The following is a 60,948-nucleotide window of genomic DNA, read 5'->3' as shown; positions in this document are numbered from 1 at the left end:
GTTCCAGCCATTGTTTTTTCTGAATTCACGTATATTTTGACTTTAGTAAAATTATTCACTCCTTTTAATATCGGTTGTGAATGAAATGAAAGAAATAGAACTTTTAACGTTACGAAATTGATGGAAGTTTTATTAACAAAACCAATATACTTAAATTCTTGAATAATTATCCACTAAATGCTTGTAAATAAAAAATTGGAATTATATTTCTTTTATAGATCAATAATGGTAGAAGGACTTTAATTCGAAAGAAAGAAACCAACAAACTAGTCCTCTTAAAATCCGCCGAAAAGTGATGAAAGCAATCGTGACTGAAGAAAAAGAAACGTGGTAAAATGAGTCAGCCGGTAAAATGAGTCATAGCCATACAACGTAGCAAATTCTTGTTCATTGCGAGATTGCTATATTCTTTATGAAGTCATCCAAATTTCAATATGCTCTCAACCAATAATGCAGTGAATAGCATTGAAGTTATAGGATTGAACGCGCAAATTTTGCACAACTATCCACTTGTTTTAAGTTAAATACTTCAAAAATAAATTTTAAAAAAATGGCTCTACAACTTCAAAATATCAGTAAATCCTCTCAACTCCGGCGGCTCCTTATATCGGGGTAAGGATGAACTTCCAATGTGCTACTCTGCTCACTGAATTTCCAATCGTCGTCAATTTGGAGTTAGTCCTAACCAGCACTTGACCTTTGAAACAACTGACTGGATCAAGTGGTATCCGTTAATTAATTACAATGCATGCAACAAGCGTCTATAACAGAACTATTAATAATTGAACCAAGCAAGCAACTATACTGGAACTAAGGTAAATGAATAATTAAAAACTTATAAAGATGAGCGCGGTATCCATCAAGGAAGATTAGCTTCTCACTAAAAACAACCAAAAAAGGTATTGCTTTGAACAAAGGAGTCGAGTCATCTCTAAAGCATGTGCAATTATGATAAAAACGTTCCTAATGCAATGAGAAATGTTGAAAATCGCTTGTCGATTAGAAATATGACTAAATTTAATATAAAAGTGGGTAAATCTAATTTTATAAGTAGGTTTTATAAAAATGAATTAGGGTTAAAGTTCATTGTGTAAGAGGAAAAATAATAGTGAAAGAAGTATAATTTCCATGAATGAGAAAAATAAGTATTTAAATCATACTCGATAAACTCTATTGAATGGAATGCTATATGTGTAGAAACAGGGAGTTGAGGCCAAAAAGGAAAAGAAAAACGAACATATGACAATTCCCAATATAGGAAAGAGAAAAATACAATAAAAAATAAGGTCAAAATACAGATTCATGTCTCCAAATTGGAAACGGACTGTCATGCTTTCTCCTCAAATATTCCCAAGTTGAACTCCATATATTTCTTTCACTTCGTTTCCTAATAATAGTTGTCTTTTTTGCGTAATTTTTTTTCTATTTACTTTGTTAACTAAAATTACCAGTTATGATCTACTATATAACACTCAACTAAGCTGCTGACCTCAACTAAAAGAAAACCCACAACAAAATGAGAATGCATACTCACATTGTCAAAATGATGGCGAGAGATCAGTACGTATGAAGACAATAACTTTTTAGCAGATGTACTGAACCTTTATTTTGTCCCAACAGAAGAAAGTTTTTCCTGGTTAGATGGCCGAACTGAATTTCCTGCTGCAGTCGAAGATGCTAATGGGTTTTGGAGAGTTGTAGCAACAGTGGCTGCAGGTCTAGAAAGAAGTGGCCTTTGTGGACTCATCATCATTTGTGGTCTTTGGAGTGAGTTCGCAATATTTGTAGGAAATCTATTAGTTGATACAGTTGGTGCTATACCTCTAGAGGACGAAGCTGGTATACCAAGCCGCGATGCAATAATCAACGCACGCTCGTGATAAAGCTTATGCCTTGATCGCTCCACATGCTCCCTTGCCCTCATCACCACATTCTCCACATCATTGAAAAAAGCCACCTTAGTTTCCAACTTGAGCAACTGTAAGTAGACAGAATTTACAAAGAAAGTCAGACACAAAACATTAATACAAGGCAACGATATCTTTATCAAGCCATGAGATTACCTGTTTTTCTATTAACAAGGAAGTAAGCTGTCGGATTTGGTCTTCTTCCTGATTTGCTAGAACTTTTGCTTTTACTGCTGCTGCAGCAAGTGTAGAAACTGCAGCTCGTTTCATTTTCTCAAAATTGCTGTCCTGTTTAATCCTTGTATCTTTATCTTCCACTTTTGCTCCATTATCTGTCTGATCTTTACCTGTCCCTGTATGTCGATTTTATTCATTTTTAGCGGATTAAAATCAAAATCTGCTAAATTATAGAGATAGACCTAAAATTACATTTTCTGAATAAATATGGCACTTATTTTTTCCCTGCATGCGTGGATGAGAGGAAGGAAAAGAAAGAGACCTGTATTTGCACCATTTTCAGTAGCAGAATTTGATCTAACTGGATTTGATGGTGACATCATATCTACATCCTTTTCTATCCCATTACATTGGGATGACTTTGTTGTAAATAGTGCCTGAGAGTCGACCTTTTCTGACGGCAAGGAATTAGAAACTCCTTCAACATCCATGGCTGAGTCTGTTGTTTCTACAGATTCACATACTGGATTTGTAGATTGTGGATTTTGAGACTTGTTCTTAGTTGGGGGAATAGAATCAGAGACTATCTCACATTTTGATGTCTCTACTAGCTTTGGACACTCTCCTGGTAAATTGGATTTTAGTGGCTGATGTTCTTTCTTCTCCAATGGAAGAGAATCAGACACACATATGCCCTTTGCAGGACAAGGTTCTTCAATTAAGGATCCCTCCTGAACCTGGTCAGAATTAGATTTAGTTTCAACCTTGGATGTTGAACCACCTGAATCATGCAGAGTGTCTGGTGCTTGATCATTGGATAGCTTTGCACTGATAGGAACATTACAGTTGTCAAGCCCACTTTCATGATTAACCATTGGTTGCTCCTTTGGAGAAATTGGCTTTTCTGAGGCTGCACCATCTGTGGAAGCCGGCTGTCCCTTGTCTTCTAAAGTGTCACTTCCAACTTTCATATTACTGTGATCATTTGGTAAATCTTTATCATCCAACATTGGTTTGTCCTTCTTTACATTTACTTCGTCCTGATCTCCCTCACTTTTAGAATCCCTGTGATCAAAATACAGTAATAACATTGTAAATTTCAATCAACAAGAAGTGGAATTCATATCAAACTACCAAAATGAAAACTACCACATACTTCTCAGAACTAGTTGGTTCATTCTTATTATCTGGCGGATCTTCTAGAAGAAAGCAGCACCTTGCAGCAAGGTCAGTGCCAGGAGAATTTCTTGACATGGATTTTATGGAGCTATGAGCTGAAGCAACAGCCACATCAGTACCCACCAAGTGTGCAAGGAACGTTGCCTGTAGAAGAAGGCCACATAATAATACTTAGCAAGAGAAGACTACTTGGGAAATAACATGAAATGACACAAGGAACGAGAAAGGTTCTATGTGATATAATAGTAAGTATTATTTAATGGTGTCACAAACGCTAGCAGTTTGGCAAGGCTTTTGTGGTCTGCAAGCAACAAGACATGGCACAGTGCACAACCAGCACTTACAAACTCACAGCAAAATAAGTGATTCAAAATTATTGTCCCAAAGAAAGGAGATTTGAATTAAATAATTCAAACCAGATACTTATAGCCATACCCCAAAAATACACAGAATTAATGTTACTGTTCATGCATCGATGCATTCAACTTACCAGTGCCATGACAGGATTACCCACTTCAGCAAATGAAGAAGGTCCATCAGGTCCAGGAGAATAACCAACAGCAGCAAATGCTTCCTTGAGAGCATTTATAGCACATTCATTGCCTGCTTCCTGATCAGACTTCCCCTTAACAGCATCTTCAGATTTAGAAGTTCCCTCACTGGCTTTCTCATCACTACCTTCTTGTAACTTTAGATTCTCCTCTTGATTCACCTTTACTTCAACATCCTCAGCCTTGGAATTTTTATCCTGGTCTTTGATGCCATCCCTAGTATCATTCTCAATACATTCTGAAGCATCCTTGTCCACAGATGAGTCATTGTTTGGTGCAACTGGATCTGTTGGTTCTTTGCAACCAGCATCAATATTATCATCAAATTCAGCAAAGGTATCCTCAATTGGCATTTGAACAAAGTACGATATGCACTGAGCTTTTGTTTTTGTTCCAACATGTTCAGCAATTTCATTCCAATTTTCTTTATAAAGTTCTAAGGCTTCAAGTAGCAGAAGGGTCTCTTGATCAGTCCACTTTCCACCATTAACCCCTGCAACTTCAGCTGGTTCCATGAGAATAAAATCCAATGAAGACATGCCAGAGCCAAATCTTCTATTACTAAAGCAGTCGGAACACAGATCAAAATCTGCCTGTCAGCACATCACAGAATAGATAAAAGATGAAATGGAGGAACAAATTAAAAAACTCATGAATAACCATATTCCAACAATGTATCAGTGATAATTCAACAAAGAGTGAAATAGACAACCAGCCCGCTAATAACTGAATTACAGAAACCACTACACCCACAAAATATCAATATAAACAATGACCCTTTGAGTCAGTAAACACTTCGCCTCTCTTGATGATTGATTCTTTTCTAAGTTCAATGGCAATTGAAAAGGTTTCAAAACTCACTGTAGCTGTTACACTACTCCAGAAATGTTCCTTTTATGGTGGCATTTAACAAAAGTAAAAAAATCTATAACCCAACTCGGATAACAATGTTAATTGATTCCACACCATCAAGCTACAAAGGTAACAACAGAAAACATTTATGGTAGATATCATAAAAATGTGATAACATATTAATTCATTAAAAGTGTGAGATATAGTACAAATATACCAACCAATGGAACTTAAGCTACAACTTTTATAAGAACACCAAGTTTAGGACAAGATTGCATTTGAGTGGTATAAAAGGAATGATAAATAATATATTTAAAGTTAAACCATATCTTCAGCATATCACTATAAGGTGCATTTCAATTTCAGTCATGGATACCAACCTGCTTCTGGCAATGGTAACGTTTGCGAGAACAATCAGCAGAACATGAATTGCAATGGTACTCAAGCATCTCAACAGCTGGCCCCTCTTGTTTAGCCAACTCTTCAGCAATGGTAGACTCTGGAAACAAGCCAGAGGCTGTAGCTGGAGTCATTTGGCTAGACCTTTGAACATGTCGACATAATTGCAGAGTTTCAAAGTGATACAATTTTTCAACCAAAGAACTTTTTTCTGCTTCTCCGTCATCACTGGCAGTGGCCACGGCAGAATCCATTGAAGGGAATGGGTGGAAGTTAATTAAACCCCAGTACTCTAGAAACTCCATTACCTCTTGCCTAGCAGCCATATCTCCAACATTAAGCTGTGACATATCTTTCAATTCAATTTGCACATTCGGATTTGAATGAAACTTCTTCATTATCCAATTTCGTATCTCCATGTATACACCAGGCGTCCGATTTTCAGTTTTGCCATTAAAGAAAGAAGGTAACATTTGCTTCTCAATTTCATGAATATACAACCATGAAAACCAACCTGAAATTAAATTTCAAAGTAAATGACTAATTTAAGAATAACCTCTTTTAGCTTTGGGTCAAAACCTAAAAACGCTCATTGCAATTACATATTGAAATAGTAAATCAACGATTTGAACACTTGGGTCACCAAACATTTGCATAAAAGTATCTCCAGCCTCTTGTTGGACAACTACATGATAGGAATTAATGCTCATACTGCACCGTTCTTTAAATTATGCAACACACTTTTGGACCCAGCAGCAAGGATGATGTGTCTTGAAGTGCAGTTTTCTTCTTGTTTAGGGTTAAGAAAATTCCAACAAAGAAAACAGAAACACTCAATCAGCTTCCACACAGTTATTCCTGACCTTTCCTTGCTACTTACTACAAAAGTCCACAGTCATCTGCCATTTTGTTAAAAGTCACACTGTCATGTCATCATCAGCAGTGGCGGACCTTGAACATTTGAGGATGGACACCCCCTTAATTTTGTAAAATTACAATTAAATACATGAAAAATTAATTTTTTGCTCCCAACAAATTTATATAGTGATTCCATTATCAAGTAACAGAATCATGTTAAAATAAGAGTATACAGTTATACTGTTTGCCCCCACTAGTCAGAGCCTCGGGCGCGCCTCTGGTCATCACTTATTTTGCTAGGTCATAAGGTCAGCTTGGTCCGGTAAAATTTCAGAATATAGAACTATTACATACAATTTCCCACATCAAATCTGCTCTGGGGTAATTTAGAAAAGGAGTTCAGTTCTCAAACAATTACACCTACTTAGGGTAACGTAATTTAAATTGCGAATTAGGAAGAAAAGCAAACCGCAAATGGTAAAAACATAACTTAAGAGAATCTATCATGCACCAGTTTGGCGAAATCACTCGTTCGTCGCGAACATCAGGTGAACAACAATGACATAAAATCGAACACATGGAGTGTTTGATACTATTTGCTACAATTGAAGCCCAAAAGATAAACATAACCAAATTAGGGTTCGAGAAAGTGCCCAAAGTCTCACCGCAATGAGTGGGAACCACGTGCGCATTGGCACCGCGAGATCTGATGGCTTCGAATTCCGCTTCAATCGCAGCCTCCAGAGTCTCCCACTCGCTCTCCTTCCTCAGCTGCTCGGCGAGCGCGGCGGAGTCTGCAGCAGAGGGATGGGTGCGTTCGGAGTGTTTGACGGCGGCGGGAGCGGAAGCAGCGGCGTTCGAGGAAGCGGCGGCGGCGAGGGAGTTGGGGGTCTGGCGGGCCCGGGTGAGGGGGCCATTGTGGAGGGGAGGAGGGTGGAGCGGCGAGGCCTTGTCGCGAGCGGCGCGTTTGGAGGGGGCGGAGGAGGAACCAGAGGCGTTGAGAGCGGCTGACTTGCGCTTGTTGGCCCCGGCGCGGCGGCGAGACGATGCGGGCTCCGATGCCGGGGAATCTGCGGCGGAGGGAGCAGCTTCGCGGCGTTTCTCCTCCATGGAGAAGAGAAGGGGAAGGGAAAGGGGTTAGGGGAGAAATAAAATTGGGTGAGTGAATGTGAAACTGTGGTGGTGCTGCCCTTCCTTTGCCTTCCAACCAATATAATACGTCGTCGTTATCTAATTTCCCTCTTTTCTTATTTCCACCTACGCCTTTTACTGCTTCCGCCACACACACTCCACCCCATGCGTACGTGCGTCTATGTAATATCACTCCCTAATTAATCTTCTAAAAATGTAATTAATTTATATTAGTAAACTCCTTTCAAAATTCTTTTTGCCTTCATAAAAAGTTAACTTTATTACATTACCTTCATAAAAAATAATTTATTGTTTGAAAAAGAAAATCATGCCCAAAGAGATCTGACACGGTTAGATTTCAAGACAAAGTCGGAGATGAAATTAAGTTTTTCATATAAAAAATATCCACTTTTCTCTTTCGTTTAAATGATAAATAAAAAAAACCAAACATCTTTTATCTTACTTCCATATTATTTAACTTTTTTTATTTAATGATTTTCATTTAATATCTTTCGAACTTTTGACATTTCAACTTTTAACTTTGATTGTTTATATTTTGACATTTGTTATCTTTCAAACAGTATCTATAAACTATGATTTTGATATACATAAATCTTAAATAGAGAATATAAATAAAGTATGCCTGAACGTAACACCCAGTCAGTATTTCTTTTTTACTTAAATAAAACGAATGTTTATAAGTCCTAATAAAAAATATTTCAATATTTAATTTGACTTTCCTGTGTTGCATTAATTATATTTGGATTCTGTTTATATGAGTGTAACATGCACTTCAATCATAAAAAGAGGTCAAAAACGGTACTTCTCTTCTCCTTTTTATCTTTATATTGCTCTTTAACCAGATAAGTTATGTTTGAGATTAAAGTCACATCTCTACTTGTACTCCAAATTTAAATGGAAGAACGAGCTTCTAATCTTAATTACGGAAGCTAGAAGTCTAGTCACTTTGTCATAATTTGGTTATTAGTTTTGTGCTTTCATATATTATTTTATATATTAAATATGGAGATAATTCGTCCTGTATCTTCACTTCATTTTTCATGAAAAAATTTAACAGTTATATCAAAATTAATGGTTGTTATAGTAATTGATTCAGATAATAATTATGTTTTGTTATCTTAAAATATCAACACAGGTTAGAAAAAGTGTATTGAAATGAATAAATAAAATATAAATATATCTCGTATGAGTTGAAAGTTATATACTATAGTCAAAATATAAAAATTGAGTATCATATATAATAAAAAACAAAGATTAAATCAAAAAACTTTAAGAACATTAAAGGAAATCAACCTTCTTTTATTAAATTAGGTTCAATTCATTACGTTGAACTAAAAATAAATAAATCAAATTAGGTTCAGCTCTTCATAGATTAATAGGTTGATGAGTCGATTTACTTAAAAATGCTATTTATCTGGTTTATTTTATATACTTCTTACAAATAGAATCATAATAAATTAACTTTGATTACTTTTTTATAATAATATAGCTAAAGTGTTTATTTTATTTGATAAATATTATTATAAATATAGCAATTGAAAATTAAAATGTTAACTAACATAATTTGTTAAACAAATAAATTAAACATTTACATTTAAATATAAATGATAGTTGTTATTGAGTTCCAAGTATATCCCACTTTTAATTAGACTCAAATTTGTTTAATCCACATGTTAAGTGAGTTAAGTTTATTTTTATCTCCATTTAAAAAATTAAATTTCTTTTAGCATAACTGAACTTAAACTCGTAATGAGTATACCTTAAAGATTATTTTGATCTTTATAGCATGTTAAATGAGTCAAATTTAATTGTATCTCAATTCAAAAAACTAAATTTTTTTAACCTAAACCAACTTAAACTCATGATGAATATACCTCGTATCATTTTGACCTCTAGAATGTTGGAGAATTTGATAAGAACACGGATTGAATGGACTTCACGAGGTGTGAATTATCACTACCCTTAAGGATTTATCGACATTTTATGTATAAATTTCCCATGATACAACAAAAACTTCCTGAAAATTCTGAGGATATCACAATTATCAAGAAAAACTCTCTTAAAATAGTATATATAAAGCTATGATACAAAAGAATAAGAAAAGAGATAACAAAGAGAAGTGCAAGGGAGAGCTTGAAGAAAATGTGTTTTATGCCCTTATAGGAAGAACAACACCCCTATTTATATAGGTTCCATTGTAGTTCTTGTTTTTTGCTACAGTATTATCGATTGACAATCACAGTGTATTGATACAAAAGAGATTGATTTCATTCCTAGTGAAATGCTAGGTAAGAAGTTCGTCAACCACTCCACTTCACTACTAGCCATTTTTAGATTAATAAACTTAAATTCCATTATTGATATTGCAATAATAATTTTCCCGACTGATCTTCACACCACCACAACTGTGAATCACAAGTGGATTTTGTCTCATCTGAATAAAAAATCTAGTTAACATCACTATACTATTATAGTGCAATAGAAAATTCACTATATTCAATGGCGTAATCCATCAAATCTCTTAAAGTATTGGAAGTACATCTCAATATTTCGAATTAGGATATTAAGTGTATATTTTCAATGTTACTATTGCCTAAGCAATATCATGTCTAAAAAAGGTTTATAAAAGGCAATAAGTTCCAAATTATATGAACATACTGAGGTTGAGAAATAGATTAATATGTAATTTTTATTAATTGAGAATTAGTATTATAAGGGATATTCACTATTAATTCTTAAGAAAGTTTCTCATGTATTGATTTAAACAATAATATATTATTTCCCTTCCTGATGATTTTAACTTCTAAACTCACATTGACTTCATCTAGAAACAACTTATATTTCAAAATAAGATTCTTAAAATCTTAGTTTTAGAGACTATCTCATTGCATATATCAATCATTAAAATATCATCCATATATATAAATATATAATGACATTTTCTATTTTCAAATTTAGAATATTATCAATATCATTAGGTAAAAAACCAAATTTTTTCTCTAAGTAATTGAGTAACTTTACCTACACCCCAGCGTCTTAAATATTTAAGATTGAAAAATGAGAAAATACAAGATTGTGCTCCTCTCATTTTTAGGTAGAGTATACGAACAACTACTCAAGTACATGATAACGGTCCACTACATCATTCACCATGTTAATTCCATCTTTCAAAATCAACTATTTGTCTACTCTTACTCTATCTCTTCTTGCACATAAAAGGCAATTTATCCAAAACACAAAAAAGGTTGTTTTTTTTTTCAAAACATAAACCCAAATTATGCATAATTAATCTTTTTTCATAAAAAGGTGCTGAAAATAAATCGGAGACTGTAGAGAGTATAACCCCCCTCCCGTGATAAAGATATTGTGAATATCTTTCTCTAATCGACATTGTCGAGCTCCCTTGTCGAGCTCCTCCTTTGTTGTGGTGGCGAGCTCCCTTGCCAAGCTCTTCATCTACTGTGTAAGCTTGTCGAGTTTCGCCTTGACGACCCGAGGTTGTCAAACTTCACCTCAATTGCCCAAACTTGTTAAGTTCCTCCATATTTGTTTGAGCTCCTCGACTACTTGAGATTCCAAATTAAGGTTGTTGTCACCGTTAGACCCTTGCCTGAGTGGATGCCCTCTAAAAGGAGACACCGCGCTTGTGCCAATCGTCGGTTTGAGTCCTCACCAACAAAGGATGCCACACACAACCTCCAAAATCGCCCCTAGAACCCTCTACTATAGTCATCACACACACAGACACACGTTCTTCTAGTAACTATGTCAATACTATGGGAACCAAAATCGTTGTCACAACAACTATTGCCACTACTAGAAATCTCACAAGTGGTCCTCCAAATGCTTTTGAGAATGATAAATCCTTAAGATTGTAGGTGTCTAACACCCAATTTCGTCCGGTAGGTAAATAAATAAAAATAGAGAATAAGAGAATAATAATTAATGGTGGGTAAAAAAAAGAAAAAAGAAAAAAATAAAATAAATTTCCTTATTGCATGACACATCACTAGAAAATATTTTTGAAATATTAGTTTGATATGGTAATAATTTGAATCAATATTATGCCAATAATTAAAGCAGTAATTAAAAAAGTATATTAATATAATTTGTTGCGTCAGTTGCTTTTAAAGAGGAAAATATGATTTTAAAAAATGGACAAATTTTCTGAAAATAATTATAATAAATGTCTTGAATATTATTTGATTTCTTTTTCTTAGAACCAAGACATTTTGTTTTTCTATTTTGTTCATTGTCCATTAATTTACAATTAAGGCAAAATTACCATAATATTACAATGTGTGTATATAAATACACACTCTGTCATAGAAAAAGGGGACGAAAAGAAAGATAGAGAGAAATACTCTGAAATAATAACAGAGATAGAAAGAGAGAAAGAGAGTATAGAAAAAAATACGTTCTCACACACATAAGGGTTCTGTCAAAGACAACCCACCAAGGAAGCACTAAGGAAATATTAAAAGCTAAAAATGTATGTTACCTCTACACCCTTATTTTTCTCTTTTCATTGGAAAGTTTTTTCTAAAAGGTATTATTTTTTTACTACACACAAATAATGTTTTTTTTTAAATCATAATTTTTTTTAATATAAGTATGTGTGTGTCTATGACTTGGTTTCTTTCCTTTTTCCCACCATTCTTGAAATAAAAAAATACAAAATATTTAAAACCAAAAATGGCAATTTTGTTAAACTAAAAAACCTTTTATTACCATAAATACGTGATCCCTGACTTTCCATTATAAATGGATATACGTAGGAGCAAGGTCAATCTTTGTCGGGTTCATAAAACAAAAAAAATATTTTTGTTTCTTAATAATTTCTTTATTTTTTTTTGGGAAAATTAAGTATTTTGAAAAAACCACGTCAACTTTATACATTTAATTAAAGGTACGACCTTGGGGCAGGCACAGTAGGGTGCTAATATCTTCCTTACGCGTAACCGATTCCCGAACATAAAATATAATTTTCATAGACCATGTCTTATTTTATGGTTTTCCATAGTTTTCCCATAATAAATTATGGTGGCGACTCCAAAAATATTTTCTTAAACCCGTTTGCTTTCGGTTCGCCGTCCCGTTGCGATCCCGGTCGCGACAGTAAGAGAATTTGATAAGAACACAAATTAATGAATTTATCCACAATGTATACGCAAGTCTCTCAAGATACGATAAGAACTTCCCAAAAATTTAGAGGATACTAGAACTCGCAAGAAGAACTCTTTTAAAAGAGTAAATATAAACCCAAAATACATGTTAGAAGTGGACTTTAAGCTTAACTCAACCCCACAAAACCGGCTTGTAGGGTGAGGTTTGCACCTCACTTATATATTATAATTTGGCCTTATCTCTAGTCGATGTGGGACTTCCAACACACCCCTGGGTTTTAAGCCTAACTCAACCCCACAAAACCGGCTTGTAAGGTGAGGTTTGCACCTCACTTATATATTATAAATTGGCCTTATCTCTAGTCGATGTGGGACTTCTAACACACCCGCTTCACGTCGAGGTATAGACATCTCGTGCGTGATAATAGAAATTGGGTGGTCCGATAACAGGTGGAATAGAAGAATAGAATGCCCATATATCATTAAGAAAATACCTAAAATCTTAAAATAATAAATTTATGATTATTTATTTTATATGATATATAATTTTGTCAATTTTATATCATGTCGAATTTGGACTAATATTTAGATTTTTTTCATCAACCTTCTTTTAAAGGTGAACATCTTATATAATTTATTTTCAAGTGTATGGTGACCTACCTTTATTATGTTGTTGTATTATGTTGTTTTAGTTATAATGTTTTGTATATTTTATTTTGTTTCAAATGCAAATGTTATATATATATATATAGTTAATTAATTAGTCTGTTAGTTTTTTATTAAAAATCACTAACTTCTGCAATAAAAAAAATATTACCAATATGTTTTTATGCATTATCTCCAGAGAAATAAAATTGTCTCACTTGCCATTTTGGTACAGATATTCACACCTTAAAAAATGAAACAGTACTAAATAAAATAGTCCATCAAACTAGTTTATCAAAATAATGATAAGTCTAGTTTGAAATTTAAGTATGAGTCCAAGTCACACGTTGGATAAAAATGAGAAAGTAAAACATTATATAAAAGTGAAAGACTTATTAACTCATTACCTTAAGGTTTTGAGTAGAGGGTGGTGTCAGTCTCTTATATAGTTGGACTCATATCTCACTCATTTGGTATTGTGTCTCTCTGATAGACCTCGTCCTTGATAGACTCAATAGTGTAGTTTAGATATTTCAATTTGAAAACTTATGATAAAAAAGTATTATTTTTTAGTTTTCATTACAAGATATATTTTTATAGGAAATTATTGGTATTTTTACAAAGTATTTTATAATTTCTCTCCAACTGTGTATTTGTTTTTCTTTATTTACTTCTTTTAAATATTATGAATATTATATTTTTATATCAACGAACAGTGAAATTTTCAAAATAATCAGTAAGAAAATTAATTCGATAAATTGATAATATTTACAAAAATCAATTAAATTAATTTACTTATAATTATATGTGATTATATTATAAGTACCTTGTATTAAAGACCAAAGGGAGTATTGATTTATTCCTTAGAGATCAAATTTAACAAACACCAATAAATCATACGAAAAATAGTTTTAAATTTTACTAATCTCTTTAAAATGCCCTTCTGGCAAATAAAAAAATACAGAGTAGTAATCAAAAGTGAAATATAATTAAAAGTTATAACATGTTATAAAACTATCGTCCAATGAAGTGAAAGCATTTCAAATAATTTTACATTTAAAAAATGCAATATCTTTAAACTACTCATGACTATTTTTTTTTGTAACATAAAAAACAAAACAATGGATTTACAATTTAAGAAGCTTATTTCATTGTTGAAGAAAAAGCTTATTTGGTATATAATTAATCTATACCACACCAAATATAAAGAGACAGTGAAATCGGAGAGATATATGAAAAGGGAGAATGCATATGCATGGTGGTGATTGGATGGGAAAAGAGAAGGCAAAAGAGGATAATGAGATGACATAATCAACAAAAGCATTGAAATGAAATAATGGATAAATCATGTGTTGTGTGGCAAAATACTGTTGACAAATATTACAAATTCATTTGCTGTGATGTATATATAATAATGATGATTATAATGATGATGATTTCACGTGTGTGATGTAGTTGAAATTAAACAGATATACTCTGAATTCAAGTTTCCCAAAAACCAGGTTGAGTCAAAGATTCTTTATTTAATATCTGTGGCAGTTGTCTGTTTTGCAACTGAAACCAAACAGTGGACTACGTGGTAGTTTGTTGTCAAATCCGAACTGTCCTTTAAAATCTATTGTTCCCACAAAGAACAATGATTATAGGTCAAATTATTACAAGTACTTCTGTTTGTTTTCAACTTGTTGCTTGGTTTTTTCCAACGTTTTTTCTTCTTCATAAAACAGTGTGACATCACAAAATTATACATGTTTGATTAAGGTTTTCGTTCTTCAACATGGTTACTACCAAGAGTGGACAACTGACCGGAAAGTGTCGAAGTGTTTGTTGCAGGTCAACTCATTTACACGGATACCGAACATATAGAAGACTAGAGGAGAAGGATTGATCGGCGAAGAAGGAGTGTTTCTGGACGGAGGTAGCAGACGTTTTCTCCGATCCCATTCAGCAGAAACAAACATCATTATATAGTTTTAGTTATTCAAATTCTAATCATGCCAATTAAGTTATCATAAACATGAGATTTTAGCTTGTTAATTATGGTGTTTATTGGATTCCAAGTATTTTAATTGTATAGTTTTAATTTCAAATATATTACAGTCAACTTTTCTTTTGATGAAACGACTGTGATACGAAACATTTCAATGTTTACGTTTTCTTAAAGTTATTGACTTGTATAGCATGAACTAACTATACGAAGGTAATTTTTTCTTTTAAAAAATAAATCAATAAGAACCGTTTTTTTTATTTATGAATATATAACTTACAATTTCGTTAAATATATAAAGAAACCATGATTATTACAATGAAATATACTTGAATGGGTGCATATAACATATTTATTGTTTCATATTGCTAAATACAACAATAAATGAATTGTCTTTTACATTTTTTAACTATTAAGTAGTTGTTCTTTAATGTTATTGGATAAAACTTTCCTTTTTTTAATACTTTAAAACATTCTTCAAAATTTGATCAATGAAATTGGTTAATCAAAATTGGATAGTTAGTATTGAAATTTGTATTTGACCATACTTAATAAATGTTTAAGTTAATTGTTTATATATATTACAATATTTTCTAGCTACAATAAAACTTTTAAGATAATATTTATATAAGGTTATCACAGTGGTAGCTCTTGTTTGTTGAGATTTAGAAACTCAAATAAAAAGTTCAATAGAAAAAATAAAATTACAGTATAATTCCTATTTAAATAGAAAAGTAATAATTAATATTAGCATTAAATATATTTGTAGTTTTTAAATTTGGTTTTCAAAATTTGAAAATAAATAATTATGTTCTTTTAACTTAACAAAGTTAATTTGTTTTATGTGTTAAATGATGTTTTAAACTGAAATTCAATTTAGAACATGTTAAACGAATGTAAGTTTGAAACGTCATGAAAGTTTAAATATTCATTTTTAAATTTCAAGAATTATCAAAAACAAGGACAAATTCAAATTTGTGTCAAAATTTAAGAATTAAAATTATATTTAATATTTGATATTATGACTCTTTTAATTTTGATTTATTGATATTGTATTGTTGTTAAATCTCTTTTTAAATATTTCAATGTAATAAAAAATTTTTATCAATTGATCAAATATTATTTAGGATACCAATACAGTCACGCAAAAGGGTAAAAGCAATGCATGTGGTCTCTACCGTGTAAAGAGCCAAACATAAATAATATGTTGCAATGTATGATAAAATTAATGTATATGAGCTTTCTTTTGTAAATTATCTTCTCTTATGTTGTGATTTTACTTGTGTTTGTCTTTTCTTTTTACAATAATTATCTTATTATTGTTAACAAAGATACGAATTAATTTTTTTTTCCTAAAGATATAAGTCAGCAGTACGAGATGTTAAAAATTGTTAAATTCTCTAAATAAATAGTTTTGTTTTAGAACCAAGTGCATTGATTTTGAAATATATAAATATTATATTCTTATAGTTAAGGAATATATTAATGTTATATTTTTATAATTTTATCTTTTAAATGATTGTACTAATATATTTTATATTGTGGATTATATATATATATATATATATATATATATATATATATATATATATATATATATATTATTGTTAAAAACTAGTTATCTGGATAAATTATAAAAATAAACTTAGATGGATTTATATTTGTGGCATAATATTAGCTTAATACATCGATGAATAAATAAAATTTAGACTTTTCTTTTATCATTCAATATTCGTTTTCTGATATTATTTGGAAAACGTTTCTTAATACTTCAGCACTCATTTTTATTTGACTTTCAATACATTTGAATGTTTTTATTATTTTCTTTTTATCTTAGTGTTGTTTGTTGGTTTTCTTTTTTTTTCTGGTTTGTTCTATATCGGGCCTTTGTAGCCCATGCTAACATTTTGGTAAACAGAACCATGTTAATGGGCTTAAGCCGTCCAGAATAAGGTTTCATTATTTGCAATAAAAATATAAAGGAGGGTGTTGCTCCCCACCACTAACCCTTGTTTCCTCCACCTCCCCAATATATTTTATTTTCAAAATTACCCTTAATATTAAAACTTTTTTATTTTTACCTTTTAGAATTTTTTAATATATTCCAAAACCCTAACTTTACCACTTAGCAGCGCTGCAACTCACCACCACATCTCGCACTGTTATCTCCTCTTTCCATTTCCATTTCAGCTTTTCTTCTTTATTCTTTTTGTTTTTTGTTCACTCTTCTCTTCCTCATTTCCTTTTCGGTTTCTTTGTTTCCATTGGTGTTGATTCCTGGTGTGGAGGACGCAGAAGAGGAGCGTGGATCTGGTTTTGTCGAGGAGCCCGTGGATCTGGTTTCGTTGCGGTTTCATCTCCATCCTAGATTCATTTTCTTTGCATTTGTAGTTTTGATTGCATGTTAGATGTTTAATTTGTATATGTATGTAAATATGTGCTGTGTTGTTTGGTTTAAAGCTGTGTGTTTGCTTTGAATCCCCAATGTTGTTGCTCGCTTGAACCACCTGAACCAGAGCCCGCGAAGGCCAAAGCGGATCTGAGATATCTGTTTGGCCTTCAACAGATATACGACATCCGTCGACATAAATGGATATCTGTTGACACCAACCTCTCGCAACATTGGATTCTTGCTCCACCATGGACCTTTGCAACCTCCCACTAAGCACACTCTCACACCACCAAATGAAACTCCACCACACTCTCGTAAAAGAATGAAAGAGAGGAAGAAGTGAACGTTAAAGAAAGAAAGAAGAACTTGTGTGCAAAGAAGAGATTTTATGATTGTCGTGCTGTATGCATTCATCCCGGGACCAGAAATAGGTCATTTTATTTGAGTGGATAGAAGTTAAAAAATATTAATCCTAAAAGTAAAATTTTGGTTTAAACCCTCTCTTGGTCCTAATTTTTGTATGAAAATCTCAGTTGGGTCATCATTTTTTCAATTGTCTCGATTCGGTCATATTTTGTGTAAAAATGAACACATTTTACCCTAACCGTTAAGTGTTCTCTGACGGCGTTAAATATAGCTGACGTGTTTATGCTGACATATATTGTTTGATTACGTAGAAATTTTATTTAAATTAAAGAATGATGATATGGCTTATCAAAATTGAAGGTGTCAAAGAAGCTTCCAAAGCCCTTCACACCCAGCACTGTCATTGACACGTTCCTCGACCTCGAAGCCAAGTCCCACGCCGTCTTCTCCTCTGACCCTAACCTTTGCAACCTCTCTCGCATCCTCTTCTCTCTCCCATCCCTAATCGATAAACTCCACAAACATAGCGGCTACTTCCCACGACCCCTCCTCCAACACTTACCAAAAATATTGTTGTTCCAGTGACCTGGTATTATATCCCAAAAAATTTTCCCTTGTTGTTGGTGGTGTTGGACCCTCTCCTTTCACCCAGGCTTTTCAGACAGCTTTGTTGGGAGAAAAATGCAGGAAAAAATGATGAATGAATAAATGAATGGAGGAAGATGATGCTCTTCTGTTTTTGATTTCTTGGTGGATCGAATTGGTTCTCCAGGATATGAAACCCAAACCAATTAGCATTAATGATAAATCCAATTCGGGAAACTTTAACGTTTATGATAAAATTGGAAATTAAAATCCCAATTATGTTTCTGGAATTTAATCCTCCAGAAAATCTCTTTTAAGAACCCTAATTAAAATCTGAAATCTAAATTGGAAAAATTCCCAATTTGAAACCCTAATGCTCCTGAACCTTAAGGAAAATTCAATTTTCTGGTTTCTTCTTCTTCCTGGTTCAGGTCGAGAAGGCACAGACAGTGGCATTTCGCACATCAGGTCTTGCCATTTTTGGTTTTCGCATTCTGTTTCTGCTCTTCTTCTCCTTCGGTGCACTACTCAACCATGACAGATTTCATTCTCTCACAAATGGCGGCATAGCGGCAGCGATCGTTCGGTGCGGCATAGTGGCAACGATCGACGATGAAGGCGCGACGAGTAGGGCTCGCTCAATGGTTTTTATCTTTTTAATTACCCAATCAATGGCATGTCTGCTAATGACTTGGGCCGGCGAAGCTCCGCCAACGAGGTCCATGGGAGAGTGAGTCCAGTGAAGTGGGTGGTGAAGGGAATCTGACCAGATTTGGATGAGCCACGTCAAAAAACTCTTAATTTTAAAAAGAAAATTCCACGTAATAAAACAATTCTACATTAGCGTGCATAGGTCAGCAACTGCTAACGCCGTCAAAGAACACTTAACGGTTAGGGTAAAATGTGTTCATTTTTACAAAAAATATGACCCAATTGAGACAGTTGAAAAAATGATGACCCAACTGAGATTTTCATACAAAAATTAGGACTAAAGAAGGGTTTAATCCTAAAATTTTACTAAATGACAAAATAGGAATGAAAAGATACTGCAGTTCGTGGTGGTGTTGGGAACAACATCTTACAAAGATTGAAAAAATTGAAAATAAAAGGCTGTTACGCAACAAAAAATAATAATAAAATATCTAAGGAAAAAGAATGAAGCATGACAAAGGGTCAATTTTCAAGACTTTTAAACCCCTGAAACCCTGTAATAAGAGGTGAATAATTGACGATAAATCAACATAATCTTTATAGGACCCTTCATTATTGTGTGGATCACTGCTCATTGTATATGAGAATGAAATAATAGAAATATATAGGTTCGTGTTAGAAATAAATAAAGAAATCCTAATTCAACCGTAACGTAATCAATTTTATATTTTAATTTATGAAATCATATTTTTCATAAATTTTTATATATTATTATATAAAAAAAAACTTATTGTAAAGTTTTTATTGATTCAAATATAATTATAAAAAAGTAATAATCTAAATTATCTATCAACCACTTTTAAGAAGTTTTTCATTTTTTACATAAAGACTTTGCTTTTCTTAGAACATTCGATTCACTTCTTATCGGTTGTGAATCAACCCAATTTCTCGTTTTAACACAATTTACTTAAACTACAACACTTTTAACACAACTTACTTAAACCATAATAATATAAAGGAGTTTTTATAAGACATTGTGTTGTAATTATTTTTATAGGTAAGTATATTTATTAATTTTTTAAAATTTAATAATTTTATTGAGTGCATATCAAATAACTATGAAGTATAATTGCTTTAATTTGTTTTTCTAGAGGTGTTTTTATTTTTAAATAAATTAAGTAGATTATTTTTTTTATAGGTTGGATTAATGTACTATTTTAAAAAAATTATTTAAAAATTAAATAAATTTATCAATTAGTGGAGTAATTGAATTTGTTGGTGACTTGGTGCGAATTAATTCCAATATGCAATAACTATAAAATCTAACATTTTTAAAGAAGTGGAGACAATTAAATAAAAATAATATTTGCATTACCTATCTAACAAAAGTATTAAAAAATAGAAACTTAAATTAAAGAATACAAAAATTTGAATGATTAATTGATCACAAAAATTAATAAAAATTCAATTAAAAGTTCAAATTTATGATAAAATTGAAACTTAATTGAAAATAATAATAAATACATAAAATAAACAAAAGTTGAACACAAAGATAAACATAATTACTTTTTCATTATACAAATTTAAAATATTTTTTTACTCTAACAAGCAACTTGGGACCATTTTTCTACAACCTTATTCTTATTTGATCTCATTTTTACTTTTATTATTCCTCTTCTAATCAAATACTATTTTTTTTTTGTTTATCTATTTCAAATTATGATAAATTAAAAATTATGAAACACAGTATCCATGGATTAAATATTTCATTATTCAACTAAGATAATATACTTACCTTTTAACACATTAATGAATCATCGATGTAAATATTTTTATACCATCAATCAAATAAAAATCATGATGAATATAATATTTTTAAAATGGCTGTTATAAATAATCTCACCTACATGTATTTCGTGATTATATAACAGTATTAATTTACATTGTAAATGTATCTAAATTAAATCTTAAAAGAAATTAATAGAATGTATATTCTTCCAAAATTTCCATGATTAAACAATCATATTTATTATGGATGTTACTATTATTTATCTATAATGTGTTTGAGTTATGTTAAAAGAATATTTCATTATTGTGTTTATAAATTTTTTCTTATGTATATTGAAATTTGTAAAATAATACTAAAATTTGTATAAGCCATTTTTAGAAAGATAGTTGAAATTATTTAGAGATGATAATATTTCACACAAGTTATTCATTTGATACAAAGATAAGAGTACGATGTTCTTGAGTGACTTCTCTTTTTCAAGAGCTAATAATCATATTTGGAAACATTTGGCCTTGGTTCAAAATCATCATACTTTGTGGTACTTGGTCTTGGTTCAAAATCATTGTACTTTGTAGTGCTTGGTCTTGGTTCAAAATCATTGTACTTTGTAGTGCTTGGTCTTGGTTCAAAATCATTATACTTTGTAGTGCTTGGTCTTGGTTCAAAATCATTGTACTTTGTAGTGCTTGGTCTTGGTTCAAAATCATTGTACTTTGTAGTGCTTGGTCTTGGTTCAAAATCATTATACTTTGTAGTGCTTGGTCTTGGTTCAAAATCATTGTATTCTGTAGTGCTTGGTCTTGGTTCAAAATCATTGTACTTTGTAGTACTTGGTCTAGGTTCAAAATCATCTTTTTCGTTAGCACTTAACTTGACTTCAAAATCATCGTATTTAGTAACACTTGGTCGAGGTTCCAAATCATTATATTTAGTAATACTTGGTCGAGGTTCAAGAGGCTCTTCACATTCATGCTTGGAATCTTTAACAGATTGCTCTTGAGTCTTGGGATGATTTTCATATTGAAATGGAAGAAGGCCTTGAAGTCCTTCTGGCATTTGCTGGTCTTTCATTATCTCTTTCCAATACTGCCCAGGATCTTTCCTTGCTTCTATGGTGCCACTTAACTTCTCCACACAAATTATCATAAGAGAAAAAAAAAGTACGTCAAATTTCTCTAAATCCTCAAGATGACGAATCACAATATAATTTCATACCAACATTAGATAATTCCATCACTGAAAATAATAGAGTTGTTTAAAACTAGGATTAATATTATTTAACACATCTACAAATAATCATGACTTCTACATTTTTCTTATACTTTCTCTTTTCTCGTTCATCAACAATAAAAACACACACCCCTTTTTTTCTCAAATGCAAATAACTTTTGAAATGCTCTTTATTTAACAACATTTTCATGAAATGCTTCAATTTTAATTAATGGTTAGCTTATAATTGCAATTTTATCTTTTATAATTCTTTCAAGGAAATATTTTAAACATAATATCAAGAGGAAATAAAATTTAATATAATTAACTGACGTCTTTAATTAGTATGAAATCAGGTTTAAGAACAAAAATAAAGCTATACTTACTTTATAAACATAGCCAAAACATTAGATAAATTGCTATTTTACGACATATATGTTAAAAATAACCTTGGACTACGTTTGAATAGTTTAACACAGTAAATAAATCATTTTGGCATGTCAATTTTTTCTCATATTAATTTTATCACGCTTGTTTTAAATCATTCACTCCAAATTATTTCAATATATATTCTATGATTTTGAATAGTTGTTTATCTATGATTCTGATCAATCTATATAATACACATTTAAAATAAAATAATTAAAAATGTTTAATCATGTATAGAAAAGACGAACTAATTATTTGTTGATTACCCACTTTGATTTAGACTCCTGAATACCATGTGGAATAGGTAATAATAAAATATTGTTAAGACAATAAAGGAAAATATAAAAGTGTGAAAGAAGGTGAACATACCAAGAAAGCAAATAGAAGAGAAAACATAGCAAGAGAAGGCCTCATTGTGATACTATAGAAAATCTCTTTATGATTTTAGGAAGATATCAACTTGCTATTTATAGCCAGCATGTGATAGATAGCATATTCTTGAGTTAATTTAATGCTGAAATGGCTAGAAAATTACTGAAAGAGCTGGCACATAATTATTTGGTCCACCCGAATGAAGATAATAATAAATAAATGCATAACTTTTCTCCAAGGATATTTGTCTCTTGAAATTTACATATCAGTGTGTTAAATTTGGGTATTGATTCTAATATTTAGCCATATTAAAAGTGTGCAAATGACATAGCAGGTAATGATTTAAAAATGATTGAAATAATTTAAGATTTAAGTATATTAAAAATGTGTCAAATGATATGTCTAACGATTTAAAAATTATGGAAATAAGATTAAAACTTTAAAAATGAATTAAAAGTTTCAAGACTAAAGATGAATCACGTAAAGAAAAAAAGAAAATTTATAAATTTTAAGATTTTATATTAAAAGTAAGATCAAAACAGTTTATACAAACAATTTATATCTTAAAAATAATAAATATCTTTATTTTTTTTTAAAATTGTTTAACCGTATCAAAATTGGATACTGTGATTTGTTTTAGTGCTTAGCTCAAACAAAAATACTTGTATTTCGTTATGAGTGAAATAATGAAGTAGAAGTATATGGAGGAAACAACTAACTTCTCCCTATGATTATTTAAACTGAAGGCTTTTAGATAACATATAACCATATATTGATTAAACAAATACAAGACACAAAGTGTCTATAAAATTTTTAATTAAATTATTTATTGGTTGACTTCTAATTTATTGTTAAAAATTTTACGTTAATTATAAATAATGTTAATTTAGAATATATAAATATAAACTTCATCTAATAAACTAAAATTTTATAAAATTGAATTAGGTTTAAATTACATATCTCAACACAATTTTCAGATTCAATTTTTAGATTTCTCCCACAATTTTTAGAAATAAAGATGAAATTTTAAAAATTTATAATACCCTGAGTTCGGGCTTTCTTTTCACAGCTAGTTAAACGAAATAAAGTGCCTCTAATTATAAACTTCTTGTTTGTACTTAACTCTAATACAGTAAATATTCACGTGAGAAAAAATTTCAAGAGATATTGTTTTTTTTTTAAAAAAAATTATATAGTTTATTTCAACATAACTGAGATTGTCAAGAGGATTACAGGTGTCAGGATTTCATAAGTAATAATAAAAGATCTTGTACAGTTCAAGATCTATGTATTGTGTTTTCTCGATTTATTGAAGAATTATTGTAGAATTCGAAATATAATAGATTGAATCATGAAGAATCTTTCTACTTATTATATTACACGTTATAGTTGTCATATACCCTTTATTGGGAATACCATTAAATTGATATTTAATTTTACACTGAAAATTATTTATTGCATTATTATCCATCAATTTAACAATTTTTTTTTTCATTTATAAATAGAAATAGTTCAATTCAAACTTTTTTTTTTATGAAACTAGTCCCGAAGACTATTTGAAAGTCTAAATCATAGAGATAAAGTCAAATTATAATATATGAGTGGATCCAAACATTATCTTAAGTTAGTTTTGTAAGGTTGAGTTAGACTAAAACTCACTTCTAACATGATATCAGAACCATGGTTGAAGCCTTTCCTAGCGAGATTTATGTGGACATTTTACTCTCACGTTCGAAATGTCTATATCTCGATGTGAAGGGATGCGTTAGAAGTCCCATTTAAGTGGATGCAAACCTTATCTTACATACCAATTTTATAGGATTGAGTTAGGATAAAGCCTATTTCTAACAAAAATAAACATTAAATAGTTTGAAAAAATCATAATTATTTATAATTAAACAATTATTGATAAAACTGTAGAAAAGTTAATTTTTCAATGTGAACAATTTAATTGAAAATATACAGGTAAAAAAATTATCAAAATGTTTCCCACCAATATTTTCTAAAAAAAAGAAATCAAGATCCCTTAGAAAACCAAAGATTTTCCTCATACTAAACATTTTATAATAAACAAATGATGAAATTACAGTGCAACAAGATAAAAGTGTTTCAATTCTATTTATTTTCTAAAACACAAGTAGCAATAATATATTTTAGAATTTGTCTCCTCCTTTTTCACCTTTTTTTGATGTAAAAAATGAGAGGAAGGGTGTCACCTTATAGACTCATGCCATGGAGTATTAGATCCACTGTTAAGCACACCATAAATGTTATTTACTAAAAAGAAAAAAACAGATATAGGCTTCACGATTCAAGATGATTTCTTAGATGATTGGGTTAAATCTTAAATATACTATATTACCTCGTAGGTTGTTTCAAAACGTTTTGTGTTCTTTAATTTTCAATTATATCTTAGGATTTTCTTTTGATACTGCTGACTGCGACAAATCCTATATTATATAACTACTTTGTAAAATCATACAAATATATTAGGTAATGTGAAGAAGATTTACATATAAAACAAACAATCGAATAAAATATATTACATTTGGGACAATGAGTAGATCAATATCTATATTTCTATGAACAATGCGACAAGAGTTGTTTGATCGTGTCGGATTAGAGAATATCTTTCTATATAAAGGAAGAAAAAAAAAGAGCATCACGACGACAATAATACAAACACATTGGACTAAGGATGGGTTCATGTGACTAAGGATGGGTTTCTTTCACTCCCAATAATTTAATATATTTTAGACAAACACCTAATAACTAAATTATTAACATCATGCTTATATCAAAATATCATAAACAAAATTATATTTCGAAGAACTTCTTTTACGAATATTTCTTAAAACTTTATAAAACTCACAAAAAATATTCAGAAAACTCATTTATCAGCCTTATTTATATAAAAAAACATCAAATACAACAAATTTTAATAATAAAAATGTTCTATTATTATAAAAAATAAAAATAAAATAGTTAAAATGTTCTATTAGATATTTAAGTTTAGTAGACTCAAATTTACGATATTTTGTAAATGATCAAATATCAATGTTACAGCTTATTAAGAATTTAAGAAAAGCTAGTACATGTCAATAAATAAATATCTGGGCTTCAGTGTAATATGAAAAATCACATTATCGTTTCCCTTTCTCTCTAACTGGAAATAAATCAATTAAGTTAAATCAAGTAGCTTCGATAATTTGTTTGGAAAAAGTTATAAGAGCATTGGTGTTCGTTTTAATAGAGTCGTTAATATATATTATTACTTTTATTAATATATATATATATATATATATATATATATATGATTATTATTGTTAATACATATAATACATTATTAATATTGTTAATATATAATCGCTAGAGTTGAACATGCTTCATATATTTATTATAAAAAAAAAATCATTGGTAACAACTGCATCTTATAAAAATTGACATATACAATTTACATATTTACAAGTCTCTCATAATTAATTAAGTTTAAGTGAATTCAATCAAATTAAAACAACTTTTTAAAATCATAATCAATAAGAAACTAATATGAAATAGTCTTAGAACAAATCAAAATATCATTAATTATTATTTTTTATTTAATATATTTTATCCAAATATATTTGAGTTGAATCTATTTATTATTTGCTAGCCAAACCCATCTACCCTTCAAATAGCGTCGAGAATTTTGCTCGAAAATAAGTTCATACCTGCCCAAATACAACATATAAATATAACATGCAGGTTATGAGTCATGGACCTAAATTCTTTCATCCGAATATTCAACTAAAAACATTACTCATAATTTATAAGCAAATTTTTAAATTAATTAATAAATAAAAAATAGTTAATTGCTCAATAATTGTACCTTCTTTTATAGGAAATGGTAGTAGGTGTGATTTCCCAATAATAGCAAAATATATCATTATTCAATAATGATATCACTTTTTGATTTAATATTGATCATTTATGTTCGTCAAGATTATCTTTACAGACGATTATTTAGATTAACTAATTTGTTTAACCAAATTTTTATGTGGTGAGACTGCTTATTTTGTTTGTATATAAACAACATTAATGTATGAATCAATCAACCTACAAAAAAAAAGTTAAGCATTTTTTCATTAGTCATCTTAATTTTAAAATAAACACTATTCTTAAATTTATATTACACTATAAGATTACAAAATTAAAATAAAAAAGTATTTGCCCAACAAGACAATAAAAATTCCCTTATACCACCGTACTAAATTATAAAAACAAATAACATTTTTCTTCACTTTATGTTTATGTAATTCTTTTAGTTTCAAGCCAATGAAAAAAGTTATACTTTATCAACTAATAAAAACAATATTTTGTGTAAGAAATAGTTATTTACAAAATTAGGACACATGTCTATAGATTCATCTTCTATCACATTCGAAGAGAGTATAACATATACATATATTAATTAAAATATTTTTATTTTTTCTCTACATGTATATTAGGTGTTAGGGTACCTTTTGGTGGCTATGAATATGTTTTTATTAATTATTATTTATTATTAATGTTATGAAAAGTATGGGAAAACGAGGTAAATGAAAACATGTATCGAGTGTAATATGATTGGTCCGTGAGCAATTCTTTACAGGATCTGTTTCAAGCCACTATAGGACGGTGGTTTTGTTATCGTAGGCAAAGTTGAAGATAGTGTTCAGTGCATGCAAGCAGAAACATGGGCGAAAAATATAAGCCGTGGATCATCTTTCTTCTTCTACTGATAATCACGGTACATTATTATGCCAATATCTTCCTTGAGATTTCGTTTCGTTCCAAGCTAACCAGTATTCTTTGTTGAACTTTTGTGCAGTGTTCTAGAGCCAGGGAATTGGTTGGAAGTGGAACAGAAAACAAAATCTTGGAAGCAATCTCTGATGAGAATCATGAAACAGTGCACACAGAACATGAACAAGCACATGTTCATTCCCACATGGATCACATGAACCCTTCTGTGATGGTGTTCCTCACCTTGGAAGATTTGAAGATTGGAAAAACAATGGCAGTTTATTTTCCCAAGAGGGACCCTGCAACCTCCCCGAAGTTATGGCCGAGAGAAGAAGCTGAGTCACTCCCTTTCTCATTGAACGAACTCCCAAACCTCCTAAAAGTGTTCTCTTTTTCTGCAAACTCTCCCCAAGCCAAAGCCATGGAAGACACCCTGAGGGAATGTGAGAGTAAAGCCATCAAAGGAGAGGTAAAGTTCTGCGCCACCTCTTTAGAATCCATGCTTGACTTTGCTCAAACCATTCTTGGCTTCACACACGAACTTCAAGTTTTCACCACCTCCCACCAAACCAAATCCAGTGTCACTTTCCAAAACTACACTTTCGAAAACATAGTAGAGATCCCAGCTTCCAAGATGGTGGCTTGCCACACCATGCCTTACCCTTATGCTGTTTTCTACTGTCACAGCCAAGAGAGTGAGAACAAGATGTATAAGGTGGCACTTGGTGGTGAAAACGGGGATAGGGTGGAAGCTATGGTTGTTTGTCACATGGATACCTCCCATTGGGGTCATGGTCATGTTTCATTTCAAGTTCTGAAGGTTGAACCAGGAACCACTTCTGTGTGCCACTTTTTCCCAGCGGATAATCTCATCTTGGTTCCCAAAGTTGAACAGCACGGTCTTTCAACCATGTGATGTGATCGTGTTGTGCTTACGTATGTTGTTTCTGATGTCTGCTTGCTACAATAAGTACTGTGTCTGGAGGTACTAGTTAATACAAAACTTGTTATGGGTATGTGTAAATTGTCTACTTCTTATGAACAAGAGGTTCAGGCTTGTACAACTACTAAACTTCTAAGGACCTATGAGTCTAATAAGTCGTGGAAAAAATATTACTACTTAATAAACTATATAATATACTGAGTTATACAGTCTTTTTCTTTTATGAAAATAAGAGAAAAGATTATAATTACTTTTATAAATTAGAATTATGTTATCGATTAATAATTCTTCTTCTTTGTCACGTGGAACTGTGACCGGATGATTGATTGGGCAATTTGAATAATACAGCTCTTGTGTGGTTAGAAAAACTTTCAGACTTTCAAATTGGATGAAAAAAAATTTTACCAAAAAATTTTTATTGTATAAATCACCCCAATTTAATTTATATAAACTTACCTTTAACAACAAAGGTAACAGTCCTTGAAGAAAAAAAAAATAAGCACAAAAAAAGTCAACAACTGATTAAAAAGAAAAAACATATATTTGAAGCAAACAACCTTTTACAATAGCACCATTTCAAAGCAAAAAGAAGAACAACAATGCAAAAATTAGACAAACCAAAGATGTCCTTAACAAAAGAAAATGAATACAATCAAATATTAGGGAAACAAACAAAACCACAGATAAAAAAACATAAAAATGAAATGAAAGAAAAAAAAAGAGAAAGCCAGATAACGAATGAACAGAGAAATATTAACCTAACAAATGTATGAAAAAAAAATGTTTTTTTAACATATGGTCGATCAATTTTAAATATACATAACCAGCGACACATAATTTATTATAAAAACTTGTTAAAAAAAATTGTTTTTAAACAGAGTGGGTTTGGAGGAAAATAAAAACAATTTATAAAAAAAGTGGGACACGTGTCAGTTTTTAAACTTACACGTAATGAATTTTTGTCTTAAATGGCTGAATTTTGTTATTCGGATTTGAGATCATTTTACATGATTTGCTAAGAAAATGACATGTGTGTTTTTATTATCTTTTCTGATTACTGTTTTAGATTTTTTATAGATATTTAATATTTTGTATATAATAATGCTAGACACAGAATAACAGTTACATGCTTTTAAAAGTTTATTATAAAAGAGTTCTTGTGGAATTTCTTATAAAAATATTAGTAAAAAAATATGTTTATAAATTTAATTTTACAGGAAAATTTGGTTGAAATTTTGTTTTTAATAATTTACTTGTGAATTTAAAACACGGAAGAAAATTACTTGTAAAATTTAAATTTGCACCTGTTAATTTTTAAATTGATTTTTTACAAGAAAAATTATTATGATTAACCAACCACATAGACTCTCCTCCTAATATTCACTTTTCAGATAAGATTAATGGTTGATCATAATAGTAACTTTCGAGCAATTTCATGCTTCTAAAGTTATGAAATAATAGAGAATCTTGATTTTATGATTTTCACATATTCTTATATATAATTATAAAATAAAAGACTTACCTCTATTTATAATTGAATGTCTTGTATTCTTTTATGTTTTTTTTTAAAATTTCTTTCAATTTATATGATGTATCCATTTGATATTTTCTCTTCAAGAATTTATTTTGTCAGTCTTATCCTGTAATAATTGTTAGATCTAAAATAGAAAGACTGACATGAATACATGCAACATCGTTGAATCTGTACTCTGCTCTAGCTGTAATGTTGTCTTTACTCTCTGGCTTTCACTTTCATCTCCTTAATGCACATCTCACTCTCTTCTTCTCACCTGCAAAAAGCTCTTCTCTTTCTAAGCAAAGTAACAGCAAAAGTAAGCAATTTTTAACGTAAAGCCTCATTGATGTTTGAAGGAATATAGAGTTCTCCTTAGAAATGAATCAAAGAAACCTAAAGACGACACATTTTAGTAAAATTCATAGAACTTTTCAAACACTTTGAAGTCATCATATTTTAGTATTTGATGAATCTATGACGATTTTGTTTTGAAATATATATAGATAAATAGATTAAGGAGGAGAGATGTGAATAAATAGATTTAAGAAGAGAGATATAGTAGTAAAGATAAAAGAAGTGATTGTTGTGTTGATGATGATTATCTTCCACTCTTTAACATTGCTTGCCCAAATGAGCATCTCATCCACACATTAAAATTGAGTAATGTGTAAGTGTAGATGGAATACTCATTTGAGCAAGAAACATTAAATAGGGTTACTTCACATATGATAGGGTGGAAGAATGGGGAAGATTGGCTTGGTATTTATCTGAATATGAGAAAGATGTATCAGCTAAAGTGGTTGAGAAGGCCTTCATATAATGGTTGAGCTTTGACAGTCAGCTAAAGATTTTGAGATATATGAATGGCAGCTGAAGACACACTTTCAAGCCAACAAACAAACCCAATGCCAGATCTTCAACCTATGCTTAAACACAACATTGTAATCACCAAAGTATTGCGAAAATCATGCTGCTTTTCACTTTGTTATTTGTACCTACTTTTTAACATGTTTTTAATTAAATTGACTTTCAGTGTTTAATTCAAATTAATTTTTAATGATTTATATTATATTTTGATATGATTTTATTATGAATTTAAATCGAGCACAAACTTAATTAGGTGTTAACATCTGCTTTCAAAAGGAAAACCCTTCTGTGCAAGCTTTTATATGCAGCATTTTGTTCTTTGTTCTTATTAAACTATGAATCATTTCCTTATAGTGTAATTAAGAAATAACATTTACAAAATTTTCTTTCGGAAACTGAGGAACATTCAGACTGAGAAGGGTTGATGTAGAGCACGTGACAACTCCCAACGATATATGATTTTTTTTTGACAAGTTTACTTTTTTTTTTTGTGTGTGCAGCGTGCCCTATCTACCACTTTCCACTCTGTCACCTTTCAATACATACATACATATACATATACATATACATATACATATATATATATATATATATATATATATATATATATATATAATTGTATTGGCATTATCAAGACATTTTTTTAATTAATAGATGGTATTAAACTCATTTTCGTATATTTTAATGTAATTTCAGATTTATTTTATTTAAATATTTCAAATTATTTTAAGATATTCTTTTTAAGTTTCACATAAACTATAATAAGTAGCGTACTAGGAGTTAATTGTAGTGTTAATGAAAAATTATGCAATATTTAGAGGACTTGTATATTTTTCTTCTATAAAAGAATATAATTATATTTTAATAGAGATATATGAATTTTGATAGAAAATTGGGTTTTTTTTTATTAAATTTATTTTGGAGTCGTAAAATGTAAAAACTCAAATTTGATTTTATGGGAGTAAACTTTAACAATTAACCAGATGACTTATCACTCAGTTTTTTATTAGTTTGATGTCAATATATGTTTTTCCAAATTAAATATCAAAATACTCTCTATTTTTTCAAGAGCTTCGACTTTTGATATTAAGTTATTTTTAATTTTTATTTTTGACTTATGTCAAGTGCTAAAATTACTTATCAGTTTAAATATAACAAATGTGCATATAACAAATATTTTATTGATGAGTTTAAAGAAAAGAAAAATGAGAACTTGAAGAAGAGAAAAAAAAGGAAAAGAAAGAACAAGGATATAAAAACTAAAAAGAAAAAGTTTTACATATGGATAATTCTTTAGTTTTAGAATTTATTGATTGTAATAAGAATTTATATATGGATAATTATTTAGTTTTAGAGAGATAATAGTGTGTGAAGGAACATGGACAACAACAGAGTGAGCTTTCTGGTTGAAGAATCCTTCCAATCAATATGGGCTATCCACAGTGAAGCCCAATGGGCTTGGATCCAAACAAAATTATCTGTTTCAACCTAGAAAAAAAGAGAGCTACTCCCTTCACCACCCCATCCCTACAACTCCCCAAAAAAATTTAATTACAAAATTACCCATTTTACTTTAAACATTTATTTATTTTTACTTTTATATGAAAACCCTAATTCCCTGCCTCTCGTTTTAACTAACAGTCGCAGTCCACCCCTAACTCTTATTTTCTCTCTTTCTATATCCGTTTTTCTCCTACCATTCTCCATATTCGTTTTTCCCCAATCATTCTCCATATCTGTTTCCACTTCATTCCTGTTTTCTTTTTCATTTTTGCTTGTGTGTTTGTGCTGCGTTGGTGGTGCGGTGGTGGTGCTTCGTTAGTGGGGTGCGTCTGCTGTGAAGATTGGCGCTTGAAATTGAATTTTTTTTAATTTTTGTTCTCCTTAATTTATTTAGGTCTATTTTGCTGGTAGAGCATTAAAATCATTCCCAGAAAATGTTGAAGAATAGGATATACATGAATCAGAAACCCAGAAGTCAAACCTCCAAGATGAAATATGAACTCCAAATTGTTGCAAGAACGAGAACGACACGTTTCCCTCATCCTTCCTTCAGAGAACAATCAACCAGACAACAATCCAATGAAGAAAACCAAACCACTCATGGGAAAACAGGAAGCCCTAAAACCTAATCGAAATCAGAGAAAGAAGAAGGTAGAAGCTTTCTCCTTATGTCGCGAATCAGAATGGAGAGAAGAAACCTTCGTCGTGGCGCCTTCATTGTTCTTCAGTCACATCTTCATCTTTACTCCCACAAGGCCACCGCAAGACCACCTTCCTTGTGCGAGATGGAGGATCAAGACGAAAGAGAAGAAGAGAACGCGAAACTGAAGAGTCCTCAGCTGGGTTTTGTTTTTGGCCGCGAAAGAGAGCCAAGGATTTCGGGGGAAAAGAAAAGATCAGTGTTCTTTGCAAAGGAAAATAGGCATTTTGGAATTAATTAGGTTTGGTTGATTTAATTGCACTGCAACCAGATTTAGGGCCACATGAAAAACAACTAAGTAATAGATATTTTAACCCTTTATCTTTCCAGAATTGTAGAAAGAATCAATGGCTACCTCGTCAGTTTGCACCCATTGTATCTAACTATTTATTAGATCATTCTTTTCCTTAAAAAAAATTAATTAGAATAGAAATAATTGCAGAATGGAGTTTAAAGAAGCAACAAGTGTTATTTTAAATTTGATGGCATGTCCGATTGTACATGTCGAGATCCGACCAAACACACTACAATAACCCTACACTACACCACCACACTTTCCGTAAACAAAAATCACAATATAGAAGAAGAAGATTGAAAGCGATTTCATTTACACGGAAGTGGTAGACTGTGCGGGTGCAAGTGAAAACCATTAATAGTTAAATGTTGGCAAAAGTTAAAATTAAAAATTAAATACTATTAAAGAACAAAAAGGGAATGGGGAGCTGCAGGGAGGAGCCGGTGGTAGTGGAGTGAGTAACTCTCAAAAAAAAACTGATTCAACCCCAAATAAACCTTAAAAAGAAAAAACAGAAACTAATTGTGTGTATTGTTGGCTTTAAGTTTCTGCAAGTACACAAACCGTACTGCCGATTCCACTGGGCCCCAAAATATAAAACAACAACACGTTTTGCTTACATTATTATACAAATTTCTTTGTTTTGTCATACCATCAACAGTTAATAGTATTTACAAATCAACATTTTCTTAGATGAGTGCAATCATATATATATATATATATATATATTCTAAACCAGCTTGAGAAGTACAAGTTGTCAAGGGAAATAAATTAAGTTTTTTGCTAAATAGTTAACTGGTTTGAGGAGAGAAAGGAACCAAGAGAGAAGATTCATTTCACAGGAAAATTAGCAGCACAGCACATATATCATCTTTCCTTCATCCACATGGAAGAATAAATTGCATCCTCTCATAAAATCTTGATCTGAAATTAATATGCTTTCTTTCCTTTGAAACTCTGAGATGGAAATATGTAAAATTGATAATATTATCAGAATCAATGATCAAAAGTATACATCTTTCTGAAGACTTAACATATTCTTTTTTTATATATAAATATGAATACTGATGAGTAATCATGACAGGCCCAAAGAAGCATCATGTCTATTGATTATAAAAGTTCTGCAGGACACAGATATATGCAGCTAAAAAAGGACAGCCATAAAGATACATGTATTAATAAAGGGTTCAAGTGTTCAACAGAAAGAGTGGTTTAGATTTAGAAACATGAATAACTCTACAAGATACTAAAGACCATGATGTTCATGGGTCATGTACTATGTAGAGATACGTGTGTCTTCCTTCTCTAACCATGAGCAAATGATTTGAGCTTTTATGCTGGTTCGTTCAGCCATGTCTTCCTGGTTCTTGAAGCTCTTCTATTTTCTTGGCCATGGCATGCTGCTTCTGCTTTCTGGACATATCATGCGTGTGATATAATATGATATTAGGTCTTATATCAAAGTCCCGGATAAAATGATCCTTCACTGCAGCTGCATCTGATTCTTGTGGATCTTGAACAAGGAGATCTTTGATCGCTTCAGGCATAGGTTGGCCATTCATCATGTTCTTCCAATAGTCTCCCATGTATTTTCTTGCATAGCTGAGGTTTACAACCTAAAACAGAAAGATCATCATTAAGCAACACATGATCATAAAAGAGGTTTCAGATAATAAGATAGCATAAACTTTCATAGAAGCTTACCAGGAGAAGAGAGAATACTACTAAAAAAGCAAAGTTAGACTTCATTTTTTTGCTAAGATACGAAGTTCTCATTAAGTTTGTGAAGGCTAGGATTTTCAGTCTCTGAGACATCCCTTTTATAGGCCAGAAGTGACCCTCAAAGAAATGTATTATGTGTGTGAAAAACTTAAAAATAGGAAGAGTAAATACAAGGCTATGCTTTCTCAAAAAGAAAAAGAAAAAAAAGAGTGGTTGAGAATCACAACCCTTACAACTTCTACATTCATCATTTAAGTGCGTGCATTTAAGTTTCAATAGTTTCTGCTCAGTTTTCCTTCTACCTTTAGTAAATTTGAGTTACACTAATTTTTTATTCTAAAGTAATGATAGTCCACTAATGCAAGTTCAGGAAACAAAAATGTATATCAGAATTCAAAATGGGACAACAGAAAGTTGTCTACTTTAGTTTGGTGTGTTTTTTGAGATGTGTGTTTAGAAGAAAATAAAAAAATGGTGAAAGATAAAGATAATTATATATTATGTTCAGATAATGGAACTAGATGTGATCATTATTAGCCAACTTTAAAGGGTCGGTGGAAGTGCTTCTCTACTCCACAGCATAAGTTTGCAGAAGTCACGGCACTTCTTCGCTATTGCTATATTATATTTCTGGTAATCATTTCAACTTCATTTAAGTAAAACATGTGAGAGATAAAGATCTTCATTGAGTTGGTTGGTAGGAAAAGTATATATCAGTACATATATATATATATATATATATATATATATATATATATATATATATATACATATATAGTTAACTTAATTACGTATAAGAAATATTTCATATCAATAACATAACTACTATTAAAATAAAAAATTTTGTAAAACAAATTCCCTTCTTTCCTTCAGCTGCACAATTGCAAAGGCTTTGTGTGAACATTACAATAAACATGCAAAATAAGCAACATCACAACCATTTGTATACAAATTCTGTATTATATGTTCAAATATTGGATTGACTTTGGAATTAGTAGTCATGACTGTGACCTGTGTATAAAGTTAGTCATTTAAAAATCCTATTTTTGACACGTTTATATAATTCAGACGCTGATATTTGATGAGTAAATTTTGCAGTAAAAAGTTGTTTTTTCATGCATCCTACTGGTATAAGGTGTTCTTGGTATTGGTCTAATCAGAAGTTTCATTCCGATAATCCAAGCTAACATAAAACTATAGAGGTAAAACTAGAACAAGTCCTTGTGCATTCGATGAACCAAGCCTCATATATCATAATTGTACATATTTTGAGGTGTAAAGGGTTACTCGTCATGCTGACATACCAAAAACTTTGAATATTGGTTTATCAGTTTTTAATTGGCAGTGTTGCCACAAATATCTTATATATATATATTCTTCTTTTCTACAACAAAAAGGTATATCTTGGAAATTTCATAACCACCATGGATGTAAAAAATGAAGAAAAACATTTAAGAAGAAGCTTGTCGTTCAAAGGTTCAAATCAGTATAATTATTATAACTTTATTTTTTCTGTATTCCAAGCAAATGTATGTTACTCTCACGAAAGATGGTCATATTCAAGGCTGTTAGAAGATTTATCAAATCATTTAAAGAAAGGAAATTTTTGTTTTATTCTAGCTTCAGTTTTAAATAACATCAGTCATCTGATACGAAAATTTCGATGGGTATTTCACACATATCAACTGTAAAGTTCGTAATGAACATGCTCTAATTATACACCCTTTCTTTTTGTTATATTTTTTTCACTTTTCGTTAATAAGAAACTTTGTAAATAAAAAGCACTTTTATACAATAGTTTTGTTAAATATATGAGAGTGTTTGAAGTAGGGTTTTCCCATTAGATTCATTGAGAAGAAGACAAAAGCCCAGATAAATGGTCGGTTGGCATTTTCTTGAAAGTCAACTTGAATGTGCATCACTTAAAAAAATGATTATGATGCCTATAAAGAAATGGAATAAAAACTTTATTTTGCTTCCCTATAGGTTGATGCGTGGCATGTAATTAAGCACTATTTTTTGTGAATATTAGCTTCTGTTTTCCTGTGTCCTGTGATGGATGCGTTGTGATCTATCTGGATGCCAAAGTCAACTTAATTTCTGCATCAGAACGCCTACTTGTCTCTGTAACATATAATTTTCCCAATGGACTTTCAATTCGTTCAAATTCTTAATTAATTAATGTGCTATTTTTATTTGTTTTTCTTTCAAAAATCTGATGCTATTTCATCACCGAAAATTAAATTGCCATTGACTATCTTGAAAGTTATTTATGGCACCAAAAGTTGCGTACGTCACTCTGATTAAACAATGTTCATTTTCAACTCATTAAAAAATATTTAAGGGGAGAGATAATTAACCTTAGAAGCAACCCATTTGGCAAGTGCTTTTCCATAATTATTGCTTAAACAGATTTAGCAATATCTATCTTCTCCCATCACAAACACACAAATATATTGGGAAATATCAGTGCCTTATTTGGGGTCAAAACCAAACCCTAGATCATGTGATTTTGATATAATAATGTTAAATTTTCAGAGCAAAGGAATACGGAGACGTATCTATATATATGGCACAGAACAAGAATGGAATGAGAGTTGGAGAAGAGAACTAGAGTCCTCATTGGCTCATATTAGTTTATGAAATCTCACTCTTAATTAATTTGGATAAAGCTACAAACTTACTAATTAAAACTTTTAGTGGAGATAACTATTTTTGTTTCTTAACCCTATATAAATTTATAAAAAAAGTCAAACATTTTATAAATTGATTTAAATTCATAAAAAAAGTTTACATAATTGATTTATTTAATTTCTTCTGTTATTTGTAAAAGTATGATAGGATTATACTTGTACGAGTTTTATTCTTAGTCTAATTGGAAATGTATTTAGTGACATAACTTTTCCTTAATTTGTATAATATATGTATTTATATATTCATCTCTTGACAAATAAAGAAGTACGAGTTTTATTATTGTAAAACAAAATTTTATTATTATAAAACTTATCATGTATCATAGTCGGGTTAAATTGAAACTAAAACAATGATATTTAACGTGACAGTAAAACATAGTATTATGATATTATATTGTCTTTGTCCAATGATATAAAGTCAATTTCACACGTGATAAATACTTATTTTTTTTAAAAATATTAAAAAAAACTAACATAATTTTTTTAACGTTGTTAATATAATACTAAACAAAAGACCTAATTGCACTAAATTATCAAAATAAAGATAAAATTAAAAAACATATAAAAAGATGCCCCTCCTAAAAAGATATGAGAATGAATGATATTATTTAATTTTTTTTATTGTAAGATTAGTGTAATAGATGTGTGAGAGAGAAAGAAAACTTGCCTACACTATCTATTTAACTTCACAAGAACTAACTAAATAAAAGAAATGTACATTATGTTACAATTTAATCCTACCTTTAATTTATGTATGTGAGATATTGAACAGAAACAAATAATTTAACAAAGGTTTGAGTGGTTCTATGGGATGGGGGTTTATAAACTCCGCAAAATAATCACTAAATATAATTTTTTTAGGATAATGATACTTTGAAAACATTTTTTATAATATTTTAATACCATTTAGATGTCATTTTGTGATCGATCCATGTTAGTGTCTATAATTATTATTATTGATTGTGAAGTAATTTTGGACCAATCACAGAATGACACATAAATGATGGTAAATATTGTCAAAAAAATGTTGTCAAAATATCATTATTTTTTTTATAGGGTAAAAAGTTTTGAGTGGTGTGTGGAATGAGCTAAGGCTAGAGGTGCACGACAGTTGCTGCAGATTCAACAGTTTTTGCCAACAATTTCAGTTTGCCACTACATGGGACGCACAAAGAGTCAAATGATCTGATCAACAAACACCATAATATATATATACATATATTAGTCAAACATTGAGGAAAATATATGAATCAAGAAAAGTGATCTATGATCTGTTGCCACTATTCCCACTATTCATTTTAATAGGTCAAAACTCAACCATAACAATGTGCCTCCTTTTTTCTTCTTCCTACCTTTCTTTTTTCATTACCCTCTTCATCTCAGAATGATAGCTAGCTATAGCTTTTCTCATCAATTTTCTCTAACGTCATTTTTCAACTCTTTTCTTTTGCCTTTTTCTGGTGGATTAGTCCATTGCACAGACCCACTGCTGCTGTATAATGATACCTACAAAGAATATTAAAAAGCATCTACATTTTCAATTTACTTTTAAATATCATACATATCCATAACCCTCATGAAATCAAGATCAAATAAAGCATATAAAAAAAACAATGATAGAAAAAAATGGAAAGGAAAAAACGATAAAAAAATTTCTTTATCAAAAAAATCAGTTGTTTACACATATGCTTATTTATCCATCAAGTGCCATTTTCTCTTTCTAAATATATTCTGATTTTATTTATTTTTTAATATTTTTAAACTCAAAGATCATTTAAGTATGGTAAAACGAGTTATTTTAGATCTATTTTAGCGAATTCACAAAAAAGGAAAAATAACTTGCTGGTTCATTGTAACTAAAAAGAGGTTGGAAATCTTAGTCCGTCTCATCAAATAATTGATTCATAGACTAATCTATTAGTATTTTTTTATTTTTTTTATTTTTTTTATTTTTATTTTAATTATATCTAAAATTTAACTTAATTATACAAATATTTTATACATTTTTAATTGACTAATTGATATCTCTAATAAAATAAATTAAAACTATTATTACTTTTAGATACTAAATTATTTATTTAAAGTTTAATGTGTAAGTATTAATAATTTAAATTTTTAATCTTAATGTATATTTATATATTTCAAATAATGTGATAAAAAAATAATTTTTAGATTAATTTTTAATTTTAAAAAAACAGGCTGATATGTTAGCTCATCTTATTAATTTTACGGATTAAACAGGTCAAACTAAAATGAGATAACAAATTAAAAACTCTAATTTAAATGCGAAAACTTATGTGTAAAAAAAATTTTCATTTTTGAAACCTTTATCAACTAGCAATTTAAATGCAAAAAATATATTTTGGTTATGAAGGAAATTTAAAAAAATGAAAACTTAATTGATTTCTTTTAAAGAATTGTTAAAAAATAAAAAATAAAAATCAATCTGTTTTAATTCTTTGTGATTATATTTAAGAACAAAACGGGCCATATCATAAATGGGCCAAAAATGACAAAGGTCCATTGGGCTTGGAGAAACAAAACCAAAACCATTAATCTAGGTGGGGACTAACTGAAGCTTAGTATCTCTGTTCCATCTTGTTTCGGAGTTTCAGCAATGGTTCCTCAAGCTTTGTCAGTGCCCGCTAGCGCCAGCTTCACTATAGCTTCTCGCTCCAGAACTCCCTCCCACGTTGTATTTTCTCACAGGTTCATTTTCACATTGCCCAATTCGCCTTTTACTTTTATTTTTTTACAATTATTTTTCATAACCTGAAATTTGAACTCCCGTTTCACCAGAAACCCCTCTTCGGTAGCTTCTTCTTTTCCAAGCCCATATGGCAATTCATCAGAAGTTGGTAACTTTCTAATTTGGCAACTTTTTCTTTTCGACTGCAATTCGAAACTAGATGGCTTTTCTATGCTGTGATAGTTTAACCTCGTTCTGGGTGTATATAACTGCCTTGCGTAATTTAAGAATTTTAATCAAGAGTTCAGTTTGACCACAATTCCACAAATTAGCAATAACAGTTACTACTCGTTTTATGACTAGGATTTTTACTTGCTGCCCAGGTTTCTGAGCAATTGTTTCCGTATGGTTCACTAATAATTTGAAACTCTATAAACTAAATCATATAAACAAATAAGAAGTTTTTTTGTTTGCGTATTTAGCTGAGTTATGAGCATTGCAACGCTAAAATATGTTATCGTATGTATGTTTTGTTTTGTGCAGGGTTGTCAAGTAAAATTGGGGGCTTTCCTTTAAAATTTGATGAGAAAAGTATCCATGGTGCAAGCACAAGGTAAAGTTTTGTTCACTTTCATTTTCAGGCGCTTCGTGTGTTATGTGGTTTTTAGATAGGATGCATGTGAATACATATTGTTGACCATCATTTGTTGTTCAAGGCCTGGTTTATCTATGATTATTAACTGGAAAAGGGAAGTGTATCTGTGTAAAGGTGAATTAGGTTATAAAAGAGTGCACTTTGAAATATTAACAAAGCTTTAACGCATCTGTTAATAAGCAGTGGCATGGCAATAATCATCATGACCTATCTATACACTTAGTTTCTGCAAGTTTCATTGTAGCTAAACTTCAGATTATTTTTACTAACTTTTGTATTCCCTCACGGACATGCACATAGTTCCCCTGCCTACATTTTTTGTATTTAGTAGTGAATGGATAAAGAGCTTATTGATGTTCCAGTTTACTTGTAGTTATGGTGCAATTGAGGCCAGTAAGGGGAATCCATCAATAACACCAGCAGTGATGACTCCCGGAGGACCTATTGATCTGTCATCTGTTTTGTTCAGGAATCGTATAATATTCATAGGGCAGCCAGTCAATTCACAAGTGGCTCAAAGAGTTATATCACAGCTTGTGACTCTTGCTACTATTGATGAAAAATCAGATATACTGGTTTGTTATGCCTTGTTGTGGTTACTTTGCTTCTTTCAGTTGTGAAAAGGGATTTATAGCGAGCTACTTGTGTCACAGGTATATATAAATTGCCCCGGTGGAAGCACCTATTCAGTATTGGCAGTCTATGATTGCATGTCTTGGGTAAGATCGAAGTTTTGTCATCCCTTCCAATACAAGCACACAAGCACACAAGCACACAAGCACTAGCTTTAAGTCCAGTTACATTTTCCCTCCTATTGTAGTTGCTTCAATTCCCTATCAGTTGTCAATGTTTCTACCTGAAAGAATTTGGTGACTCAATCTTTCAGATTAAGCCCAAGGTTGGTACCGTTTGTTTTGGAGTAGCTGCAAGCCAAGGAGCACTTCTCCTTGCTGGAGGAGAGAAGGGAATGCGCTATGCGATGCCAAATGCTCGCATTATGATACATCAACCACAGAGTGGATGTGGGGTAAGAATGAAACTTCTGAAACTTTGCTATAGGAACCGAGAATTCTTGAAATAGAACAATCTACCATACTAATTAAACGCAGGAAGAAAGTAATAAAAATGAAGTGATAAGTTATATCTTAATAATAATAGTAATGTTGAGGTATGACAAAATTTGATCTTTGCACCATCTAGTATATGAGGAAAGTGGTCAAACCCACATCATGTTCCCCTTCCTTCTTACTAGTAACAAATTTTTATGAAACTAGTGAACCTGAGTTTCCAGACTTGAGATTGGAGCTAATTTAATTGACAATATGCAATGGATCATCAAAAAGTTATATTGGAAGCCTGATATCTTCCAATGTGAATCTTATGTTTGAACTTTGAAGTCATCTTCCATGCTAATTGTAATGCATTCTGCAATTGGAAATTTGATGTATCAAAGCATTTACGAATAAAATTTGATTGATGGCGAGTAGGATCTATTTTTGGGTATTATGTAAACTTCTTTGGTCAACACAAGATATTTTCTTTTCTGATTGTTCTTAATCTCACTGCAGGGTCATGTTGAGGATGTCAGACGCCAAGTGAATGAAGCTGTTCAATCTCGCCATGTTAGTCTTTCTTCCTCTGATTTGCACCATTGTGATAATTTGTGGGCAACTTTAAAGCTCCTATGATCTTAGAATTCCATTTTTCTGTGTGACACTAAGTTAACATATTTTCTTCATGACCTGCCCAAGTTTCTGTGGCTTCTTTTTCCTTGTCATAGTTTTATTTTACAGTTCTTGGAATGCTATGCTCAATTCACTCATTCTATTTGGATTTCAGAAAATTGACAAGATGTATAGTGCTTTTACGGGGCAGCCATTAGAGACGGTGCAGCAGTACACAGAAAGGGACCGTTTTCTGTCTGTTTCTGAGGTAATGAGAACTGTTTTCCTTCTATAGCAGTGACATGACATAAGTTCATTGAATTGGACAAGTTCTCAGAGAAACCAAAAATTGTTGTATTGCTAATAGGAAATAAAATTTAGAGGAAAAGAAAATTAAGTAAATGTTTCAGTTAAAATTTGGATTGTCTGTTTAGTTTATACCGCGTGATTGACTTAATTAATCTATAAAATTAATGCATCTCAAAACACCTTGGTACTTGTTATCTAAATAATTATGTTGTCTATTTTCTGAGGAGATTATTAAGGTGTTTAGTTTCAGTTAAGGCTGCAATTTTTGTTTTGATCTTTGTTTCCTCAATTTTTATATTTTACTGGATGTTTTTTGTACTACCTTTTCTCTTTGCAGGCTTTGGAGTTTGGTCTTATTGATGGTGTCCTGGAAACAGAGTATTGATCACAAATTATTTGCAGGATATACATCTTAAAGTGGTTGAAAATGTTAATTTCTGTCAAATTGATATTGTAGAATTTCATCAATTAATGATAATGTGCAAATGTTGAGAATTATATTTTTTTTTCTTAGTTCCTGGTAGTTGCTATTATTGAAAATTACTTCCATGGAATGGTTTGATCTTGGTGTTTATAATTATGTAGTTCCTTTTATTCGTTACTTAATCTCATGTTTCTTTTTTCCCTTTTTGGGGTATTCAATAGAAGTACTAAAGAGCTTCTGAATCATCAAATGACTATTATATCTTTGTTAATTTCGTCATAAACATAAATAAGTTTCTTTAGATTATGTGATACCTTTCCATGTTTACTATGTCATAGGCACTTGAAAATTTACTTAACATGGATTTGTGAGCAATACACGTTAAGCTAAAACAAAAACTAATAATTAAGAGTGGTGTTTTTCTATTAATCAGTGATAGTTTAATTCATGGTTAAATATATTTTTAGTTTTTTTTAAAAATTGATTTTTTTTTAAAAATTTTAGATTAATTTAATTTTTCATATTTAAAATAGTTATTTTAATTAAATTTTGCTAAATTTTTTTGAGATTTTAATGTGTCAATTAATATAAATAATTTAAATGTTATTATAAAATATATTTGTTAAATAAATTTAACAAAATTTAGTTAAAAAAATTAAATTTACATATTTTAAAATTAAGACACTAAATTTAATCAAAATTTTAAAAAGATAAATTCAAATCTTTAATAAAATTAGGAGACAAAAATATATTTAATCATTTAATTTAAACAAAAACATATATAAAGTGTTAATATTTACATTGAAGATATTTAAATTTGAAAGAACTATTTCAATCTATTTATAAATAAAACCACTATTAAATAGTTATAATTTCTTTTTTCTTATAATTGAGTCTTCTTCTTTCCTCCCTTCGAAACCAAACAAAAAATATTTATTATCTCTTTTAATATGACTATTTAAAATAGTATTTCATCGTTGACCATTATAATAAATACACACACTACAACAATAACTCTTAGTTTTTTTTAGTAACTCCATATCTTCCGTCTTACTCTATCTATTTCTTTATCTTTATATATAACACTTACACCAAACTTCCATTTCACGTAGATTATATATTTATATAATTTAATGTGATTTGATACTTAATTAGTATTATATATATATTTATATATATATATATATATATATATATATATATATATATATATATAATTTTAGCAATATATAGTTTTTAAAAATATATTAATATACGAATAACTTTTTCATTTTTCTATTTGACGTTTTTGATAAATTTTTGGCAAAACTGTTAAAACAATAATATGTAATCACAATAATTAGAGGAATGGATAAACTGATATTTTATATAAAATTATTAAAACCACAATAATTGTGGTAAACTATACAAGCTTATCACATGCAGCACAGATCCACATGTGAAGCAAACTTTCTATATTTTTTATTTTGGTAAGTGGGCCTTATCTACTTTAATTTTTGGTGTTCAAAATGAGTATTACCTATAATTAATTGCTACATGCAAAATGTTTTGTGAGTAAAAATAATTTCTTTTATGGGTAAACTTATCTAAAAAAAATATAAAAGTATTTCTTAGAGTTGACTAAGAGCTTTTGTCTCCAATGAGGGAGGTTTCTTATTGATGAAGCGTACATCACTTTCACTGAAGATGTCTTTTAACGGAACTGTACATTTAAATGAAGATGGAAGAAGATGCCTTATTAAATGAAGATTCATTTTAACGTGACTGTACAGTTACTGTAAATTATTTTTAAATTTTATTTTATTTTAATTACATTATAAATTTAAATATATTTAATAAAATTCATACCAACAAATTTATTAGATTAAATATTTAAAATATTTTTATTTTCATCTCTATGTATTTTTCTTTTCTGATTTTCTAAAAGAGAAAAAATAAGTTAACTATCAACTTGAATGACATACCGATAGGCTGTTTAACTTCATTGTAGTTTATACCATTAATTTTTTCATGTTATTACTCAAAGTATTGTTTTGGCTCACTTATAACATAAAAAACTGAGCAATATTTATTTACGTAAATAAAGAGAAATCACTTAAATGATGAAATTTCTTAAATAATATTATTTTAATTAAAATAATAAAATTAAAGGTTATTATTAAAAATAATCAATTTAATTCAATTTTTATGAAATTGATTTATAAAAAAAATATTAAAAAGTAAACTTTAAACTTAATAAATTTAATAAAATTAATTTGTAAAATATTATTTGCTTTCACTTATATATTATAATTTTTTTTAGTTATGAGATTAAATATTAATGATATTTCAATAAGTATCTAATATTAATATATGACGAGTAAGACTAACTAGTATTGTTAAAATAAACTTCAATAATTTTTAAAAAATGAAATTAAATTTAACTTATTTTTCAAAGCCAACTCTCAAAAATTGATTTTATACATAGGTGATACCTCCAATAATTATGTACATAATTATATTATATATATGCTCGATTTTTGAAGCATTGGTACGGTGGAATGGTAATATTATTATTGTATAACCCACATGCAGTAATTAATGGATGAAAGGTGATGTTTAGCATCTATAAAAAGGTTGGTTAGTTCTGATATCAGTACACTCTCATCTTAGTTTCATGATATATATCAGAAACATGGCTGCTACTCATGGCTTTCACTTTCTTTCTCTTTTCCTTCTGTTGCTAATTATGGTAATTCATTTATATATATATATAATATAAGTTTCTCCTATAAGCTTTTAATCAAGCTTTATATTTCATTATAGGAAGGAGTATACCTACTTTTCTGCACCATTTAACTGTTTATAAAATATGTTTTACATTTTTTGGTATATCTGTTTTGCACCTTTTTTCTAATATTCTGTCACTAGCTTACTCATCCATATCCATTTATTTTCTTTTAATTAGTTTTGAATTCTTGATATGTAGATAAGTCTATTGTTGGGGTCGGTTTAATATGATTTTATCAATATTAATATTATATATGCTATATCGATCCAATTTATTTATTTCTGAATGCAATAATTGCAATTTTGTGACAATTTCTTAGAAATGGTTAGTGTGTATATTTTAAACATAATACAATTGTTTTATTAATTCATTCACTACAAGAAAATTTGTTTTACTAATTCATTCACTAAATATTTAGTATATTCTGTTTCATTCTTAAGACACAGTTAACACGACCTAGTTAACTTTTTCCTTTTACTATCTTTGTTTTCGTCCCATTTATGTTTAACCTATATGATGTAAATTATATTATACATGAGAAAATGTGACCTAAATAAAATAAAAGTTTGTTTAAGTTTGACACGTTTGATTTTATATTCATATACAGATTAAGATTGAAGTGACGTGTTTATTTTTTATATTAGTTTTTCTTCTAAATTCTTATGTTACCTTAAGAAAGAAAAAATTCCTTTTAATTTTATAATGATATCAATTATTATCTATTTTTAGAATTATTTATTTATTTTAATTATACAGGATAATATTGTTATATTTAGTATTTTTTTTTAATTTTTAATTACAAAATGACTTGTTAATCCATAATCTATCTATCTATCTATCTATCTCTCTCTCTCTCTCTCTCTCTCTCTCTCTCTCTCTCTATATATATATATATATATATATATATATATATATATATATATAAAAGTTATCTCTTATTTTATTTTGGTTGACTTGAATTTTATTGTAGAATGAACACAACATTGAAGCAAGAGATATGAAGGTAGAGCTGCAAGATGAGAAGCAGGTGGATGAAGCCAAAGCAACAGTGGTGTCTAGCAATTTACCTTACATTTTGAGTTATAGAACCACTTCAAAATCTGTTGAACCAAATTATATAGCTTCATATACAGATACCAAGCACAACCATCACCGTCAAAAACTCACTCAGCCTTACACAGCAAGTTACACTCATTCTCATGAACTCAATCACCCTTACATTACTGCCTATGGTGTCGACAAAACTACAAAAGAGTCACATAATAGTGATGTTTCTCTATCTACAACTAGTTATGGTGGCATCACTCATTCCAATGAACTCAATCTTCCCTACATTACTACCAATGAAGCCAATCATCCTTACATTACTGCCTATGGTTCCAAGAAACTTCCAAAACAGTCATCCTATGATGATACCAGTAAACCTTACATAACATACGGTGGAACCGATCCCAAACCCGATCTGAAAAAGTCTTCCAACGTGGATCATACAGAGGCTTTCAAGGCAGGATTTTTCGCTTTGAATGATCTTTATGTTGGGAATGTGATGACACTGCAATTTCCCATCGAAGAGGTTTCTCACTTTCTTCCCAGAAAGGAAGCCGATTCTATTCCTTTCTCAAGCTCACAACTTCCAAGTGTTCTTCAACTCTTCTCGATCCTAGAAGATTCTCCCGAAGCTGTTGCCATGAGAGGAACACTCGAACAATGTGAAGGAGAACCCATCACAGGAGAGACCAAGATTTGTGCCACCTCTCTAGAGTCCATGCTCGAATTCGTTAGCACCACCATCGGTTCAGAGACCAAGCACAACCTTCTGACAACTAGCCTCCCCACAATCTCCGGTGTCCCTCTACAAAAGTTCACCATTTTGGATGTATCAGAAGATATCAATGCTCCTAAATGGGTGGCTTGTCATCCCCTAACTTACCCTTATGCCATTCATTACTGTCACTTCATAGCCACAGGGAGCAAGGTGTTCAAGGTCTCATTAGGTAGTGAGAATGGAGAAAACAAAGTTGAAGCTCTCGGCATCTGTCATTTAGACACTTCCGATTGGGATCCAAACCACATTTTGTTTAGGCAACTTGGAATTAAAGCTGGGCAAGATCCAGTGTGCCATTTCTTCCCCGTAAAACATCTACTGTGGATTCCCCAACCTTCACAAGCCACCATGTGAAGGAACTTCGCTAGCTTCTACAATAAACGTCAATCTTAGTAGAGATGACCATGTTCCTGATGTGGAGTTTCTCCTTGTGTTTAGGTTTTTATGCCTTGTTTTATATACAATAATGTGTTAGGTAGAAAAAACCTCCTTGTTAATGTTTATGTTCCTTGAAAGAGTTGCACAACTCAAAATTCACAATCTAGCTAATGAAAATGTTGTTGTGTTCTTATTTACAATGAGCAAGAAGTGTAGTGAAAGCTAGGTGAATCATTATAGAGTTGGTTAGACAATAAATTGTTAATAATTTTAGGTTATATATATATATAAACAAATGTATCAGGGTTTATTGTATTTTTTTTAGTAAATTATAAAATGATTTAATTAAGTAAACGTAACTAAGGAATTATATGTAATGAAATGTTTACTGTGTAAAGACTAAAAATAATTTTAATTTGTTGAAGAGGTCAAAATAAAATTATTAAAACTCTAGAAAAAATAATCTATAGATGTAGGTTATATAAAGAGGTTATAATCTTTACATGTAAGCACCATTATTATATCCTATTCTTTCTCTTTCTTCCATCAGAAAAAAAAAAGTCAAAAGAACTTAAAGTGTTCTATATAAAGAAAAAATCATATACTCGTATTTATTAATTGTTCTTTATTAATTATTCTTTATTAATAGATTCATTTCCGATTTATTCTAAAAGATCTAATAATTGCTTTATTGATAGAAGGGTTTATTGCATATTATTTTTGATCTGTTTGTAATTCATAAAACAATATAAATGGGTTTGCAAATTGGAATGGAAGAGGGAGTGGTTCATATTAAAAAGAGATCGAGTATATATATTAATTTAAGAGATTCAAAATGTTGAATAGGAAGAAGAGGATGAATAGTATTGAAGAAACACTTGTTTATATCAGTGAATCAAGATATAAAAAACAACAAAATGAAGTTAGCGGAATGCCTATGAAGGATAATTTGTACAAAAGAGACTGAGCAAAAAAAGAACATAAATTTCTGGACATGAACACGATGATGATTGACCTCTTAGCTAGAAAGGGGTACTCTTAGACTTTTAACTTATATGTGCACTTGGTTGAAGATAAAAGGAAATATGCTTACAATAAAATTTCCATTATAGAGGTTATTACGAATATTAGATAAATATTGTAGTCATAACTTAAATATGTAATATATGTTAGATGAAAAGTGGACAACTATTGTATGTGTCAATCCCAACATATACATACAAAAATTATATTTTATGGTATAAGATGAAATCTTACATGTACCAAAAAAGACTTTTTGAATTATTATTTTATGTATAGAGTTCTACTTATTTTACAGACTCAGTTAATTACTTCAAATACTCTATTATAGTTATAAAATACTTTGTTACTAATATAAAAACTTAAATTATATATATACACACACAATGGTGGTCAGGAAAAAAAGAAATTAATGTAAAAGAATGTCAACATCCTCGTTAATGAGAATTAAATTAATATATTTATTCTACAAGGACCGAATCAAGTAGGCTAAAATAATGTTGACTTATATGATAATGAAAATAAGTTACTTATATATTTTTGGGAAATTAGTTATTTATTTAATCTTAATTAATTTCGTATGATAAAAAAAATTCTAGGTTAATTGTAATTCAACTCGCTATGAAAAAATTGTCATTCATATCACACAATGACTAACTTAAAATAAGAGGTCACCAAAAATAAAATTCACTATAAGAAAATTATCAAACAACAACTAAATTTAGAAAAAAAATCATTATATTAACTAAGTTAGAAACATTTTATAAACTAAAAAATATTAATATCTTCAATCATTTTTATTGTTAATAAAAAATTATAATTAATTAAGTATTACAATTTAAATTAGTTTTTAAAATTAGTTATCAAAATTTTAACAATTTATTAATATTGATTTTAAATTTATCTCTAATTTTAAATATGATTTTCACAATATAAAGAGAGGAAATGATAATTTTATCATTATAAAAGATATAATACATATTTATTATTTTGTTATAAGATAAAGTTATTATTATTATACATACATACATATACATACATACATATACATACATATATATATATATATATATATATATATATATATATATATTAACATTTTTTCTTTTGCTAGTTTTCTAACATGATATAAAATATTAAATTATTTTTATAATTGGTATTATTTGGTGTCTCAACTGGTTTTTTTTTTAAGTTTTTGAAATAAGAATTTCAAGAAAATAGTTTAAATTTTGAATAAACTTTGATAAATCTGAACGGAAGGGCATAGATTAAGAGTAAAATAGCATTTTACTTTATCTGCTACAGTAATTAATGTTTTTAATTGTATTTAAAGTTTGTAATTATAATTGAACTAGGCTGAAACAATTAAAACGACTTATAATTAATTAGTATTATAGAAATAATTAATTTAATTAATAATTTTCATCAAAAATCAAATACAATTTGTGATCTTTATTTCTTTTAGAAATCAAGTTAACTATATGTTATATTCAAGGTTTTATTTTGTGTTACTACTAATTAGTAACTTTAACTAATTTTGTTTTGATCGTTCACTCGTTAGAATCTATTATTGTATATTTAATATATTGTTGATTTTAAAACGTAAAACTTTGTTATGATTTTGATTTTTAAGAAATTTTTTAAAACACAAAAAAAAATATTTAAATTATTTTAGATTTAGATTTCTAAATAGCTTGGGACTACAAGACTATTAAACATAGTAGAAAAAACCTTATTATTATGTTATTTGTTACAGGTTATTATTGTTATATTATTGTATAGTAATTAGCTATATGAACATAATAAACTACAATTGGGACAACCAAAACAGTCTCTGTCACACTCTGCCACCCATATATAATCCAATTAATTGTGTGATATGTGGTTTAACGTGTGTGTATGATTGTTCATAGTCAACTTTCTTTCAGTTTCTTTTTCATTTAATTGGATACGAATATATTTATATAAAAAATCAAGAAATTTTTTTATACATTATTTTTATTATTAATTCGTACATAATATATGGCCCTAGTTTAGACATTAATTCTTATTTTTGTTCCAATCTGTGACTATGAAAATGTTAAGAATCTTATTATTTATGTGAGGATGACACTATTAAGTTGATAATGCCATTTAACGACTTTCTGGAGATGGTGTGGTCTAGGGCAATTATATTTGCAATGTCATGACTCATGTGGAGTATATTTGCTTCAACAATTATAGATTCATTATTCCTCTATAATTCATCATTTCAAACCGTCTCAAAGCCAAAAGTTACATCAATATTATTTTAACTTAAAGTCAATATATGATTACTGCACGAGCATTAATTGCAGAAAGCAAGTTACATTGTGACAGGTAGTTAGGGTCTGATGGAGATTACACTGAGAGTCCAATTGATGCATTATGAGGGTGCAATAAGTGTAGGTAGAAAAAGTGGTCCATTTATACCCATGCCCCAGACAATAATGCAGCATCTGCAGGCAACCATTTGCGGAGCATAATAAGTTTTCAACCTTTGTCTTTTTTAGGTATTTTCATGCCTTTCACATTCATATTCATGACCTATACTACAAAACCCTTTTATTTTTTAAATTTATGTTTAGAAATTTGGATTTACGAAGAACTGAAAATTAAATAATTTTCTTTTTGAAACTTTTTTATGAATTTTTTATTTTCGTTGAGTTTATTTAACGTGATTAAATAATATTTTTTTGACGTGATTATTTAACTTGATTATTAAAAAATAATATTTTTAATTTTTTCTTAATTTAAAAAAATTGTCAATATATCAAATTAATATTGTGTGACATAATAGTATGACAAAAAATTTAATACACATTAAAGTTTGTTTATATGTATATTTCTAGGTCATCATTACGTTGAACTTGTTATTGAGTATACGATGCATATGTTGATATGGCAGTAGAGTTGCTCATAAGCTTTCAGCATCGGAGTCCTGAATCGGTTCTGAATAATATTGATTCATGATGAAACCAAGAGGGGTGAAATCGTGTTCACTTTGTTTTCTTATAGCTAGAATTAATACTCTATTTCTCTACTCATATTTATAGTAAAATATTTTCTTAGATTTAGTTAAAAAAATTAAAATTAAGGTTTGCATTGCTAATTTTTGCCTCATTTTATTATATCAATTTATTAATTATTTGATCATCATTGTTTACAATAAATTGTACTTTAGATTTGTTTCAAATTATATATTTATTCAGTATAATTTTTGCAAAATTCTTTTATACAAGATGAATATATTTTAATTTACTTATTAATATTCGTATTTTTTTTAATTAATATTGAGTGGTAAATTGACAAATTATTATACAATTCTTTAGTTTTGAGTCATAATTAAGGTTCATTAAAGATATGGCAAAATCTTATTTATCATTACAAAGTATGGGATCGAGGTCATCCGACCCTCAAATAAATCTTAACGTGCAAGATAATGTCAAACTAGATCAATAGACCTATATCAAATAATAATATATCCATCTAACGTTACGACATTTATTACAATATCTAAATCTTCTTAAAATAAAAATACATTTTTAAAATACAAAGGATAAGTCTAACCGAGTAAGAGTCTAAATAATAAAATATATAAAGATAATTTATCACTTTGTAAAAATTACCTTCAACTTGATACAAATACACATATATTCCTATAATATATCAACTAACTTGAAGTATTTTAAAATATCCTATCTGGTTCATTCAATATAAACATTTCAAATGTTGGAATAATAGCAGACAGATCCTGTAGGACAGCTTGATTTCATACGATAACATTTTTTCATCATAAAAAAATATACACTACATGTACATTGACTAAAACAAAAATCTAAATCTAAATTAGAGTATATCTATATATAAATAAGTCACCTACTTTATATTAATTGTATAAATTAAGATGAATTTAAAGTCAGTTTCTAATATTGGAATTATGTCTCCTCTGAGAAAATAGATACACTGTATATTGAGTGCATCTCATTCTCAAGATAAATCTCACATGCTTTGTTTCTCATAGTGCTTGCAAATTATTAAGAAATTGGTGTACCCTACAGTTACAACTTCAGCATCTTTTGTCGCGGTAGTGGATACTTTTTACTGCTAAGTCACTCACAGACAAATTAGGATCTATTTAGTGGTTTATAAGAAACGAGATCATAGACCACATTGTCTAGGTTTTTTTGTTTTCTATTTATTTTCCAGCTATTTTCGTCTTCACTTACCGTTGGCCATGATTGCGCACAAGGTTCAAGTCCTTTTATTTCGAAGTAACGATTCTTTGCTGACTTAAATTTTTTACATTCATTTGATATTATCTTTATTCACTTTTTATTCTTTTTTTGTCTGCAAATTTGCATGAGAAACCTAGAAACTAAACAATTTGTTTCTTTATAGGGTGTGTAGGAACAATCTTCCTAGCTCTATTTGGTATCTCAAATCTTAATCATTCAATCGTCTGGTTATTATTCTAGGGCCGATCAATCTGTTTGGATGGATATGCAGAAAATACTTTGACGTATTTATCAAGAAGTTTAGTAAAAGTTAGATTATGAAAAACATTTACCTTGATATAAAATATGTATTTATAAACTTCATAATAACCGTTAAATTAGATAATTTAATTACCCATTAATAATTGTATGATTTTCGTTAATTATCTATCAATGACGGTTTATCTTGATTATTTCTTAATTACTTCAACGACTATTTCTTCTAATCGGTTGTCATCTCACTGTTCGCTAGATCGACCGACCAACCAATCAACCGATCATATAGTACATTATTAAAAATGTTTTTTTAGGTGATAAATTATTGTTCATGTTACCATCCTTTTAAGCATTGTATTTTAAATTGGAGTCTTTTAAATAGAAAAAAAAAATGTGATTAAAAAGTATGGTTCATTAAAATGGCATAAGTAAACGTTTTCAATGGAAAAAGGAGCTCTGGCATATGTCACAGAAGACCCCATGAATCGTTTTATGAGACTGACTTCATAATGAAAGAAAAAGTTACATAAAAGAAAAGGAAACGTGAGGTATTCTGACCTAACTTTGCACAGGAAAAAGGTCGACCACATTTTTTTCTGAAGATAAGCAAGGATTTTCAAACACAATAAATAGAGAAAAATTGCAACAAAATAATAGAGTTATCTCTTGGATCTTGTTGGAGCTAGTGGCGTTATCTCACTTTCACTATCCATGGGTGGACCCTTCCCTTGTAGTAGGCTCCTTTACGTACATCATTATTGCACTCAGTCAATCGTGCCTAAACCAGTAGCTCATGCATAATTTTTTTATTTTTTATTTCTGAGGGATGTCTTATACGAAAATTGTAAGGTAGGAGAGAGAAAAAAAGAAAATGAAGAGGAATTAATTTTAATTTAGAGTCTTTTTACGAGCTTCTTTACGATTTAAGTATAATTCACTTTAACAAAACGAGGTTCTTTTTCAAAATCTTATTCCTCCTTAATATGATGAAAAAAAAGGAAGATGAGAAACAAGTATAGGAAAAGAATATTCCTTAGATAAATTATCGGACCCCTTTCTTCCTCGATTATAAATTTTGTGGAGAAAAAAATGGGTATTCTTAAAGTAGAAATAAGTTAACCTAATTAAGACTTCAGAGACTTTTGCATTGATCTATTGCTTAAGTAATGGAAAAAAGCGTTGAGAGTAGTTGAAATATTGTTTTTTTTTTCTGTTGAAAGAGTAGAGATTTTGAATAAGAGTTCACCCAAATAGGAAATTAAAAAAATATATCCAATATGTCATTTTACAATATATATTATATTTCCATAATACGACAAAATATTAGTATAAATATAAAAGTGTCTTTATATCAAATTTAAGTGTCATTTCTTTATAACTTTTTTTCCTTTTCTTCTCATATTAAGCAAATGTGTAAGTTAGTTGTCTTACAAAGTTGAATTTTTCATGTCTTTCTCACTTTGCTGTCATTTTATGAGTGAGTTTTTATCAAATATAGTATTGTAAGCCATAAAATATGCAAAAAATAATCATGAAAAAATACTGTAAATTTGTAATTGTAAAAGAGGAAACGTCACTTGCTTTTCAACCTTTTGTTATACATAAAAGTTGTTGTATTTCATACACAAATCTCTTTGGAATCTAATTTTGATTTAAAAACTATAAAAAGAAAAGAAAAACAGACACACATAATTACTAGATTACAACACGACGTCGTAATTGTCATTAAGTGCTGAGATTGGTCCCCAGCTGAACTTGTGGCACTTTGCCATTTCCATTTTCTACTCCCTTGTATTTGGAGTTAGATTTGGCTGGGAAATGACCGAAACACCCTTCCATTTCTTCAAGCGTTTTACCGCGTGTCTCGGGAAGCGCAAAGTAGAAGAATAACCACCCGATCACTGAAATACCAGAATAGAGGAAGAAAGTTCCACCAAAAGTGATGGCTTTAGTGAGGGACAAAAAGGTCATTGTAACAACCCCACTACTGACTCTATTCACCACAACGCCGGCAGCCACACCCTGCGCCCGCAACCTCAACGGAAAGACCTCAGCGCTGTATACCCACGTGATGGGTCCCGCACCGATGGAAAACGTGGCCACGAAGGCTAACACCATAGCTATGCTCAATCCAATGCCCCATATCGGTTTACTCTCAGAGTGCTCAATGATGGTAAAGGCTATTCCCAGAGTGAGAAGCGAGACCATCATGCCCCCGACACTAGACAACAACATGGGACGACGTCCCACGCGGTCCAACACTAAAGAAGAAAGCACGATGAACAACGTCTTCACGAATCCAACGGCCACAGTTGCAAGAAGCGTATGTGTGTCATCGGTCATCCCAGCATTCTGGAAGATTCTCGGACTGTATAAAACGATGGCGTCCACGCCCGACGATTGTTGGAAGCAGTAAATCCCGAGCGCTGCAATTACGATGTGACGAACTGCAGGCGTTGGATAAAGGAACAACTCTTTCCACACGTCCTTGCCCGTGCTTTGTTTCGTTACTTGAACGACGTCGTCGTTGCAACTCTCTGGTATCCCTGCGGCTTGTTTGATCTCGGCCAGCCTCAGTTGAGCTTCTTCCTTGCTGTCGGAGGTTTTGTTAAGCACTTTCGTTGCCTCTCCCAAACGTCCCCTCATCACCAGCCACCGCGGAGATTCCGGCATCGCCAACACTCCCAATGTTATGAGTGCCGAAGGAATTGCACCGACCCCAAGCATCATTCGCCATCCCAACTTCAATGTCATCTTTGAAAATGCGAAGTTGGATATGTATCCCAGTAATATCCCTCCATTGATAAAGGCCTGAAAAATCAAGTTTTCGCAGATAAATAAATAAATATAACGAAATCAAAGTTTGGTTGAATTATATTTAGCAAAAAAAGGTTATCATTACATCGGTGAAAGAAGTGAGGAAGCCACGATAGGAGGCTGGGGAGACCTCGGCGGAGTAGACAGGGCCGATCATGAGGGCGTAGCCGATGCCGATGCCGGCCACGAAACGGCCGAACATGAGAAAGGCATAGTTGGGAGAGAAACCCATGAGAATTGCCCCGGCGAAGAAGATGGTGCCGGCGAAGACAATGGTGTATCGGCGGCCTATCCAATCGGAGGTTCTGCCGGCCAAGCACGAGCCTATGAGAGAGTAGAGGTTGATGATTCCCAAGAGTATCTCTATTTGCACATCCGACACCTTTAGGTCCTTCTTTATGTATATGGCTGCACCGGTCATCACCCCAATATCTATAACAATAACAACATCCATCGTAACTACACATACACCACAATTTACACATTTATAATTTGGTTATATTAGGAGATTCCCTTTCTCTAAAGAATCTTGCAAACATTCTTTTTTTTCTATTTGCTTTTTCGCGAGTCTTCTTCCCCTTTTCATAATCAAACATGGATGGTTTAATGTTTTAGATGCGATTCTTGTAAAGCTTAAAACTTTTAGATAAAACATGAATATAGTTAAGAAGACTCACCATAACCAAGTAAAATGCATGTAGTGGAGGCCAATATAGCGCAGCCAAAAGCATAGAAGTTTGTTTTGGGCTTCTTGGGAGGATCGAAATCATCAAGTGCTTTATGAGTTTCAACTCCCTTTCCCTCTGCCATGTTTTTGACTTAGTTGAAGGGAAAATGTGAGAGGAAAGGAGGGAGATGAGAGAAAAGCGTGTTAAATTAACATGTAGTTGGAGTGAAGTTGGAACGTGAAAGTAAGGTTGAAGGAGGTGCTTAAATAGATCAAATTGGAGTGTCACGTGGTGGGAGTAAAATCCCCCTCACTCTCTCCTACCTAAACATATAGTTGTCACTTTGTGTGCCACATATTTGTCTTTTCTTTATCAAAATAAATTTAATATATGTGCTCGATAAGTACACCCGAATAACAATGTCTACCGTAATAAAGATAATAATACTAATAATCATACGCGTGTGTAGATATTGTTATTTTATTTTCAATTATATTTTAAGAGTTTAATCGTTGGAATGTTATGATTAGGGATGTGGTATTGTTATTTTATTATGATTGAAAATATTATTTTATTAAATGAGGAACTCTTCATCCACATCCTGCTATTGGTTAATGAAAATATATCTTAGAAGTCCTACTTTAGTTAGGAGATGAAATAGAAGGGGATGGAAGTTATATATTGAACTTAGGTTCATGAGTTTAAATACTGAAATCTAAGACATTTTGAGTTAGTGTTTAATTTTCTTATACTTTTGTAATAGAGTATGGTAAGACATTTTGTGTTTGGCTAAGAATGTTCTTGCAAACGTGCAGAAGATGTCAATGACAAAGAAACTTTTGGAGAGACTTGAAGGCTTATATCAGGTAAAAGGCATCTCAAATCAGATGTTTTTGAAAGAGAAGTTTCATAACCTTTGCATGGCTTATATCCTTGTGTTTGATGATTCCTGGTGTTAGAACGGTGTGTTTTTTCCAACACCTGGTTTTCATGGTAGATTTCATTATAGCTATAAAGAATGTGTAGGTAAAAACAGATACCATTCTGTGGTTGGGTTTTTATCATTTCTTTTTTCTTTCTATTCCTTTTTAATGCATATGTTTTTGGTGGGGCTTACATGGATTTTCTTCTGTAACATCTCTTGTATGCTAATTTGAAGTTTTTATTGTTTTTATGTCAATCATTTTATTGTTTTTAGGCATCTATTTTCCATTTCTTTTCGTTTTTTAAACCAAATTAAACTTTAGACTGGAAGAAGATTTTTCAAGAAATTTAATCATAATTATATGGAAAATTAACCAAATCAAGTAATACTAAAGTTGAACGATTAAATATTAAGTAAACGTCTAAATTTTAATTTTTAAAATTTGTAATCAAATATTAAGTTCAAATTTTATGTTAGGTTTTGGAAACAAATTTATATTATACCTTACTTTTATTCATGTAGACTTTAACTTCAAATACTCAAGTGATTTTAATCCACTTAATTTACAAACAACCTTAATAAAATGAAAAATTATGTTTTCAAGGAAATTCCTAAATTACCATATATGTCACTTTTGGTTTTCCGCTTCCCGGGTTAGTATTAACTATAGTTCATAGTATTTCTGTCACATTAAATAATTTTTGGCTTAATTATTATTTAAGTTTTCAATAAATTTAGAAACTTTCATTTGAGATTGTAATAAATTTTTTATGATTTCTTAAATATTCAATAAATTTAAATTTTTCAATAGAATATCCCTGTTAACTTTTTCTGTTAAGTTAGTGATGTAACTATTAAGTGGTTGATCTGTTATGAATTTATTATATTACTTTCCTGAATTTTAAATTTCTATAATTTTATAATCTTAGTATCATAAAACAGTCTCTCATTATAAAAAGATTAAAATAGTCTGTTTTTAATGAAATTTTATATTTTTCAAACTTTTTTAAAGATTTTACATAAATTAAAGTACAATATTTACCATGAAGATATGAAATGAATTAAAATTCGATTTTAACAAAATTTAACCGTATACAATTTAAACATACAAAAATTAATTCAAATTTAATTCGAATAAATATATAAACATATAGTTGAGAATTTCTGGTAAGGTTGCAAGAGACCCCAATTACCAGTATCTCCCTCTAGCATTTGTTGCCATTGAGACCAAATTTAAGTAGTCCCAAGTCTTACTAATGTATTCTTGTTTTATGTCGGGGATTGGTTTAAGTTATATCACTTAATTAACAGTGAAGATTCAATTGAAAAATTTAATTTTAGTATTCATCCATCTTTAGAACTTGAGAAGATTTTGCATCAAAATGAATCATTTGCTTGAAGAAGTTTAGTAAATACCGGTTAACATTCATTTCAGATTTAAAGTAACCAAGCTATTTTCCTCCGGTCCATTCAAAAACTACTGAAACTATAGAAAAACAATCTCTCACATGTTTTCCAAAAATATTTTTATTTAAAAAATGTATTTATAAATATAAAAAGTACATGTCTTATTCAACGAGTCTAGCTATAACTTTTACATTTTTTTTAATAAATTTTAGCTACATAAAAAAATGCAATTCAAGAGAAATATGTCAATGCTATAAAATTACCCTAAATTATGATATGTAGATGTTTTGAAAGCTGACATATAAAAGAATTATAATGCACCTGTCATTTATTTAGACTTTAGTTGTTTCTATAAGGAAAGCAAATTATGGCTTGTAATGTGAAAATGATAGAACTTAGATAAGTTGAAATTTGAATTTCATCTGTCATTATAGAGTTTTGATCAGCATTGGCATCTGAGTCAGCAGACTGCATACTCAAAACTCTGTTACTTTTTTTTATCAAACATCTCACATTGAGTTCATGGTATCTACATAACACACATCAGATCAGATGCTAAAGTGTGTGGCAAAAAATAAAACACAACAAAGCAAGGAAAGAAGTGGACAAAGGAAAAGGAATCAAGTGGTGTGTCACGTTTCCTAGTTTAGATAAATTATGTTTATGTTTCCGTGTGTTTCTATATAATTAGCTAAATTTCCTCAAATTTTAAATTACTTCAAACAAGAATGTAACACGACATCATTATTTTTTTTTCTTTTATAGGAATACAATTTGTTTTGGTTTAAGGATTCGAGGTTAATTTTACTTCTCCAAACAAAGGTTAAAGTTCTTATTTCATTTCACATTAGTTGTCGTTCCGTCGAAATGAGATGTTATATGTAAAAAATACTATGATGTTAATGTCAACAAATATCCTATGATATTAATAATAAATGTGCAATCAATGTAATCAACTACCTGAATACCATTTCAGAACGGGTTTCTGATTAGTATTGACTTAATTATAGCTCAAATGACAATGACCTAACTTGAAGTTAATATAACTATCATTAACACTAATTCTATTTTAGTTCAATCAATCGGTTTACTATTATATTTTAGTTCAATCAATCGGTTTACTGACCGGTTCATATAAAACTGTGAACTACTTGATCATTCAATTCTTGGATTGATCGGACAATAATATTATACATAAATACTTAGTCATTCAACTTAAAAATCTACAGAAACAGTTATACAGCTTGGGAAATAAGG

At 30.1% G+C, this 60,948-nt stretch overlaps 7 protein-coding genes across 10 annotated transcripts; 3 read left to right on the top strand and 4 right to left on the bottom strand.

Annotated features, from left to right (window-relative positions):
* Nucleotides 1-308: 308 nt before the first annotated feature.
* CHB3 (DNA-binding family protein) lies at nt 309-7,137 on the bottom strand. 4 transcript variants are annotated; one of them, XR_007029098.2, is made up of 8 exons: nt 6,589-7,137; nt 5,047-5,579; nt 3,754-4,407; nt 3,241-3,407; nt 2,407-3,149; nt 2,064-2,260; nt 1,535-1,978; nt 309-712 (listed from the first exon to the last, which is right to left on the bottom strand). XR_007029098.2 is itself a non-coding variant. In XM_047317488.2 (7 exons), the coding sequence occupies exons 1-7, from the start codon at nt 7,031-7,033 to the stop codon at nt 1,604-1,606; spliced, it is 3,114 nt and encodes a 1,037-aa protein (XP_047173444.2). In that variant the 5' UTR covers nt 7,034-7,137; the 3' UTR covers nt 1,256-1,603. The 4 variants fall into 4 exon arrangements, 1 of the variants encoding a protein (XP_047173444.2); XR_015784954.1 differs by having other exon boundaries at nt 309-708; XR_007029099.2 differs by having other exon boundaries at nt 309-697.
* A 13,850-nt stretch (nt 7,138-20,987) lies between these two features.
* LOC124841238 (uncharacterized) lies at nt 20,988-22,719 on the bottom strand. The gene is made up of 2 exons (XM_047317477.2): nt 22,624-22,719; nt 20,988-21,741 (listed from the first exon to the last, which is right to left on the bottom strand). Exons 1-2 carry the CDS (start codon nt 22,666-22,668, stop codon nt 21,100-21,102), a joined length of 687 nt encoding a protein of 228 aa, XP_047173433.2. The 5' UTR covers nt 22,669-22,719; the 3' UTR covers nt 20,988-21,099.
* A 4,430-nt stretch (nt 22,720-27,149) lies between these two features.
* Nucleotides 27,150-28,542, top strand: LOC124841246 (BURP domain-containing protein BNM2A-like). Its single transcript, XM_047317487.2, has 2 exons — nt 27,150-27,394; nt 27,476-28,542. The coding sequence occupies exons 1-2, from the start codon at nt 27,341-27,343 to the stop codon at nt 28,304-28,306; spliced, it is 885 nt and encodes a 294-aa protein (XP_047173443.2). The 5' UTR covers nt 27,150-27,340; the 3' UTR covers nt 28,307-28,542.
* Nucleotides 28,543-34,297: 5,755 nt separating this feature from the next.
* LOC124841242 (organ-specific protein S2-like) lies at nt 34,298-35,076 on the bottom strand. The gene is made up of 2 exons (XM_047317482.2): nt 34,919-35,076; nt 34,298-34,830 (listed from the first exon to the last, which is right to left on the bottom strand). Exons 1-2 carry the CDS (start codon nt 35,027-35,029, stop codon nt 34,561-34,563), a joined length of 381 nt encoding a protein of 126 aa, XP_047173438.1. The 5' UTR covers nt 35,030-35,076; the 3' UTR covers nt 34,298-34,560.
* A 5,106-nt stretch (nt 35,077-40,182) lies between these two features.
* CLPP6 (CLP protease proteolytic subunit 6) lies at nt 40,183-43,547 on the top strand. The gene is made up of 9 exons (XM_047317486.2): nt 40,183-40,338; nt 40,429-40,487; nt 40,862-40,931; nt 41,347-41,548; nt 41,627-41,692; nt 41,860-42,000; nt 42,542-42,595; nt 42,813-42,905; nt 43,284-43,547. The coding sequence occupies exons 1-9, from the start codon at nt 40,247-40,249 to the stop codon at nt 43,329-43,331; spliced, it is 825 nt and encodes a 274-aa protein (XP_047173442.1). The 5' UTR covers nt 40,183-40,246; the 3' UTR covers nt 43,332-43,547.
* A 2,476-nt stretch (nt 43,548-46,023) lies between these two features.
* Nucleotides 46,024-48,547, top strand: LOC124841239 (BURP domain-containing protein BNM2C-like). Its single transcript, XM_047317478.2, has 2 exons — nt 46,024-46,101; nt 47,111-48,547. The coding sequence occupies exons 1-2, from the start codon at nt 46,027-46,029 to the stop codon at nt 48,317-48,319; spliced, it is 1,284 nt and encodes a 427-aa protein (XP_047173434.1). The 5' UTR covers nt 46,024-46,026; the 3' UTR covers nt 48,320-48,547.
* Nucleotides 48,548-55,406: 6,859 nt separating this feature from the next.
* LOC124841243 (polyol transporter 5-like) lies at nt 55,407-57,604 on the bottom strand. The gene is made up of 3 exons (XM_047317483.2): nt 57,369-57,604; nt 56,777-57,123; nt 55,407-56,685 (listed from the first exon to the last, which is right to left on the bottom strand). Exons 1-3 carry the CDS (start codon nt 57,499-57,501, stop codon nt 55,600-55,602), a joined length of 1,566 nt encoding a protein of 521 aa, XP_047173439.1. The 5' UTR covers nt 57,502-57,604; the 3' UTR covers nt 55,407-55,599.
* Nucleotides 57,605-60,948: the final 3,344 nt, after the last annotated feature.

The sequence above is a fragment of the Vigna umbellata genome, chromosome 3 (genome assembly GCF_029865625.1).
Source record: "Vigna umbellata cultivar VRB3 chromosome 3, Vumbellata_1.0, whole genome shotgun sequence".
Lineage (NCBI taxonomy): Eukaryota > Viridiplantae > Streptophyta > Magnoliopsida > Fabales > Fabaceae > Vigna > Vigna umbellata.
The sequence above is the reverse complement of the archived record's forward strand: the minus strand, read 5'-3'. Positions and strand labels throughout refer to the sequence as shown.

What these genes read in the sequence shown, in the direction of transcription:
- CHB3 (XM_047317488.2), bottom strand. Translation starts at nt 7,033, where the DNA reads ATGGAGGAGAAACGCCGCGAAGCTGCTCCCTCCGCCGCAGATTCCCCG. An exon ending in GTTACCATTGCCAGAAGCAG is followed by an intron (nt 4,408 to 5,046) that starts GTTGGTATCCAT and finishes ATGTGCTGACAG; the next exon opens with GCAGATTTTGATCTGTGTTC. An exon ending in GTAATCCTGTCATGGCACTG is followed by an intron (nt 3,408 to 3,753) that starts GTAAGTTGAATG and finishes CTTCTTCTACAG; the next exon opens with GCAACGTTCCTTGCACACTT.
- LOC124841238 (XM_047317477.2), bottom strand. Translation starts at nt 22,668, where the DNA reads ATGAGGCCTTCTCTTGCTATGTTTTCTCTTCTATTTGCTTTCTTG. An exon ending in CTCTTCTATTTGCTTTCTTG is followed by an intron (nt 21,742 to 22,623) that starts GTATGTTCACCT and finishes TGTGTGGAGAAG; the next exon opens with TTAAGTGGCACCATAGAAGC.
- LOC124841246 (XM_047317487.2), top strand. Translation starts at nt 27,341, where the DNA reads ATGGGCGAAAAATATAAGCCGTGGATCATCTTTCTTCTTCTACTGATA. An exon ending in TTCTTCTACTGATAATCACG is followed by an intron (nt 27,395 to 27,475) that starts GTACATTATTAT and finishes ACTTTTGTGCAG; the next exon opens with TGTTCTAGAGCCAGGGAATT.
- LOC124841242 (XM_047317482.2), bottom strand. Translation starts at nt 35,029, where the DNA reads ATGTCTCAGAGACTGAAAATCCTAGCCTTCACAAACTTAATGAGAACT. An exon ending in TAGTATTCTCTCTTCTCCTG is followed by an intron (nt 34,831 to 34,918) that starts GTAAGCTTCTAT and finishes TTTCTGTTTTAG; the next exon opens with GTTGTAAACCTCAGCTATGC.
- CLPP6 (XM_047317486.2), top strand. Translation starts at nt 40,247, where the DNA reads ATGGTTCCTCAAGCTTTGTCAGTGCCCGCTAGCGCCAGCTTCACTATA. An exon ending in TCTATGATTGCATGTCTTGG is followed by an intron (nt 41,693 to 41,859) that starts GTAAGATCGAAG and finishes TCAATCTTTCAG; the next exon opens with ATTAAGCCCAAGGTTGGTAC. An exon ending in GTTTTCTGTCTGTTTCTGAG is followed by an intron (nt 42,906 to 43,283) that starts GTAATGAGAACT and finishes TTCTCTTTGCAG; the next exon opens with GCTTTGGAGTTTGGTCTTAT.
- LOC124841239 (XM_047317478.2), top strand. Translation starts at nt 46,027, where the DNA reads ATGATATATATCAGAAACATGGCTGCTACTCATGGCTTTCACTTTCTT. An exon ending in TCCTTCTGTTGCTAATTATG is followed by an intron (nt 46,102 to 47,110) that starts GTAATTCATTTA and finishes ATTTTATTGTAG; the next exon opens with AATGAACACAACATTGAAGC.
- LOC124841243 (XM_047317483.2), bottom strand. Translation starts at nt 57,501, where the DNA reads ATGGCAGAGGGAAAGGGAGTTGAAACTCATAAAGCACTTGATGATTTC. An exon ending in ATGCATTTTACTTGGTTATG is followed by an intron (nt 57,124 to 57,368) that starts GTGAGTCTTCTT and finishes TTATTGTTATAG; the next exon opens with ATATTGGGGTGATGACCGGT. An exon ending in TCCTCACTTCTTTCACCGAT is followed by an intron (nt 56,686 to 56,776) that starts GTAATGATAACC and finishes TTGATTTTTCAG; the next exon opens with GCCTTTATCAATGGAGGGAT.